Source organism: Arvicola amphibius, chromosome 8, assembly GCF_903992535.2.
Source record: "Arvicola amphibius chromosome 8, mArvAmp1.2, whole genome shotgun sequence".
Lineage (NCBI taxonomy): Eukaryota > Metazoa > Chordata > Mammalia > Rodentia > Cricetidae > Arvicola > Arvicola amphibius.
The window spans coordinates 127,637,908-127,709,996 of NC_052054.1; the positions used below are offsets into that span (position 1 = coordinate 127,637,908).

A 72,089-nucleotide genomic window follows, 5' to 3' on the forward strand; every position below is an offset into this window, starting at 1 on the left:
CCTCCGGAGACACAAACTGTAAACAGTCAATGAGAGGATGTGGAAATCAATGGCATGACCGAGACTTCCATCCAGTGTGTGTATGTGTGTGTGAGTGTGTGAGTGTGCAAGTGTGTGTGCATGCAAGCGCTGGGGCCAGGGCCTTGCAGCTCTGACCTTTCTACATGCGTCTGCCCATCTCTAACCTCCCCCAGCCCCATACACATAGACAAAGGCACTAAGGTCACTGGTCCTCATCACTACATCTGGCTTTTTACACGGGCATTAGGGATCCAAACTCAGATCCTCCACATGTGCACACCAAACACCATAGTCACCGAACCATTCCCAGACCACTCGCGCATGTTTAGCATTCCCAGACCACTCGCGCATGTTTAGCATTCCCAGACCACTCGCGCATGTTCAGCACGCTACTTCACCAGTTCTGTTATTTTATATTTTATTTTCCAAGTTCTCACTCCCTCCCTCCTCCCAGGCCCTCCACACACCCGCCTACCCCGCCCCACCAATCCTTACACCATCTTCCACTTGAGAACGTCTAAATGCTATATAGCCACTGTTTGAATGATCTGAAGTGTAAACCCTGAGTCTCACAGCAGCTGACAGCAGATAATACTCAGATGTCAGACCAAGAGCTCCCCATACCAACTTACATGTGACCATGTGATCTATCACAACACAACTAAGAAGTCAGCATTTATGCCATCAACACTAACGAGAAAAGGTAAACAGACAGACAGCTCTTGGATATATATGGGCGTCAGAGGAGCAGAAGCGCCGCTGAAATGTTCAGTGGACTCTAGCACACCAGTGCCCACACATCTTCCATCCGCAGGGCCATCTTTAGCCTGCCCGGAGGGAACACTGCTACAGTAATCAGCCATCTTATCCATGATAATTGAATTACAGCCTTTATTAAAGTCATTTTGTGTGCTCCAGTGTGAAGAGGCTCCTGCTTGCTGTAACCCATGCTTTACACAGTTGCATCAGTAGTGGGAGGAGCTTCGGGGGAGTAGATCTTCGCCTTCACAAAAGCTACTGCATCCTCCATCCTCAGCTTTCTCAGCTCCCAGGTATGGATCTGCCGAAAAAGAAAGCAGTTTGTGAGAAAATGATCAAACATAAAAATAAAAGGACTTTAGAGATCTCAGCATATCAAAGTAGTAACAAACCAACTTTCAAAAACTAAATGTTCACATTCTAAATCTAGTAAGTCTAGGACTGAGGAAACTTATTAATACTGGCAAGTGTAAAACTCCAAAGGTTCTCTAAACAGAGCAAATTTACAGACTTTTAAATGGCACATTAACAGAAGCTTAGTAAGGCAAGCCCAGTCCCCTTCAGGATTAAAGTACAATAATGGGAGATTTGAGCATATACACTCCACACTGTGTGCAGGACCACACGAGTAGCAGGTAGTTAGAGCCAAGATCATCATAAAGCTCAGAGACCTGAAAAGGCCATTCAAGAAAAGCCATGGCACTGAGGGTCAAAGGGAAGCTGATGAGAAGGGTCTTTCTCCAAGCACACACTGCGGGATCTCACACTGGCCCAGAAAACAAACACCTTACCCTCATTCCTTGATCAAGATAATCGTGGAGGTAACTTTATGTGTCTTAAATTCAGTAAGAAAAAGTATTCTTTATCATCTTCTGCATTAAGAGAGTTTAAGGCTGACCATCCCTGCTAGATGACAGCACTCGGCTGAGTAGAGGCAAACCACGTACTAGAAAGCCCCGACAGAGAACCACAGCTAAAATATGAATTCCATGAATTCCCATCACGCTGACTACTCCCCTGGAGCCTAATGGCCACCTTCAACCACAGCATCCGGCAGCTGGGAGGGTGCACACCGCTAACACAGGGAATGGTCCATTCACATTTTCTCTCTTACCAAGATCACATGGAAACCCATTGCTTTCAAATGTCGTATTTTCATTGCAAACAATCCTCTGGGGTGACTTGAATTCAAACAATAAACAGACTTAGGAACACACAGCACTGCTACTCTGAAAAGAAAGGAACCGAGCACAAGAGTAATAGATGAACACCTGGAATTGTAAACATTCTGCTCTTCATGGACCTTGTCCTCACCAGGCCCCGCTCTGTCCTTTACTTCTGTTACTTGGCCTCTACAGACAATGCAGAGCACGACTACTTTGTAAACCCACACCTCACATAATGTTTTACGTAATTATGTACCAGCCTTCTTTAGGAAAGACTGTACTTTCTAAGGAGCAAAACTTCCTGATACAAAAACACGCATTGCAAGGTTTCTGGGACAGTACTACGCTCTGACCCAAATACAATTCTTCAGTAAAGTGAGGGCAGCAGCAAGTGGCACATGATCTTCCAAACTCAGGAAACCATAAGACGGGCTCCCCAATGGAGAATTCTATAAGCAAAGTGAAAAGCTGTGGTTTGAATCTCATCACTCCCTCCTTTTTGGAGATTTTACACTTAGCAGACAGCACTCGGCGTTTGCAGTTCCCAGCACTGTATGCTACCATCTCGTGTCAGAATAGTAGATTAAAGGGGGAATGAGCTTTCAGTAGGGTGAGAGGCTTTCTTAGGGGCAGCTGGGTAACATAGCACTTAAGACGACACCAAGGAATAAGCCAGATGGATGCAGAAAAAGGAAAAGACACAGAACACTGTGTGAATGGACAGGGATGAGCAGGTAAAGGTGTGGATCCTTACAGCTTATTCCTGCTCCTCTTACTCTATGTACGTGTTTGTCCAGGACATTGGCAGGTGTGAGTCTCCTAGGGCAAGAGAACACATCTGGCTCATCGTTGTGTGCCCAGCAGGCCTAGCAGAACCTTCCACAAAGACTGACATAGGTGTGTGGGAAGGATCCATGATCTATGCTTCTGCTGAACAAGCAGGCTATTCTTTCATGGAATGAAATCATGTTTCTTCCAGAAGCACATTAGATGTAATGTGAATCCGGGAAATGACTTGGATAAGCTTTAATGTGCTCCGATCCACAAATAATACTAATTATAAAGCTATAAAGAAAGGACCAGGAGGAACGGAAAAAGCATTGGGTAGTTAATTTGTGTAGATGCCTTAAGTTTACGATCACTGTATTATCTTGGCTGAAGTTTATACTGCACTGATAGTAGTTTTAGTTATGTGGGGTTTTTGTTGTTGTTGTTGTTTTGTTTTGTTTTGTCTTGTTTTTCGAGACAGGGTTTCTTTCTGTAACAGCCCTGGAACTAGCTCTTGTAGATCAGGCTGGCCTTGAACTCACAGAGATCCACCTGCCTCTGCCTCCTAAGTGCTGGGATTAAAGGCGTGCGCCACCACCACCCAGTCGATAGTTTAAGTTACGGTAATATCATCTAACTGAACTGTTGTCTTTTATACTAATTTTTAAAGACTGTCTGGTTCAGCAGGCATCCCAACCCCAATCCTTTGTATTTAACCTCACGCAGTAGATATACTGCAAGCTACATATATGCATAAGGTCTTTTTGATACTGCTATTTAATATACAGTCTTTCTTTACTAAAATTTTAATTCAGAATGCCCAGTCTATATAAACTACCTTTGCATATTTGTGGCAGAAGTTGCATCTACATCGGAAAATGAAAATACTTGAGTCCTGTTATTATCCATTCTGATTTCAAAATCTGAAATAAATAAAAAAATTGATATTAATTTCTCACACACTGCTCAAAGTAATTTCTATATATCAAAATGATGTGGGATTCTCCTTTGTATGTTGTGAAAATGTTTTGTTACCATTGGTTAATAAAGAAGCTGCTCTGGCCTATGGCAGGGCAGGATAAAGTCAGGCAGAAAATCTGAACAGAGATACAGCATCCTAAATACTTATCCTTAGCACTGATCAAAGACGCTTCCTTCTAAGGCAGGAGAGACTCTCACAGAGAGCCACAACTGGTGCAAATGCCCAGCCCTACAGAGCAGTCTCCACATCTAAGGCTCGGGAAACATTTCAGGCGAAGGCACGGAAAGACTGGAAGCGCCAGAGTAATGTGGCATCTGCTGTGAGACAGAGTCTTCTACGCCGGACAGGGACACTACACTTAGAAGACGTTAACAATACGGCCACCCAGGAAAGACCGGTACACCACCATCAGCTGACATGCCAACAGGGATGGGGACAATCTCACAAGGCCCCACCCCTAGATGAAGACTCCAGGAATTAATGGCTGCTGAGGGAAGATTGAGTCTTATCCAGGGACAAGCCTCAGGGTGTGTTATCTGGTGTGGGGACCAAAATGTGAGCCTATTCCACCTTGTCTGCAGGTCAGAGAATTCAAGCTTATTTTTGTTCTTTCAAAGTTGTTGACAACAGGTGTGACTACAGAACAAGAGATCCTGACCTAGGGTGTGGTTGCTTGATGTTTTGGACATTAAGATGGCCCATAGAGGTAGATCTGCTCCACCCTGACCAGAGGTCAGAGAATTCAAGCAGACTTCTGCTCCTTCTTTTGAAATAGGAGTTTTGACCTAGGAAGAGTGGCTGCCATCATGATACTTAGTCTAGGGTGGGTTCACAGCCACAAACATCAAATGCTTAACCCAGGAATCAGTCTCTTAATGTCAGGCTTGCTGTCTCAAGTACTAGAACAAGTGACTGTCCTGGCTGTCCTTGGAGTCATGTTACAGCAGTCTTCTGCCTTCTTCCCCCATTCTTATTTGGGTATAAAAGTCTATGAAAAGTAAATGCGGGGGAAGTTCAGCATTCAGAATCTGCTGAGTTGCCCTCCCAGTACTATCCTGTCTCTCTGTGTTCCTATCTTATACCTAATGTTTCTAATGCTCCCGTCCTATCCCGGAACATACAAACTCGCTGCTTCTAGGATCATGGCAGGAGTCACCCCAAAAAGGTGGCTTAAGAAAATCTGGTTCCAAGTGGTCAGTGGTAAAGAAAGCAGCAATAAATGGACTCAACCAGCTGTATTTATACGTACATGTGTGCATATGTGCACGTGTATGACAATAATTAAGAAGAGGTCATGGATCTGAGAGGGATCTGGAGCATGTCAGGGAGAGAGTTGAGGGGAAAGAGAGGGGAAGAACTGATGTAAATATAGTACTCGTGTGTGAATATAATCTCCTACTCCTTTGTCAGGACAGACAGAATAAAATTTAAAAATAAAACAAAATAAAGGGAAACTCATACCAATGTGATAATTATGTGGCAACTGCACATTTCTTGAGAAGCATCCATCACCTTCTAAAAGGCTGCTGAGCACCTCTGCAACCTTGTCATTGGGGTGCGCCGGGGACAGCGGCAGCTGCGGCAATGGTATGTGTGTAGCTTTATAACAAGCGTGTTCATCAAGTTTCAGACAAGTATTCAAAACATGAAGTTTATGAATATTCTTCTCAGTGTCACCTAAAAATACAAAAGCAAACACATGATTAAAACATTAGTGCCATATTTTAAAATACTAATATAGCTATATTTCCCCCTTACTTCCTCACAGATCCTCCCATCCATGCGATACCAGAATTTTAAAAAAGAAACACACACACACACACAAGCACAAAATCAGAAACCACAATACACAAGCAAAAAAATCAGAAAAATAAAAAAAAAATCCCAGAAAAGGTAATGTAAGACAAAATACAAAAATACCACTGGGTTCATTCTATAGCGGCCATCTACTGTTGGGCGTGGGGCGCCCTCACGTGTGGTGACCACTGAGACTCCACTGCAGAAGACTAATTTGTGACTTTGCAAGTAGCATCAACTGCAGACAGCTCCTTGACTGGGATGGGGACTCTCGGTGCTGGTGGCCCCCGATTTGGACCTACTGTGCTACCATAGTCTTTAGGAGCGCATGCCTGCGTCAGTCCTATTAGGTCTGAATGGCACTGTTTCGTGGGAGTTCTCCATCCCCTCTGGAGTCTTTCTGCCCCCGCTTCTGTATAGCTCCCCCTGCAGGAAGGGTTTGACATCTTTACTTTGTTCCCAGAATTCTCTCAATGATGTCTAGATCAGTACTACCAATGCTTCAAACTTTAAGCTATCTTTAAAAGTAACTTGGTCTAAACTCATTTTATAGGAGAGAAACTGTCTAAGCATTGGACTAGAATATAGGCCTCCAAGCCTATTCTCCAACAATAAACTATTTCTTAAAAAATCAGTATACAGGGTTGACTTTTCACAATTGCAGGATTTTATAGTATTGTAAATGAAATGAATTATAGCTACTTTAAGACACATTATTAAATTTTGTACATCTACCCAAATATTATTTTTCTTCACTTAAAGTCAATAATAACTAGAGGGCATTGTAATACACATCTTTAATTCCAGCACATAGGAATTCCACCCTAGAGAGGCAGAGGCAGGTCAATGTCTAAGATTTCCAGGCTACCCTGGGCTATATAAACTGATCTTAAAAAAAAAAAAAAGGAGGAGGAGGAGGAGGAGGAGGAGGAGGCGGAGGAGGAAGAGGAAGAGGAAGAAGAAGAAGAAGAAGAAGAAGAAGAAGAAGAAGAAGAAGAAGAAGAAGAGGAAGAGGAAGAGGAAGAGGAAGAGGAAGAGGAAGAGGAAGAGGAAGAGGAAGAAAGAAAGAAAGAAAGAAAGAAAGAAAGAAAGAAGGAAAGAAGAAAGAGAAAAGAAACAAAAACAAAAAACAAACAAACCAAAAAACATCCAACAATGACTAATTTGTTCACTAGATGTAACAGGCATCACATTACAGACCAGGAGTGACTTTTCTTGGTGACTTGGGTTTATTATTTAATGGTATACTTGAGAAAAGGAATGCAAACACCTCTGGTGCAGAACACTGAGCAGACAGTGGATGCCGTGCATGTGGCGCAGGCTACAAGGTAACAGCTGGGCAGACCCTGCTCCCCCCCAGTGGGTATGTCACTAAAGGTGGCTCTCAGGCCTTGTGCTTTGAAACACAGACCTTTGACTTCACCACTGTCAGCTACATTTGCTCTGCATGTCTGAACTAATGCTGCTCTAAAATCCCACTCTGAATGACAAGGTGACATACTACCTGAAGTCAGCAATTCTTTGATGATGTTCTTTTCAGTAAGCTGGTTAATCAGGGCCAGGGGGAAATAATTCATCAGGCAAAACGAATACACGGTATTTAGTAGGTTTTCAGAAGAGATGCGGTGAAGATGGACAGTCAGAGCACTGGTCATAGCTTCTAGGAACCTTTTGGGGAACAAAGGGAAGTCAGATTTCAAATAAACTTTCAAGACAAGCGAGCAGAAGAGCTGATTCCACGCCATAGGACCCGGCTCTTTAGTGAATGCAAAGAAATAAGATGAACGAACCAATCAGTGCAGGACACAGTAACCCCACGGTAAGTGTACATATCTAATAAATGACTACTGTGGATATGCTGCATGGAGATGTTTTCATAGGCTTCCAATCTTTTCACTCCTACTAAAGGTCTATGCGGCAGCAGTGTTAGGATTCTCATAGATACGGAGGAGTGGACTGGCTCAGAGTTGAGTGACAGTGGACGGGCAGCCCGGGCAGACACAGAAGAACCTAAGTCTTCTACTCTTTAAACAGTCTCCACACAGCCCGAACTACCACTCTCATTTTATAAGCAATTAAAAAATCTTAGCTATTAAATTCTTGGTAAAGAATTACAAGCCTAAACCTACAGTCACAGCGATTGTGCAGTGTAAACAGGGTTAAGTACAGGCAGAATGGGAGGAAAACACGCGGGGAGGTGACACTGTTAATAAATGGCGGACTCCCCTGAGCCAGGTTAGACATGCTCTCAGGGCGTACATCATCCCTAGAATAACACACACAAAGATGAAATATACAGAGGATTGTAGCAGGGTAGAAGGGAGAGAGGAGCTTCAGGGAGAAGCTGAAGGGTGGATGCGCTAGGAAAGGGAAGATCGTCTGAATGGAGCCTGAGAGCCCAGGCTGTCTGTCAGTAAAACGGTAGGATGAAGGCATGATCAGGGATGACCTCAAGGGCAAGTGAGTCTGGAAGGAAGCTCAGACTGACAAGATGGTGTAGACCAGACTTTGAGACCAACTGGACAGTCTCAGGGGCCAGGGCAGCAGTAAGACCTGCAAGGTTAAGAAAATGAAGTTCCACAGCAAGGGACGAGCATACTAGATCCTGAAAATAGCAAGGCCATGGTACTAAACTGTGAGTTGACTGAACCAGGCTCATGCAGCAGTCATAGGAGTATGTAAACCACTTTTAAATCTAGTACAAAATTTGAAAGAAAAATTACTAAGAATACAATTATTAAGCAGTTAGTAAATATATTATCTTCAAAGATATAAATTAGGGGCTGGAAAGATAGCTCAGAGGTTAAGAGCACTGCCTTCTCTTCCAAAGGTCCTGAGTTCAATTCTCAGTCAACCACATGGTGGCTCACAACCATCTGTAACGGGGTCTGGTGCTCTCTTCTGGCCTGTAGGCATACACACAGACTGAATATTGTATACATAATAAATAAATAAATATTTAAAAAAGATATAAATTATAAAATTAATAACAAAGAGTGGGGAAGAATAAAATTGTCTAGATTTTCTACGTGGCTGCCTAAACTATCTTCTACAATAGCATAATTACATAAGACTTACAGTAACCACAAAAATACCTACTAAAGATACATAAAGGAAAAATGGATACATCAAATTACAAAGAAAGACACAGTAAAAGAGAAAAAACAGGAAAAATTATAAGGCAGGAAACAAAATGCCGATAATAAAGCCATCTCTACCAATAAAAGCGGTTCATATGTCTGTACTGCAATCCCTGATCTTCAGTGTCAACTTGACAGGATTACAATCAGCGTGGACACAGACTTCTGAGTATGTCTACGAGGTATTTTCAGAAAAGCTAAACTGAGAAGGGAAGACACCCATTCGTGATTTGGGGAGCACCATGCGATCTCTGAGAAAGCTACTGTACGTGGCGGTCGTCTGTTTCCTAGGTGTGGGCGCACTGGCCAGCCCCATGCTCCTGCCACCATGCTTTCCCTCTAAAGTGGCAGCCAGAGTAAACCTCCTTACATCGTTTACGTGCATTGTTGACACAGCAATGAGAAACGTAACTGATACATATATTAAACACTACAATTAAAAGATATAAAGTAGCTAAACAAAAAATAAATAAGATCTAATTATATGGATTATCTATGTGCAAAGAGCTCACTGTAGATCAAAGACAGTCTGAAAGTGAAAAATTAGAAGACACACAAACAAATGGAGATTAAAGAGCAGGAGTGGCCGTATTTATGTTAGAAAAAAACAAAACTTTAGTCAGAAACTGTCTGTAACTCCAGTTCCAGGTTCCAACTTCTTTCTCTGGCCTCCAGAGCCATTGGGCACACATGTATTATACACACATATTTACAAACAAAATACCCATGTACATAAAATAAAAGTAAATAAATCTTTAAAAGAAAAGGAACTAGAAAAAGAACAAACCAAACCCTGAGTTAATAGAGGAAGAAAGTCATGAAGATTTAAGCAGAAACAAAGGTGAACCAGAGAGAATGATTAACCAAAGTGGCAAACCCACAACTAAACCCGTAGGGGAAGGACAGTAATCTGGAAAGCAGAAACGAGAGACAGACAACACCACTAACACTACAGAGATAACAGAAGCAGCCAGCGATGTCACTTAGTTAGTAAAAGGCTTCACACGCCTGAAGCCTCCGGTCCAGTCCCCAATGCCATGAACCAGACGTGGTAGGGCATACCTAAAACCCCTGACATTTGGGAGGCGGAGGCAGGAGGATCAAAACTTCAAGGCCAGCATGGGCTACATAGTGAGCTCAAGTTAAAAAAAAAAGATTCATGTAATCTTTGCACATGGCCTGTATACTCTAAATCATCTTTCGATTATTTATAACTAATATAATGCAATTCTACATAATTAGCTGTGATACTATCTTTCACAGAAAATGACAATAAAGTCTGTACATGTTCAGCCTCTCCCTAGCACAACACAATAATAAAAGGAGACTAATAAGATATTATGGGAAACATTTGCTAACAAATTGGTAGCCAAGAAGAAATAAATTCATATATAGTCAACAAAGACTAAAGCATGAAGTAAAAGAAAATCAAAATAGACCAATAATGAATACAGAGATTGAATCAGCTATCAAAAACTTCACAAAAAAAAATCTGGAGCAGTGGCTTAGAGTGCAGGCGAAGCATTCGCACACATAATTGAAAAAGAAAAAAAAAACCTCTCAACAATGAAAAGTCCAGAACCAGAGCACTTCACTGGTGAATCCACTGGTAAATTCTACCAAATGTTGAGAAGGAGAATAATTAAGTTAACACAACCCTCTTAAACTCATCTAAACATCTACAGAAGAGAGAACATTTCTTCTCAACTCACAAGATCAACATCATCTCCAAGCCATGCTATATGGAGCAAAACAGTAGCAAACCAAATTCAGTGTCATGAGAATGGATCATAGATGAACCACAGACAAGTGAGACCCAGGCAGCAGTATATGCAATCATACGTCACATAAATGGAAGGGCTAAAAGAAAAATCACACCATTACTTTAACCTGAAGAAATGAATTTGAGAAATTCCATACGCTTTTGTGATAAAAGTTCCCAATATATCTGGCATATAATAAAGTCATATGTGAAAAGCCCATATAATCAGCTGCCTATCAGATAGTGAGAAACTAAGGAATAAGGCAAGAATACCTCCTCTTGCCCACTTCTATTTAATATAGTACTAGAAATTCTAGCTTAAGGTGAAATAAATAAATATAAATACAATTAGGTCCATAAATAATGAAGCAGGGAAAGGGAAAGGTAATAAACAAGATGTAAAAGAAGCAGCATCTGCTTCAGTTCTCAACTCTATGAGCTCTCCAGTCTCCTTCATGGTCTCATCGAAAACAGTAACCCCGACCAAGGAGTGAGAGACTCACACACTGCAAACTATGAAACACTGGTTAAAGATGGTACAAATAAAACTCGGCAAGACACCACTGACCCAATGACTAGAAGCCAACACTGTTAAAGTGTCTGTGTTATGTGCAGTGCTCAGTGACCCAAGGCCTTCTCTACCAAACTAACAACAGCATGTTTTTACAAACAAACAAACAAACAAACAAAATCCTGAAATTCATGTGGGAACCAAGTTGCCTGAATCCCTTAGCAATCCAGGAAGAAAGAACTAGGCGGGAGCTATGCACCTTTACACTTAGAACAGATCCAAAGCTGTGGTAACTGAAGACAAAGCAGTTCTGCAGAAAAACAAGCGAGGCACCAAGAACACACAATGAAGGACGGGCAACGTCTACAACAGCATCGGGAAAACTCGGTATGTACATAAAAAGAGTAAAACTAAATCTGTCTTACACCTCACACAAAATCTACCTAAAACCGAGTGAGCATAAGAACTGAGCTCCTACAAGGAAAACATATGGAAAAGCTTTACTTTATGACATTGTGTACAACAATCATTTTTAGACTATGACATAAAACATACAGTCAACAAAAAGAAATAGTCAAGGGGACAATAGCAAACTAAAATTCTTCTGCTAAGGAAATGAAGTAGCTAACAGAATCAAAGAAAGGGTAGAAAATATTTGCAAATTACATACCCAACAAGGGATTACCATCCAAAACATAGAAGCAATGCCTAGAATTTAACAGCATTAAAACATGATCAGAAAACGGACAAAGGGCATAAGGATGTTCAACACCCATTTGAGTTTCATGAAGAGATGTGCCCTTGTACCTGCTGGGACGGCTAAAAGCAAGACAAGAAGACATAGAGAACCAGAGCCACCCCACACCATACTGTGCTCAACACTAGGGGAACAGCCCTGGCACACCACACTGTGCACACTGTGGGGGAACACCCAAATACAAAAAAATAAGAGGGCTACCATATCTTGATCTCATATTCAGGGATTTTTTTTTTGTCTCTCTCTCCCTCTCTCATTCTCTCTCCCTATTGTTTTAGTTTTAGGTTTTTGAAGCAAGAGTTGCAGTCCATAGCAGCATGGGTTTGCCTCTGGCTCACAGGTATCCTCCTGCCCCAACAGTCCAACTGCTGGATTTATAGGCATGGCTACCACAGCAAGTTTTTCAAGTACATTTTGATTTACAATAATTAAAATCAGAATCTCAACAGGATATGTATTCTCTTATGTGCAACACAAAAGTCAACTTATGCCAAAAACCTAAATGTCCATCAAGGGATGAATATATATATAACATGCTATAAATATATAACTGGAATATTATTTAACCTTTAAAGGAAAAAAAATCCTTCCATACAGATGAACTTGGAGTACACTGTGTTTAATGAATAAGCTTGTCTAGATGGACACATGGCACATATTCCAAATTGAGAAACAGTAGAAAAAATGTGAGGAAGGGAAAGGGGGGGGGCTGTTCAACAGGGATTCTTCAAATACGGAGGAGGATGCAGCTCCAGACAGATGTGCTACGCCTGGAGTCCGCAGCACTGGACTGTCCACTTGAGAGTCGCTAGCAAACCACCGCTCTTGCCCAAAACACTTACTGCAACAGTGAATTTTAAAGAGACATTGTTGACTTTTTGATGGAGTTCAAAAGAACAAATAATTTAGGAATTAATAGTAAACGTAGACAAGCTCAAAATGAAACTTCTATACTGAATGAACAACTGCACCTAAGGAACAAAGGAACAAGCAAACAAAGAACCACAAAGGTCAGACTATTCTATTCAACTCTATAAATAAACGCTGCTGTATTTCCAGACATGGTGGCTGGGAACACGGTCGTGCTTACTAGTATGGGAAGCCTGAGATCTGCAGTCCTTTCTGTAAGCACACCTGTGACAACGTAAAGAGCAGTACGTACTCTCTGTTTTGGCCTTTGCAGACGTGATTGAGAGAAGAATACACGTGAAGGACAGAAACAATGTTCTTCAGGTTTAGCGCACCAGGCTCCGCCACTACCCTCTCCATAAGCTTGTCCATCAAACCAGGATGTCGAAAACCAAGATCTTCAAATGATAGGAGTAAAAAGATGACCTTAAAAACAGAAAGGAGGGGAAGTTACTCAACAGCTACAATATGCTACTATATGTTTTTAAATCTCAAAGAATTTAAGCAACAAAATACTACCCCAAAAGGATAATTATGTGTTTTGTCTTTAATCAGATATCAACTTAACGAGCAATCTCTTCTAAGCTGAGAACCAAGACTAATAACCAAGTGCCAAGAATAATCTCCATACCTCATTTAAATCTTTCTTAGCAGGAGGCAGTAGCACACGCCTTTAATCCCAGCACTTGGGAATCAGAGGCAGGCGGATCTCTAAATTTGAGGCCAGCCTGGTTTATAGAATGAGCTCCAAGACAGCCAAGGCTTCACGAAGAAACCCTGTCTCAAACAACAACAAATCCTTCCTTACCCATTTCTCATACGACAGATCTAAAGGTTACTTTATATTGTGCTTAAACTGCTCCTACTTCTAAACTCTGCCTAGATTCTCATATATATGGCAACTCAAACATTTTTTTTCCTTTTTTTTTAACCTATAGGCTGGCATGAGCTCGTGATCCTCCAGTCTCAGCCTCCTGAGAAGCTGGGTGGATTAATGGGGGATTCCCCTCTGTATGCTATGAATATGTTTTATTATCATTGGTTAATAAAGAAGCTGCCTTGGCCTATAGCAGGGCAGAATATAGCCAGGCTGGAAAAGATAGAGAGAGAGCGCGAGAAGGCAGAGTCAGAGAAACGCCATGTAGCTGCCAAAGGAGAAGGATCCTGGAACCTTTCAGGTAAGCCACAGCCTCATGGCAATACACACATTAATGGAAATGGGTTAATTCAAGACATAAGAGCTAGCTAGAAATATGCCTGAGTCATTCGCCAAACAGTGTTGTAATTAATATAGTTTCTGTGTGACTATTATTTGGGTCTGAGCAGTTGGAAATGAATGAGCAGTCTCTGCCAACATGGGATCCCAGCTGTGTGCCACAAAGTCCAGTTGGATTATCCGAGCCTTAACACTAATAAGGTACAAATATTTTCCCATCTTTCCTTGTCTTTTGAATTTTTTTAAAATACTATATATATATATATATATATATATATATATATAGTATTCCATTTCTTTATGGCATTTTCAAACAAAATTTGTTGTTGTAACTCAAATATGTCTATTTTATATTAATATATGGAAGTGAAATATCATGATTAAGATATATTTCAGTTCCAATTTCCTGCTGGGTAATATTTACCACAAGAATTACTGTCTTTGAACTCAATTTTAATAATAAATTCAAAATTCATCTTACTCTCTTAACCAACTGAATCCAATGATCTACCTCAGCCTCCACCTACTTCACTAGAAAAAGTAAGGTTCACACACTGTTACATTTAGACATCTGGATTGTTAAACATGGATCCTGAAAGTCTAGAACTCCAAAGAAAACAACAGATAAGTAGTAACATTTCATTCTTCAAAACCATGAGCTTCTCATACATTATTAGTTAGACCCATTTTTATTATTGAAAGTCAGCAAGAAAATGGGATCCACAAGGCTAAATAGTTAGTTCACCTACCATAAAACCCTGTGATAACCAAGCAGGATTCTGGACAATGTAGCTGTTCCTTTCCCACAGAAAACTGACCACAGAGGGGCTACTGTATCAATGTTTAGCCTGCAGAAGGAAACGGCGCTAAGCTAAATTAGCACTGGAATATTCTGACATATTCTGACATAGTGACCTCTCTAAGCAGAAACAAGTGAATGAACAAGCTTCCTGAAAGCTTCCCTGGTATAAACCCAACAGAAACTCACCTGTTTCAGCTTCCAGATTTCAAAAGTTGTAGCCACATAGTCAGCTATGCTCTTGAAGAGATCTTCATTTTGGTATCGCAGGTCTCTACAGGACTGCAGTATGCCGATCAAGACTTTAAAAGGACACCCGTGGATATTATCTTTAAGAATAAGTTAAATACGCAAGCATTACCAGATGGCTTTGAGCATAATATTCAAGGTACTCATGCCTTCTTTGGGAGAAAAATAACACTATTTTGAAGGAAAACAAAACAACAGCCAAAAATAAAATTTATACGTAACCAGTCATCAGTTCTGCACCTTAAGAGCCAAGATTTCAAAACAAGTGAACAGTCAGATACGGCGTATAACACGGAAAAGGCCCCTTACCCATGACCTTCTTACTGCACTCATTCAGAAGGACAACGGAGCGGTGATCCATGGCAGCCAGGACTTCAAACATGTGCTGGCTGTTCAAGACAGAGAATCTGCCTAACTCCTTCAAGGCTTTCATCTACAGAAAAACAAACTCGTATTTAATTATTATCTGTGGAAAATTTAATGCTAAAGAAACAAGCATGAGGCTTAAGAATGGTGTACACAGATACAGAAGTAAATATATATACACAGATATGTTTGCACACACAGCTAGGTGTCTTAACTCATTTCAGCAAAAGCACAGCCACGTCCTCCTTCAAAACCGACTTTAGGGAGTGGCAGGTCAAAGGACAGTTTTTTCAAACTTTATCCACTTGAGGAAAGCCAGGTGTTTACCTCCAGTTTCTTCTTAAGAGCAAATGACGTGTCTTTCCCGATATATTTCATCACTGTTTGTAATGTGAAGATGTGCTCTATCTTCCAAACTTGCTGATCAACTAGGATTCTGTCATTACACACAAGAAATAGGATAATCCTAGAATCCATACAGAAATCTGAAAATTTCATTTGGTCCAGCCTCTACTTGGAATAGACCAGGAATAAGAAATCTACAGACGTGGTCTACCTGCCCAAGAGGGTATAAGCAGTTAGAGAAGAACCTAAATCATTCTAGGATACTTCCTCTTACATTATTGTACTGTTTTTTTTAATTAATGAACAAATCACATCAGATTAAAGGTATCCTCATAACCTTCCCTAGTCTGTGACATCAGATCACTTGGACAGATTTAGCATCTTCAGAAGACACAGTGTGATCGCTACAGTGTCCTAGTAACTATTCTGAATTTAGTGTACATGCCAGTTCTCCCCCCCCCACTTTACATCAATACTAGAGTCTAAGAAAAACTAATTTCAATATTACCTACAAATTTTTAGAAAGAGATCCTTTAAAAATTACTATCTTCAGGTTTATACCATTCAGAGTTGGAATTTTGAGCTTAATAAAATATTAACTACCACCAATGCCTACTTTATCAGTGCCTTCCCAAAAAGGAATTCAATTTTCGTTGGGCTTCTAAATTGCCCATATCAGGGCCATAGAGAACACCACATGAAGAAACCTAGAAGGCTCTCACCGCAATCCTGCTTGAAGCGCATTCACATTCATGCACGGCTCCAACGTCTTTAAAGCAGTTGACAAAATTGAAAGACATCTCTCATCACACTCATTGATGCGCTCCTGTTAAAAAACAATTGCGAACACAGCAAAGGTCAAGAGACGTGCACTAGCTTTCCCAAGCAAACCTCTGAACCCATACTTTCACAGGACTAAGTACCAGACCAGCAAGTCACAGGGCCCATCATACACATATACCCAGGAAGTAAGCTACGGCAATTCAGTGACTTTTCCAGATAATTGACACATAACCTTTTAAACATCAACACTTTCCTATGCATCATTGGAAATCTATTTGATATTGATTATATTTCTTTGCTTGTGAAATAACTGCATTAAACATCATTTTTTACCCCTTCATGGGACCCCAAACCACTATGGGGACATCAGAGTAGAATAACAGAAGATCTACTAAAGTAGATAGGCCAATTGCTCCCCTAAACGAGCCTTAGAAGACTGTGCTTACAACTTCCACATAGCCTTTCCTGAGCACCATGCTACAGATGCCTGTGAATCTTCTTACGGCGTGCCCACTGCATTTGACCACCACTATCTGGGTCTCAGTCGGGTGCCAGTTTAGTGCAGAAATGCCAGGGGAGATCTGGGCAGAGAACAGTGCTGACTGCCGTGAGTGGTCAGACTACTTGGCTCAGACGCACTGACGAGCACTGCCCTCACCTCTGGCTAAGCGTCTTTATGACACCCATGCATTACGGAGGGACAGTCACATGGACAGTCACATGCAGATTTGCTGACTGTGGTCCTGGTGAGGATGCTACACAGTTGGGCACACCTGTGCAAGGTCCACTACATGCATGCGTCACTGCAGTGGAGCTGAGTCACACCAGTCACTGTAAGTGGCTGGACGAGAAACAGACACAGGGCCTAACAAGCAAAACATAAAAGTTAACAGCTCTTGCTTGAGAACATATGAAGTTTACAGGAAAAATTAAAACTCATATACCTATAAACTCAGTTCATGAATTCCAGTGAAACAAGAGTATCTGACACATTATCTCCAGGCAATTTAAGATATTTAATAATATGCATTTTAACATATTTCCTTAATTATTGAGTTTAGACATCTGACAAAGCCATTCTTTAAAAGTAAATGATTACTTCTTCATATAGGTGTCATATAAATGACATAATGTGCAAACCTGAGCATGCCAATCCCTTGCCTGAAATTCTCCAATGAACTCCTAAGCCTACCGGCAAATACAAGCTCCACTGGGCATAAAACTGTGGCACCTTGCACACGACTGACACCCAATATGTATTGGCTGTGTGAATCAAGGAATCCATTAGCTGCTAAGCAAGCATTTTGGTATCATTAAATCTGTTTCCTTGTCTTGAGAGCTGGTGAGAGGATTAGGACACTATGCAAGGAAACTGCTAGCTCACCTCCTTCTCTACCCCTCTTTCCTTCAACTAGCCAACCTGTCTTTGTATGGCTTGCCCTTCTCTTCATTTTAGCTTCTTTGTTCCTACTTAGCCCTAGAGAAGGTAAGTGGAGCAGGCTTCCACAAATTTCCAAAGCAAAAGAAATTATCTAACTTACGGTCTCCTAGACATACACTATACAATACAGAAATACACATTAAAAACATATTACACTGATAGTCTCTTCTTATAATTTTGGTTGTGAGCCTAGCCTTTAAAGGTTGAGCCACCTCTCCAGCCCCTGATAGTCTCCTTTAAAGAAGCTATACACATCTCCTTCCTCTGACTCGTTCAAAATATGTTAAACACAGTAAAGTCACATTTAAGTCTCCATTTGACTTACCTGAATCGTCCTCAGCAACGTCTGAACCATAAGAGTATTCTGAGGGACTCCAAGCTTCATGATAGCATTCAGACTGAAGAGAAGGTGGTCATAGTGCATAATCTTGGCTTCTCTCATCATGTGCTCGCACAGCTGATGAAAGGCGGGGTGACGGAACATCAGCTGTATCTCAAAGCGTCTCTTGTCTCCAGGTATCCTTTTGACAATTGTCCACATTGCTAAGAAATAGCTACTACTAGGAAATGTGGGTGCTCTTGAAAATGTATCGAGCACATCACTCAAGGAGTTACACTCCTGGGCCAGCTTTTTATGATTCATAGGGGTTGGTATCATTTTCTTGGTGAGCACATTTTCACTGGCGGTATGATGGAAGTTTAATTTCATTAAATCATGATCAGATGCCCCATCAGAGACAAGAGAATGTTCTGAGTCAGAGGACAGTCTTCTAGGACAAAGCACATTGCCAAATTTAAAGAGAACTGTGTGTCTTACGCCTTTAGTTTGAGTACAACCATCTACTGATTTCAAAATACCCTGAAAGAGGCATCTAACAGATGGCCGCAGTCCATACTCAAAACCATTTAACAGGCGGTTTCTTGGGTTCCATTTTGAATAAACAACTTCTGGTCTGCAAAATCCCAGAGGATATATCCTCAAAACTCTGCTTCTTGGAAGCAACTGTCCGATGTTCCATAGCAAGGAATGTGCTTTGTTACTCATTTTGCTCTCCACTAGCACACTTCCAAATACTCAAAATGTAACAAAATTTGACGTTTTCCTAAAATAGGGTACATGCTGTGGACTATCCTGCAGGGAATAGGCAAATAAAAGAAATAACAGTTAAAATTTTTGCATCTAACAGGAGCCTGCATGGATACCTATGAACTACTAGAGCTTCATATTAAAAAGGCAAAACTATATCCCCAGTATGTCTCTCCCACTTTTATTCCAATGTGCACATCATGGCAAAGTACCCAGGTCAGTCATTTTAGCAGTGATATAAAATAGCTTCTTGGTTAATAATAATAATTTTATTATTATTATTATTATTATTATTATTATTATTATTATTATTATTATTTCCCATGTAGGTGTTCAATAAATCTTCCTCTGCTAGAGTAATTTTGTTAATGCTACTTTGGAGGCCTCCACTGAAAACAGTATCATTGATGGACACTTTCAACAGAATGATCTAGCAATCGCCAAAACCAAAACATTAAGAAAACGTACTTAGGTCTGACCACCGGAGCCTTGGCCCTGATTGTCCCTGGAGAGGTGAGAGTCTGTGTTTAAGTATGGAGAGTCCAGCTCTCTAGACACATCACAGGAAAAATCCATCAAGATAATGTCTCAATTCTGAACATCTATGCCCTAAATACAAGAGCAGCCACATATATAAAAGAAACATTACTAAAGCTTAAATCGCACATCAAACCGCACACACTAATAATAGCAGGAGACTTCAATACCCCACTCTCACCAATGGACAAGTCTGTAGAGAAATAAGAGAACTAACAGATGTCATTACTCAAATGAACTTAACAGACATCTATAGAACACTTCACCCAAACACAGAAGAATATACCTTCTCAGCAGCACCTCATGGGACCTTCTCTAAAACTGGTCACATACATGATAACAAAGATACAAAAACCTCAACAGACACAAAAAATGGAGTAACCCCCTACATCTTATCAGATCATCATGGCTTAAAGATAGAATTCAACAACAATACTAATTGCAGAAAGTCTACGAATTCATGGATATTGAACAATGCTCAACTGAATCACCCCTGGGTCAAGGAAGAAAGAAACAAAGAAATTAAAGACTTCATAGAATTTAACAAAAATGAAGGCACAACATACCCCCCAAAAACCTATGGAACACTATGAAAGCAGTGCTAAGAGGAAAATTCATAGCACTAAGTGCCCACATAAAGAAAGTGGAGAAAGCTCACATTAGAGACTTAACAGCACACCTGAAAGCTCTAGAACAAAAAGAAGCAGACTCACCCAGGAGGAGTACAAGATAGGAAATAATCAAATTGTGGGCTGAAATCAATAAAATAGAAAGAGAACAGTACAAAAAAATCAATGAAACAAAGAGCTGGTTCTTCAAGAAAATCAACAAGATAGACAAATCCTAACCCAAACTAACCAAAAGGCAGAGAAAGAACATCCAAATTAACAAAATCAGAAATGAAAGGGGGGACATAACAACAGACACTGAGGAAATTCAAGGAATCATTAGGTCTTACTTCGAAAACCTATAGTCCACAAAATTGGGAAATCTAAAAAAAAACAGACAATTTTCTGGAAAGGTAATAGATACTAAAATTAAATCAAGACCAGACAAACAATTTAAATAGAACTATAGCCCCTAAAGAAATAGAAGTCATCAAAAGTCTCCAACAACAACAACAAAAAAAATTCCAGAGCCAGACGATTTCAGTGCAGATTTCTACCAGAACTTCAAAAAAGAGCTAATACCTATACTCTTCAAATTGTTCTACACAATAGACACAGAAAAAAACATTGCCAACCTCTTTTTTACGAGGCTATAGTTACCCTGATACCCAAACAACACAAAGATTCATCAAAGAACCAAACAACACAAAGATTCATCAAAGAAAGTGAATTACTGACCAATCTCCCTCATAAACATTGATGCAAAAATACTCAATAAAATACTGGAAAAAAATGAATCTAAAAACACAGCAAAAGAAGTATTCACCATGATCAAGTTGGCTTCAAACCAGAGAGGCAGGGATGGCTCAACATATGAAAATCTATCAGTGTAATCCACCACATAAATAAACTGAGAGAAAAATCCATATGATCATCCCATTAGATGATGAAAAAGCCTTTGTCAAAATCTAACACACCTTCATGGTAAAGGTCTTGGAGAGATCAGAAACACAAGGAACATACCTAAACATAATAAAAGCAATATACAGCAAGCCGACAGCCAACATCAAATTAAATGGAGAGAAACTCAAAGCGATTCCACTAAAATCAGGAACAAGACAAGGTTGTCCACTCTCCATATCTATTCAACACAGTACTAGAAGTTCTTGCTAGAGCAATAAGACAACAAAAGGAGATAAAGGGGATACAAATTGGAAACGAAGAAGTCAGACTTTTGTTGTTTGCAGATAATATGATAGTATGTATAAGTGACCCCAAAAATTCTATCAGGGAACTCCTATAGCTGATAACCACATTCAGTAATGTGGTAGAATACAAAATCAACTCAAAAAAAAAAAAAGCAGTAGTCCTCCTATATACAAATGATAAAAGGGCTGAGAAAAAAATCAGAGAAACATTGCACTTTACAATAGCCACAAATAACATAAAGTATCCTGGGCTAACACTAAGCAAAGAAGTAAAAGACCTGCACAAAAAGAACTTTAAGTCTTTGAAGAACAAAATCGAAGAATATACCAGAAAACGGAAAGATCTCCCATGCTCTTGTATAGGTAGGATCAATATAATAAAAATGGCAATCTTACCAAAAGCAATCTATAGATTCAATGCAGTCCCCATCAAAATCCCAACACAATTCTTCACAGACTTCAAAAGAACAATAATCAACTTCATATGGAAAAACAAAAAACTCAGGATAGTCAAAACAATCCTGTACAAGAAAGGAACTTCTGGAAGCATCACAATCCCTGACTTCAAACTCTACTACAGAGCTATAGCAATTAAAAATGGTATTGGCATAAAAAGACAGGTAAACCAATGTAATCAAATCAAAGACACTGATATTAATCCACACACATATGAACACCTGATTTTTTGCAAAGAAGCTAAAAATCATACAATGAAAAAAAAAAGAAAGCATCTTCAACAAATGGTGCTGGCATAACTAGATTGATGGAGGAGTGTCTATGTGTTACTTTCATTGATTAATAAAAAAACTGCCTTGGCCCTTTAAGAGGACTGAAAATTAGGTAGGTGGAGTAGACAGAACAGAATTTTGGGAGAAAGGAAGCAGAGTTGGGGAGACGCTTCAGGCAGTCGCCATAGTGAGTCGCCATGCTTCTCCTCTCCAAGACAGACACAGGTTAAGATCTCTCCTGGTAAGCGACCACCTCATGGTGCTTCACAGATTACTAAATATGGGTTAAAGCAAGACATGAGAATTAACCAATAAGAGGCTGAAACTAATGGGCCAGGCAGTGTTTAAAAGAAAAAAGAAGCCGGGCGGTGGTGGTGCACGCCTTTAATCCCAGCACTCGGGAGGCAGAGGCAGGCGGATCTCTGAGTTCGAGGCCAGCCTGGTCTACAAGAGCTAGTTCCAGGACAGGCTCTAGAAACTACAGGGAAACCCTGTCTCGAAAAAACCAAAAAAAGAAAAAAGAAAAAAGAAAAAAGAAGCCAATCTGTAGATGGAATGGTGGGCTGTGTCCTGCCACCCGGCTTACTTTACCCAAAATAATTACACGGAAACTGTATTCTTTTAACCTGCGTCTTTCTTGGAGAGGAGAAGCATGGCGACTCACTATGGCGACTGCCTGAAGCGTCTCCCCAACTCTGCTTCCTTTCTCCCACAATTCTGTTCTGTCTACTCCGCCTACCTAATTTTCAGTCCTCTTAAAGGGCCAAGGCAGTTTTTTTATTAATCAATGAAAGTAACACATAGATACTCCTCCATCACTAGATGCCAACATGTAGAAGAATGTAAATAGATCCATATTTCCATACACAAAACTCAAATCCAAATGGATCAAAAACCTCAACATAAATTCAACCACAATGAATCTCATAGAAGAGAAACTGGGAAGAAGTACTTTTGAATGCATGGGCACAGGAAGCCACTTTCTAAATATAATACAGTAGCAGAGACATTGAGAGCAACAATTAATAGATGGGACCTCCTGACACTGAGAATGGCTCCCACAATCAATATATCTCTTTCCTTGCTGTCCCTTTCTGTCCTTCCCCCATCTCAACCATCCTATTCCCTCATGTTCTGTTTCTCCCTCCCCTTATCCCCCCCCAACACGCTCCCAATGTTCTCAGGAAATCTTATCTATTTCCCCTTCCCCCATGGATCCATGTATGTCTGTTTGTCTTAAGATTCTCCTTGTTCCCCAGCTTCTCTGGAGTCATGGACTGTAACTTCTGAAAGGCAAAGGACACAGCCACTAAGACAAAACAGCAGCCTACAGAATGCGAAAAGATCTTCACCAACCCCACATCGACCAGAGGACTATTCCCCAAAATATATAGAGAACTCAAGAAACTAGACATTAAAATACCAAATAATCCAATTTTTAAAAATGGGGTAACAGATCTAAACAGAGAATTCTTAACAGATCTCAAATGGCTGAAAGACACTTAAGGAATTGCTCAGCATCCTTAGCCACCAAGAAAATGCAAATCAAAACAACTCTGAGATACCATCGTACACCAGTCAGAATGGCTAAGATCAAAATTACCAGTGATAGCTTATGCTGGAAAGGATGTGAGGTAAGGGGACACTCCTCCATTGCTGGTGGGAGTGCAAACTTGTACAGTCACTTTGGAAATCAGTATGTCAATTTCTCAGAAAATTGGAAATCAATCTACATCAAGATCCAGCAACCACTCTTGGGTATATACCCAAAGGATGCAGACCATACCACAAGGACACTTGCTCATCTATGTTCACAGAAGCACTATTCATAACAGCCAGAACCTGGAATCAACTTAGATGCCCCTCAACTGAAAGATGGATAAAGAAAATGGGATACATTCACACAGTGAAGTAAAAAAAAAAAACCAAAATGGAGTCTTGAAATTTGCATTCAAATGAATGAAACCGGACAAAAAAAATCCTGAGTGAGGTAACCCAGACCCAGAAAGACAAACACGGTTTGTACTCACTCATAAGTGGATATTAGATGCAAAGCAAAGGATAACCAGCGTATAATCCATGACCCCGGAAAAGCTGGGGAACAAGGAGAACCCTAAGAGAAACATACATGGATCCCTGGGGGAAGGGGAAATAGACAAGAACTCCTGAGAAAATTGGAAGCTTGGGTGGAGGAGAAGAGGGGTAGGAGGGGAGGGAGGAGGAGAACATGAGGGAATGGAATGATCGAGATGGGGGAGAGCAAGGAAAGAGATATCTTGATGGTGGGAGCCATTATGGGGCTAACAAGAAACCTGGCACCAGGGAAATTCCCAGGAATACACAAGGATGACACCAGGTAAGACCCTAAGCAGTAGTGGATAAGGTGACTGAACTGGCCTTCCCCTGCAATCAGATTGATGACTACCTTAATTGTCATCACAGAACGTTCAGGCAACGGATGGAAACAGATGCAGAGATCCACAGCTAAGCTCTGGGTCGAGCTTCCAGAGACCAGTCGAAGAAAGGGAGGAACAATAATATGAGCAAAGGGGTCAAGGCCGTGATGGGAGAAGCCCATAGAAACAACTGACCTGAGCTAGTGGCTGGCAGCAAGAGGAACCTGCATAGGACCGAACAAGGCCCTCTGAATGTGGGTGACAGATGTGTGGTGGCAGTAGGTCCAGGATTTATCCCTAGTGCTTAAACTAGCTTTTTGGAGCCCATTCCTTTTGGAGGGACATTTTGCTCAGCCTAAATTTACGGGGGGCGGCGGGGGGGGGGGGGGCTTGGTCCTGCCTCAAAGTGATGTGTCAGACTTTGTTTACTCCCCATGGGATGCCTTACCCTCTCTGAGAGGTGGATAGGGGATGGGGTGGGGAGTGAACGGAGGGGAGGGAGTGAGAACTGGGATAGGTATGTAAAGTGAGAAAAGATCATTCTTTAAAAATTAATTTTAAAAAAAGAAAGAAAGAAAATGTACTTGGACAGAACGGAAATGAAAACGCCGAGCGCAGATGGCTCACCCCTTTAATCCCAGCACTCGGGAGGCAGAGGCAGGCGGATCTCTGAGTTCGAGGCCAGCCTGGTCTACAAGAGCTAGTTCCAGGACAGGCTCTAGAAACTACAGGGAAACCCTGTCTCGAAAAACAAAACAAAAAAAAAGAAAAAGAAAAAACAAAACATAAACGATGTTCTCCATGCTTAAATCAGTAAGCCTCATCAAGATCGCGACACCGGAGTCAGCGTCCCTCCTCAACTGGGCCACCCAGCATCAACACAGCACCCTAAACTTAAGATCGAAGACACTTCTCAAACTTTTCTCTACCCGATAAAAAAGACTACCACGATCCCGCCCACGATCCTGCTTATGCTCACTACTCACTCACCACAGAACGGTACCCCCTGGCTACACACGGGCGCAGCCATGACAGTTTCGCTCAAAGCCGCTTCTGGGACAGTCTACGGATTCCTGTATAGGACAAAAAGCCTAAGCTCGCGGCGGCCGTAGACGGCCACGTGTTGGGGGGGCTGTCAGAAGGATGGTTTCTCTTCTCGGAAGAAGAGATAGACCCTAGACCACGCAAGAGTCTCCGTAAGAGGCCACGGAGCTTATAAAGAGCATGTATGGTTGTTTCTATAAACTTAACACGTTCAAGAAGTAACTAAATTTGCCACTGGCAGAGTGGCAGCTTCTGAGAACGCCTGCGCCATTTTTAGTGCGTAGGCGCGGTTGCCAGGCAACCGAGACTCCGTGGTCCCAGACTCTAGGTCTTGCTAGAGATCATGGCCAAATTTGTGATCGCGGGTGAGTTCTTCTTCAGTTTCCCATAGCCGCTGGTCAGCCTTGTTAACTGCCTTCTATTCCGCAGCCCATCCTCTAATGGATCACCTCAGGCTGTTAGGCAGTGGCGGTGTGCCAAACTCTACCGAGCACTGGGGACACGGTGGGGGAAAATCTTCATCTTTGGCCTTGGCGAGTTTTAATTCCCACGGGGGTACAAACATATAGAGAATTACTTTGATCTGCCGTGATTAATGCAATGAGGGAGAGGCGCACAGGCCTCTGGGCGAATATTCTCTTAATGTGGGGGTATGGGATGGAGAAGGGATGGACACAAGGAACTAAGCAGAGAAACTTTAAAAGAACTATCCCAGATACCGGCTAAAAGAGAGACAGTCTAATGGAGGAACTGGATGTGGAATATGGCAGGACATGGGGTTAGACTTACAAAATAGAAACGAGACTTTTGTATCTTACAAACACCTACAGGGGAAAATGTTTGAACTAAATCTTGAACACAAAGAAGTGTCATTGAAAGAATTTAAGTAAAATAGTGTCAATGGATTTGTGCTTTTTAAAAACTCATCTCCGCAGCCAGAAGCAACACCACCACCTAATGCAACAGGATGCTTACTGTCTGTCTGCCTCCTCCCTTCTCCCCGAGTTGTTTAAAAGAGCTCACGGATGTTCTATCTCTAGCCCTTCATTCCACTTAATCTGGTTTCTACTTTTCACTTATATGCAAACTGCTTTTTTTATCTCTTAGATAAACTGTTCAGTTTTTGTCTTAGTTTATTTTGGGGTATACACCAGAGAAGACTGCTCAGACTTGGGTTTAAGCCAACAGAAAGTCTTTATTAGCCAGCTGGCAACTACACTAGGTGTTCCAGATCCCAGTGTAGCCCTGAGTCTTTTTCAGGGTCAACTTTTAGGCACAAAACCATGGTCTGGGTTGACATACTTCAATTAGCAAGAACTGTTAGCCAGAAGCAGAACTACAGAAGCCAAAAGGCAAGGTTAGCACATTGAGAGACGTCCCCAGAACTGTAAGACTTCGAAGGAGTGGGCCTTTGTTTTAGTTTTGGCAGGTGGTGCTGTCTACATGCTGAGTATTACACCCTGAATGGTACTTCCATCATAGAGTCAGTTGTGCTTAGGTCTAGAGCCCTGTTCCACATTGATATCTTTGTTACACTGGACACAATGGATCTTTACCATCTCCTTGGAAGTACTTTTTTTGCTTCATTACTGCTTCAGAAAAATATTTTTAGCACTAGAAGACTGGATGGCGGGAATACAGTAGAAAAGTTTTATGACATTTTGTATGTAACAGTAACAGAGCAGCATTCTAGAGGGAAAGGGGGCAGAGGACATCTTAGTCAGGGCTTCCAGGGGAGAGGGAGCAGAGGACCTTCCTAGTCAGGGCTTCCAGACAGAAAAGGAGCAAAGGACCTTCTTAGTCAGGGCTTCCAGAGGGAGAGGGGGCAGAAAACCTTCCAAATCAGGGCTTCCAGAGGGAGAGGTGGTTAAGCAGATGACTGAACAATTAGCTATCAAGCAGAGACGATGCATAAAGAAACAGAAAAATTTCTGTGTGGCTAACACCTGGAGCAGTACTGCACTCTGTGGAGCTTACAAAGCCAATATATGATTGTGTATGGAAGCTCAATACATTCAGGTAGTAACTTTGAACCCCTAGCTCTTCTGAGTGTAACAAGTCTTTCTCTGTCCCACCTGCTCCCCCCCCCCAAAAAAACATGGAGGTTTCATTATCAATTATGAAAGCCTGGCCTTAATTTAGGTTTGTTTCCAACTAGCTCTTATAACTTAAATTCACCCATATTTTTTAGCCTAGTTTCTTCCGTGCCCTTGTTACCACATCTCCATTTTTCCCATCTTGCTTCTTTTGCCACTGGCTTGAGACTGCCTTTCTTCTTCCCAGAGCTCTCTCTGTCTAGAACTTCCCGCTATACCTCCTACCTAGCTATTGACCATTTAGCTTTTTATCAAACCAACCCCAGTGACATATCTTCACACAGTGCAAAGGAATATTCCACAATATCTGAGAGCACTTGGTGGTGCAGATGCCAGAGAACCATGAAGCCACAGTCCCAGTCCCTAGGTCTGGCTGGAAATCAGAGTCAGATTTGGTGGTAACCGAGAAGATTTGATCTGCATGCAACTGAAATGAGTCGAGTAGGGACTGGAAGAAAGGGGACAGGGAAGAGTGTCCTAAACCGAAGACAGAGGGGGACAACGCAGGTCCTCCTGAGTCACATCCCATAGTTTAGACTTTGACCAAAGTACCTGGAAAATTTTCCTTAAAGATACAAGGCAGTGGAATGTTTATCTTACCTGAGTGAACGGATGCAGCAAGAGGACAGTTAGGAGATTAGAGCAAGTGTAGGAAGCAACGGGTTTAGCATTGCGGTCAACATGAATGGAGAAAAGCAAATGGATTAGGGAGTGATCTGAGAGACAAAATGTGTGGATCAAGATGTCTAGTTCACTAAATGAGCACAGGAAATAAAGGAAAAGTTAGACTCCTAAACAGTGGACAGCTAGGTAGATTGGGGTTATCTGAAAAACTTTCATCTGAAGAATAAGTTTAATAATCTAGATACTCATAGTACTTTCTCTCTTTTGAGACAGAGTCTCGCTATGTAGCCCTGGCTGATTTGAGGCTGGGCTCAAATTCTATCTCTTCCTCCAGAGTGCTGGAATTAAAGATATACACCACTCCACCCAACTACCCTTAATATTCTTAAATAAGGAGCTGGGCTGACATAACTACTCTAGGAGATTTAGGAATTGAAATGACCCGCATGAGATAATTATTGTCAACTGCACTGATTAAGCCAGTAAAAGTTTTTAGTTCTTTTATTAATGGCTAGAATACGAGTGGGCTCGTGACTCTGAAAGTCTCCTGGTGGCCGGGCTCAGGGGTACAGCATTTTTAAAGGCAAAACCTACAAAGACTCTGATTTACATCGAAGTTAGGTAAGGGTCAGAGTATCGCTGAAAAACTCATTCCTGGCAGAGCTTAGTAATTATTTCAGACACACCAAGACAATTATTTTTAAATGATGTCTTTTTTTAGTTATTTTAAATTGTGTTAATTACATTGATTAATACATCCAGAACATGGTCAAGGCCACACAAATCTCAAATGTGTTGCCAAGGCAGACACAACTATTGGGGGAGGGGGCATTGGAGGAATGGAGGGCTGAGAACTGTTTAAACAAACCCTGGAACGAGATGGCGCTTGTCACCTCAGTTGTTTCAGAAGGGAGTCCAAGCGCCCGTGACACATTCAGAAAGAGATGGTGAAACGCAGTCGAGTGCAGGCGTCTAGATAAGACACTGTGCTTGAGATAGGGTTAGATTGCTGCTTGAAAACAAGGAACTTGGCCAGCAAAATATACAGAAAACGTATGAAAATGTGTGCCTTGCAGAACAGTACCATTCAATAGACTGATGAGGAAACAGGAACTTACAAAGTATAAAAGAGACTAGCCAGAGATTTAGAAGGGAAACTTGCGGAGTACGCCACCACAGTGGTGCACTCCAGGATTTACTCCACAGGAAGTGGAAACAGGCAAGACTGATAAACACTACCAGAGCCAAGGAGAAAGAATCAAAAACTGCTTATTGTATTAAGGACCTCGGGGTTCTTAATTTTTTATATTTAACTTATATTTAATAAAAATATAATATATTACCTAGCATCTTGTATATAATATGAAGTATAATTATGCAAAAACATGTAATTTATACTTAATACAATTTCCTTCCTGGAAATTGTGAGAGATGATAGGTTATAGTGGAATAATAAATGAATGAAAATATAAGAGCCAAGGACGGAGGATTTTTAAAAGAAGTTTTAATAGAAAGGGACACATAGAAAGCAATGCCTGAGAAAAGGAGACATGGACTTATTGTTTCGGAAGGAGAGAGTGAAGTTTAAGTTGAATGCATTTTAAATATCCTTGAAAGGAGACACTAGAAACATAAAAAAGCATCTAACGGGAAGGGAATCGTTTGTTGAGCAAGGCTTCCCAGAAGACAAAAGCGGGAGTCAGAATACAAGACCCCTTTCCTTTGGAAGCTTCTCCATTCTTTAGATCCACCACCCCATTATTTTCTCAGTGATGTCTGGGCAGAAGGAATCCAGATTCAGAAAAGGCAAGTAATTGAGGTCATCCAGGGTGCAGGGCTTTTACAAGCTAACTTCCCAGGAAATGGACAGGATAATTAAACGTGAGCCATTTATGGGTTTGAAGCAATTAACAATGGATTTGAAATAGACAGAGAGGTTTATACATACAGAGGTGTTGAGAAGGATTGATGTTGGGGGGTTTGTGAGGTTAAGGAAGGATGTTCCACAGGAGCTACTGCACTTAGCCTGTCTTCCGAAACTCACATCCACCCACTCTCTTGGGGTGCTTTAACTTCCTATGTGGTCCTCACTGCAAAATGTACGCCTGCAGCTGTCCCTTGGTGCCTGCACCTCAGGTTGGATCAGACACCCTCCCACTCTTATACACCCACATGCTCTGCCTGTCCTTCCTAATGCACTTGTCTGAACAGCTCACCCATGATTTCTCTCATATAAGGTCAGCCAGAAAATAGAAGTTAGATCCAGATGCGTCCTTCCCCCTCAGCTTCCCCACAGGGCTGGACTGTGTGTCACATCTAGAGGGGCTGTATTTCCACTCCTTACCTCAGACTTTACCTTCCAGTGTTGGTTTTATTTGTTTTATGTGTGTGGTCAGGAGAGGGGAGGGAGCATGCGGAGGTTAAGGGAGAACTTGCAAGAGTTGCTTCTCTCCTTCTACCACGTGTATCCTGGAGAGCAAACTCATGTCAGCAGGTTTGGTGGCAAGTTCTTTTATGAGCTGAGCCGCCTTCCTGGACCCTGGAGTGGCTTCTAATGAGTAGTTCACTGTTATTATTAGAATGCCATGTTTAAATAGTACGCTACAGTTTCTTATGTGGTATAGCAGAGTACTAGAGGAGGGTAAATATTTAAAACATTCTCTTTTCCACAACATTTTATTCCATGAGATCCTTATCTATGGAATATTTCTTATTTTTATTAATATAATGAAAACTTGATGTTTGTGTTATAGAAGGTTATTTTGTAATTTTGTTACAAAATTATATTATGGCCATGATGCATTCTCTAAGTGTCTGGAAAATCCTGATAACAGCATGACAATTTGTGTGTGTCAAAAGAAAGCTTAGTTCATTTGAACTCTTCTAGGTAAAGCAAACTGCCCATACTACGCCAAGGCAGAACTCCTGGCAGACTATTTGCAAAAGAATCTTCCTGATTTTCAGATTTTTAAAATCACACAGCATCCTGATGTGTGGGAGGTAAGAACCTTTACGATTTTTAAATGTGTTTATGTGAGAAAGGGCTCTACTTTGATAAAATACTTGCTAGTGTATCGTTTGGGCTTCTGATGATGACTGTATTCTAATGATGATGCATTAATGGCATTCGGATACTAGTAAAAAGGAGTTCCTACTTATCAGCCTCAAAACATGTTCTTTTCTCACACCTAATGGCACAAAGGAGATTCCAAAAAGTGGGATAAATGTGCTGACTCCACCCCGACCCCGCCAAGAAAACAGGTAGCTCGTGTTTAGCGTGCACTACTTAGACTTTTCTTTCTCCTTCACACGGAGTCATACTGGTGTGAGGACCTATTTGAGATATCCGTATCTGTGGCTGCGTCGCCCCCTAAACAGACTTTTAAGGTGGAGATTTTGAAGATGAGGACTTACTGGAAATTGCTCTTAGGACATCCTGGGAAGAAAAGAAGATGAAAGCTGCAGTATTAGGCGAAGGGGGCTACAATACAGCTACAGCAGGGGCATCAACCGGTCCTCCAAAGCATGCTGGGGATCCCTTCAAAGGCAGCCCATGCTGAAGACAGGTAGCGAGCATCAACCAGTCACCTGACGTGCACTGCCCCAAGGAAGGGGGCTTACTCTTCGTCAAGGTGAATTTCTTTAGCTGAGGTCAGTCCTTAACATTGGCCTCTGGTATCTCTAGTGTCTGAGACCACAAATGCCTTGGTTGTAGGCGGGAAGGAACCTGGAGTGTGCATGACCTTCTGCTGCGGCCCACCCGCTGTGCCTCTGAATCCTTGTGCTCCATTACAGAAATTCACCGGCATCTGGTGCCAGCTCTACTGGGATGAAGATCAAGATCTTTCCCTGGGAAGACTTTATTAAGGGAAGGGTTGTTAATGAACTGTATTCCCCATGGCACATGGTTTAAGAGCCAAACTGGCACTCGTCTCTCTTCCCTGCCCTCCATTAGAGGTCTCCCTCTACCGCTCTAGGCCACTTGTTAGGTGTGTATACTTAAGGGATGTGAGCCCCGGTCTCTTTGAAAGACACAACCATTACACTTTGCCCCTTGTATGGTCAAAAGTGAGCATAGCATCGCCAAAGATGCTCAAATTATAACCTGGATGTTAAATATGCTTTACTCTGGGCAGTAGCTGTTGTACAGTGTCCCGATTAGCAGGCCCAGTTACCCCTTCCGTAGCAACAACTTCTTTCTTTGCCCGCTGGTCTCTCATCTCACTGTGACCAATGTCAGCTATAGCTTAAAGGTGGGATTCTTCTTGTGTCCTCTGTCAGAAAAGCTCCTCTTCAGACTTTTAAAACCTTTCAACTCACACAGACTAGAATTAAAAAAAAAATTGGGGAAGCATAAATTCTCCAAGAGGGCCCCTGGAAATGATGGTGAACAAGGTCTCTCTTAATTCTGCCCCTTGGTTCCTGAATTCTAAGTAGTCTACACTGACGTGTTACATTTTATGACTGGGAGGAGCAGGGCCGTTCTTGCCATGTGTCAGTCTTCTAGCTGGTGTCCGCAGCGTTGCTGGCCTGCCTTGCCCCTCTCTCAAGCTTGGTGATGCTCAGCGCTGTGCCCCTTCTCCGATAAAGTGATTCCCTTGGCTCACAGGTATGTGCAGGACCTAGCATTGGCAGGTCAAGCATTTCCTAAAGTCTCTGGCAGGGTTTCTGCTGCAAGCCCTGTTCCCTTCCCAGCACATATGCTGATTTCAATCTAGACAGATCGTTTGTCTTTACATTGTGAAGAGAAGCCAGAATCTTCTGTTTCTCACAGAGGCAGTTTTGGTGTCCTCAAAGGATGGTGCTGTCATCAAATTCTAGCACTGGTCTTTGTCGCTGGCTCATTGATCCTTTAGCCATGGTTGTAACACCTGATTCTGTGTTACCCCCTTGGTACAGTTCGCGCGCCACTGTACCTTACGCGAGTCGGACAAGGGCCTGGAGATTGAAAGAACACACAAAGAGACCTGGGTCATTCGGAAGGAGATCAGCCGAATGCCGTTTATTTAGCCTTGGGGAAAATCTTATATACCCCATTCCTGCCCAAGGAATTCCACCAAGGCAGGTGGGAAATTACCTTATCTAACTGCTGCACAAGGACTTCCACCTAGGCAGGTGGGAAATTACCATACCAACAATAGAGTCAACAATGCTGCACAGCAAATCACCAGGCGGGGCAGAGGGAGCACAGGAACAAACAGAATGCTTAGTCATCTGACCAAAAACTGTCCTCAAGGTGAGCCCCAGGAACAAGGGCAGACCCGGGCCCTACACATGGTAAGAACTATCTAGGGTTTTTAAGACTAGAGACCCTTCTCTTGAACTCTTGCCTAACTTCTTGTGACTGTCCAAGTCATCACGTCTGTGGCGCTGGCCAGTATTCCTTTCAAGCTGATACTCTCTAGTGAACATTTCCCCATGCTGTGGTCCTCCATATCTTATCATCCCAGTTGGCAGCCACACAAGGTTCCTTTTATTTTCAGTGTGTTTCTTGTGACTCTGGTGAATTAAGCGTTGTCTGGCCCCCCCCAAAATGTGGTTGATTCCCACACCCTGTGCCCACCAGCCTTTTGAAATTAGTTAACTTAGGTATGTGTTTATTTTGTGCTAAGGCCTGCATGTGCTAAGATCTAAGGGAAGGTGAAGGATATTTTGCTGAGTCAGTTCTATTCTTTGACTATGCAGGTCCCAGAAATGGAATTCAGTTGGTCGGGCTTGGTGGCAATTACTCTAACCCACAGAGTCATCTCACCAGCCGTGCCCTACACCTTTGACCTCTGCTTCCACATCCTCCTTGGCAGGTTTACTATTTCTACATTATTTGAGTCATCATTTTCTCCAAACTTCTGACTGCCAATCAAGTAACATACTACCACTATATTCTGGGTCTTCCTGGGGGTGTGCCCTCCCAAACTTCTGACTACCAGTCAAGTAACACATTACCACTGTATTCTGGGGTCTCCACAGGGGTGTGCTCTCCCAAACTGCAAAAGAGTGAGTCACAGTGAAGAAATCTTCCTGCCCATCTTTAGGTTCCTTTCCAGATTCAGGACTCTGAGAATTCAGTCCTACATATTCTTCCAGGGCCTGAAGGAACGTTGGCATATTCTCCTTGGAACAGTCCTTTGGAGTAGATCTCATTCTTCCCCCAGCCCAGTGTGTCACCAGCCATGCAGTACAGTGCTTAGAGAGGCCGTGTTGGAAATCTCTGTCTTCTTGCTTTGGGATGAACTGAGAGCACAGACATCTTCAGAACTAGCTAGAAACAGAGTTTGTTTGTGAGATGGCCTCAGTATACGTGCCTCCAGTGGTGGGGCTTTAGGACCGCTCAGTTGTACCTTACTGATAAGAATGCTGTCCTCCCTGCTTCTCAGATCTTACCATTAGTCCTGACTGACCCGGAAGTTCATATATGGACCAGACTGATCTGGGACTCACAGGGATCCACCTGCCTTTGCTTCCCCAGTGATACAATTAAAGTCATGAGCAACCAGGCTCACCACAATTTTGTCTGTTTATATTTTACCATTTGAAGGTATCTACATGTATTATGCACACATAGTAGCATTAAAAGCAATCTGATTCTTTGTTGTCTAAATCCAACAATACTAAACTGAATTCTTAGGCAGATTTAATATATGACTTTTGTTGGAATATTTTTACACAGGAGTGGCTAGAAGACATTTGTGAAAAGAATAAATGGGACCACAGAACCTCCCCCATTATCTGGAGAGAGCTCCTGGACCGCGGAGGCAAGGGCCTGCTTTTGGGGGGCTACAATGAGTTCCTGGAGCACGCCCAGGTGTGGGGACTGCATTGCTCATCTGCTCAAACATCCTTCTCTTGACATTATTTTGTATTTCAAATGTCTTGCTTTCTAAGCTGTTACATCATTTTTCTCCTCGTCTGTTTTCTGTGCTAGCCTTTGTCTGACAATGTTCTGTTCTCTGAGGTTGAGCTTTTCTTTTCTGATATTTAGCTTTACTATGGTGTCACTTCCAGCATGACAACGGATCTGATGATGCTCATTGCTAAAGAGAACCTGGAGGCACATATAGAAGAAGAGGTGGAGAAAAAAACCCTGAAAGATCTCATCAGCCCCCTGCAGGTCTGGATTGCCAGGTGAAGCGCCAGGATTTAGGAGTCTGGGTTTTTATTTTTTAGAAAGGACAGTGGGATGGGATTGATTGAATAATGGAAGAACACCAAAAAATGTTCGAGATGCATGTGTGTATGATTGTGTTCACAGATCTGGGTTGGCGCACTACACAAGTTTCTCTATCCTTCAACACCCATCCCCGTGTGTGTGTATACGTCTTCACACGATCTAAACCAACTTTGCTGGCATGTGTCCTCTGATCCTTGCTCCCTCCCTCTTCCCCACTTGCTGGATTTCCATGGTTCTTACTTATACACTCATGCAATCCCGATCCCCAAGTCTTCCTTTTTTCCTTCTCAAGTGTGCTTCTTATTGTCCCCACTTGTCACTTCCTCTTTTTCCATCTCGGCCCTCTCTCTTTGTTGTTCTCTCTCTCTGAGTTTCCACCCCTCTGTCTAACTCACATTGTCCTTCTTGCAATATGTGGTATCCTAACATACACCTGCTTTAAGGAAATATGTAAAATTATGGAAAACTACAAACACTGAAAAGATTCAGAAATTGTACATAGGTATCCATGACCCTCTCCAAAATAAAGAACTGAAATGGATATCACCTCTGTGCCCTCCCCAAGCCCACCAAGAGAAGTGACGTTCTCAGATGCGATTTCCAGTTCCCCACAGCTGATCGCTGAAATAGAAGACTCGGTACAGTTAGTTTCAGATAGAGTGAACAGTCTGTGCTCATCATTGCTATTTCCGTAAAGGCTTTTCTTCTGAGACTATGGGAAAGATAGTCCACCCCAAAACCAAAGGCATTCACTCCTAGATAAAGACGTAAAAGGCAGTGGCTAACTGAAGCTGGAACCTTTGTCTTTCCACAGAGAAGCAGAACTGTCTGAAGGGAGCTTTGGCTCGCTTAGTTGTTTGTTATTGCTTTGTTTTCTGCATGTGAGCAAGCTCTTTTATTTGCAACATCTAATACACCAGTCAGCTCTTACTTTGTGGTGTCCCCAGATGCCCGGATGTGGTGAGGAGTGAGACATTCTCATTCTGCTTGGGATCCCTAGCCAAGTCTGTGCAGGTGTGAGGGTTTCCATGTAAAATAGTGACTCATCCTATGGAGCACACACAGACACATCTGTTGAGAGTAAAACGTGTAAGTGAGCAAAGGACCTAACCATTTTCCATCCAATTTTTGCGTTTAATCAGCGCAAGCAATAATGCATGCTACCACATAATCCCCATCTTGATAAGTGGAGAAGTGTTTGGGACGCACAGAGAGATCAGCCTGACCCTGTTTGACCGGGAGCAGATGGAAAGCTGCCTGGAAAGCCTGGTGGTGGAAATCGAGGACTTGGCATCGCCCATCCTCCGCAGCGTCTCCCTCTGCACGAATACAGAGGATGCCTTCCTTCGGGCCCAAGTGGTCATCATCCTGGACGACAGCACAGACGAGGAAGTGTATACCCTGGAGAGCTGCCTGAGAAGCAGGGTGCCGCTGTGCCGCCTCTACGGTTACCTGATGGAAAAGAATGCTCACGAGTCCGTCAAGGTCATCGTGGGCGGGAAAACCTTTGTGAATCTTAAAACAGCCTTGCTTATGCACTACGCCCCTAATATCGCACACAACATCATTGCAGTGGCGCTGGGCGTGGAAGGCCAAGCAAAAGCAGCAGTGGCCCGGAAGATGAAAACGACCTCAGCCAGTGAGTGGACACCTACCGTCCTGTTTGTGTTCTGACACATGGGTTCAAAGGGCGGGGAAAGAAGGCCGCATCCTACAGGACCACCTAGGGTGTGCGACACAGAAGTAGACAAGAGATGTAAAGAGTGTCTTAGGAGTGATGGATGGAGCCAGTGTGGTCCTCCCTCATTCGGAGGACGCCAGTTGACGACCCCATCCTCCCTACCTAGCTTTTTCCTGTACACATATATTGTGATCCAGTTTAATTCATAAACTCGGGGCCATAAGAGACTAACAGCAGTAAAAAGCAATAACCTAACAAGCTAACAATAACAGCATACAATAACTAAAGTGACTTAAAGGTTACCTACTGCTTATTTTTGGAATTTTTCATATAATCAAGTGCAGGGACGGTATTGTAGGTTAGTTGTAGAACTCTTGCCTAGCAGGCCTGAGAGCTCAGGCAAGCTCCAAACCTGCTGCATCCTCCATAAAAAGAGAAAGTGTTTAACTGAGGCACCCCTGGAATGTGAGCCTGTGGATGAGGAGAGGGGCTGTGTAAACTTCTCTTCATCTACTTTTGTGACTTTGCCCATCATTATAAAATTAGCAAATACTTGTTGTAATAAGATCTCTATTAGTCAAGTAGTAATTTAAACCTAATATCCCACTTTTCCCACAATAATAATGGGGAAAGTAGTGTGTGTTATTTACAAATTCTCAAGGCTTTGTAAAAACAGCTTTGCCTCCTCGGATTTATCGTCTTTAAAAAACAGCAACTCCCTCCTGGAATTAATGTGGAGATCCAAAGAGACGATGTCAGGGTCACTTTTCTGTTGTCACGAGACACCTTTATCAAGGCAACTTATAAAGGAAAGCATCTAATTGGGGGCTTGATTCCAGTTTCAGAGGGTCAGACCATGATCATAGTGGCAGAGAGCATGGCAGCAGGCAGGCATGCTGCTGGAGCAGCAGCTGCGGGCTTACATCTGACCTATAAACTTGAGGCACAGGTCAGGAAGTGTGTGTGTGGGGGGGGTTGAAACCTCAAAGCCCACCCCCAGGGACACACCTCCTCCAACAAGGCCAAACCTCCTAATCCTTCCTAAACAGTTCCACCAACTGGGACCAGGTAGTCAAGCATATGAGCCTATGGGACATTCTCATTCAGACCACCACAGTCACTGTTTCAAAAGTGCCCATAAGAGCTGCCTGATGCATGGTAAAACTTAAAAGGAGATTAAACCTACAGGTTTATTATATCTAATTAAATTTCGTTATTGATCTTTCAACTGATAGATATTAGAATCATATGAAAATATGACTGGATCACATTTAGTGCATTTTATTTCTGCGTCCTTAGAGCTGGTCCTTCCTGTCTAGACTAACAGCATTCCTAAGGATGGAATTACAGGCATGCTGGAAACAAGAGGGGAGACGGTGGATGTGAAGTGCCGATGGTTTGAGTCAGGGCAGTGCAGGACGCCGGTGAGGACCTGACAGTGCTGTCAGTCATCTCTTGGCAGGAAAACTCGGAAGACTTCTGTCTTCTTGCATGCAGATTCAGCATTTACCCTAAAGCTTAGTCTAATAGTCTTCCTACAAGAGAACAGACAATAATTTACTCTCCTGGATACAGATTTTAAGTGCATAGATGTGCTGGTTAGTTGTATGTTAACTTGATAGAAGCTAGAGTCATCTGAGAGGAAGGAACCTCAACTGAGAAAAGGCCTCCGTAAGATCGGGCTGTAGGCAAGCCTGTAGGGCATTTTTTAAATTAGTGATTGATGGGAGAGGGCCAAGCCCATTGTGGGTGGTGGTCCTCTGTGCTAAAGAAAGCCAAAGGGAGCAAACCAGTAAATGGCACTTCTCCGTATCCTCGGCATCAGCTCCTGCCTCCAAATCCCGCCCTGACTTCCTTCAATGGTAGACTACAGTGATGAACTGTAAGCCAAATAAACCCTTTCCATCACAATAGCTTTGATCATGATCTCATTACAATAGAAACCCTAACTAAAACAATAAGTGAGTAAATAAGTAAATTTTTTAAAATTGCATAAACCTTTCTAGAAAATCAACAGTTGCAAAAACATAAATATTAAATTCCTATTCTTATTTTCCCCAGCTCATATTCTTTTTTTTCTCCATAGATAAATAATTAACATATATAACTATGTGGTATTGTTTTCTCATTCATCCCCTCTATCCTTTTGGCTGGTTTGTTTTATCTTAAACCTTGTTTTTTTTAATCTTTCTTTCTATGTTTTGTTTGTTTGTTTTTCTGAAACAAGGTTTCTCTGTGTAGCTTTTGCTGTCCTCAAACTTACTCTGTAGACCAGGCCGGCCCTGACTTCACAGAGATCTGCCTGCCTCATGGCCCTGACTTCACAGAGATCTGCCTGCCTCTGCCTCCCAAGTGCTAGCATTGCAGGTGTGTGCCGCCACCACTGCCTGGTCCAAAACCTTGTTTCTAAAAGTACAATATACTCATCATTATTTTACAAGTGATGAAACGCTCCAGAGAGTTGTCATTTACGTACATTTCTATTTCAGTCTAGACTCGAATGTGCATTTTCAAATTCCAAACAGTTGAAAAGTTTGCCTTGGGGCCAGGAAAACATCTCAGTCAGTAAAATATCAGGAAATATCAGGTGTGACTACATGCATAACTACGTGTAACCGTAGAACACTGGGATGGAGACAGGCGGATCTCCAGGGCTCACTGGTCAGCCAGCCGCGTCCCTTCTTAAAAGATACAGTGAAGAGTGGCTGAGGAAGAGTCCCAGTGCAACTTCTAGCTTACACGAGCACGCACACCCATAATACACGCTTATGCATTACACACCCGTTTGTGTGTGTGTGAGAGAGAGTGTGTGTGTGTGTGAGAGAGAGAGAGAGAGAGTGTGTGTGTGAGTGAGAGAGAGAGAGAGAGAGAGGTTGAGCAACATACAACTTCCATTAGCGATTTCTCTCACGGCAGATTCTTGGTATTGCTTGAATTACCCATCTAGCCCATGATTCCCAAGACAGTACTACTGACAACCAAGCCCTGATGATTAGGGAGGTGAACCCCAGCTTTCAGCACAGGTTAGAGAGCTTGGATTCATTGGCTCAACCCTAAAACGAATATATACAAAGCTTTGCATTTAAGTAAATTTTATATTGATGGTCCTTATTATAATTATTTCTGATTCTGTTCTGTATAGGCATCAAAGATATAATAATTTGGGGTAATATCAGTGGAAATAACTACGTTGATCTGAGGAAAGCCAAAGTTTATGACTATGAGAGTGCTATCAAGGGACCTCCTGGATATTGTCACTCAGTGCTAAACTTGATTTTTGACAGGTACAGTATATTTTTAAGTGAAATATACTATAATTAGATGATAATATAGTGTATATATACTTGGATAATAATATGATGATATATAACAGTTGAAAGCACTATTGAAACATCTTTTAAAATTTGCATAAAATGACTTGTATTGTTTATACACATATTTTTTGTTTTCTACTAAAGAATCAGAAAAATCCACAGAATAGTAACTTGTTGGTCCTCATCCCCATTTGATTTGGTTTAAAATCATGAATTTTTACATTGCAGGTCACCCCGAAAGTAGTTTATATATTCTGTCAAAGTTGTCTCTAAAGTAGGTATACACAAAGCAAATGTCAATATAAAGACAGGTGTATATCAAGGAGAAAGTAGTTGAGCATTTGGAGGAAGAGGAGTTATGACGACGAGCAGGCCACTGTCAGCAGGTTTACCATTAAGTACCAAGAGAGGCAGAGCTGAGAAACCATGGGTCCCCGGAGCAGCAAACCTCCTGAGTTGGAATTCAACATCATTAATTAGTTGTGTGGCTTTAGGGAAGTTACATCAAATTTGTATCTCGGCGTCTCTACTGATAGAATGGAAATGGTAATGTGGCCTGTCCCATATAGAAGAAATGGGGAAATTAATGAATTCATCTGAACACCCGCATAATGATGAGAAAGGAGAGGCAGCCAGAGCTCCTTGAAGCACCGTTCTGATCTCTGCCCCAGTTCTCCAGTGCAGCTTTTCCTTTTCCCCCGATCCTTTATTGCCCCACCCTCTTCAGATAAGGGGATGGTATCCATGCCAAGGAACCAGATGTGCTGGGCTCCCTCTCCTGGAACCCCAGTCCTCTGCATGTGCTGCCTGCACAGGGTCAATGTTGCAGGGATCTGGGACCATTCTCTGACTGGCTAATCGGGGAAAACCTTGCTCTCATCCAGCTCAGCTCTTTCCTGAGTTTATCCTTCAAGACCATAAAACATGTTATCCCAAATCTCATTGTGAATGATTCACTGTTTAATGGACATATTTGATTTAAATTAAGGGTATGATTGGTCCCAAGAAAGCATCAAAATATAATTAATTACTTAGAATAAAAGAAATTTTTCCTGTAGCCTATGGTATCTTTTCAGTGTTCCATATTTTACTACTACACTTCAGACTGAAATTTAATTGTTCCTTTCTGCCCAATTTCATTGTTTTCATAGGTAATGAGGACACCAGAAGAAAGGGTATGTGGGTCACACTACTGTCTAGATGGCACATATAGCTCTCTGTGCTGAGTTCCAGGGCTCAGAGGATATCCTTTCCATCCCGCTCTCTTTTCTTGCAGTGAGTGGGTAACGAAAGAGTTTGTGATGAGGCTTCGGAACTTGAGCAGCACTGGAAAGGAATTTGGGGGCATTTTGGCTGCACACAGCATAGCCACCACACTGAAGTACTGGTATCATGGCTCACCACCCGGAGAGATTGTTTCCTTGGGGATAATGAGTGAAGGTAATAATTCCTGGGTTTTCGACACAGGGTTTCTCTGTAGCTTTGGACCCTATCCTGGAACTAGCTCTTGTAAACCAGGCTGGTCTCAGACTCACAGAAATCTGCCTGCCTCTGCTTCCTGAGTGCTGGGAGTAAAGGTGTGCGCCACCACTGCCGGGCAATAATTCCTGTCTTAATGCTCTGTTTAGATCATAGCATGGTATATGAGTTGTGTAGGCTTTAACAGGGCCATAATGCATTCATTCATTATCCAACTGCTCACTCAAAACTCAACAATATTTATCGTGAATGTACTAGAGAGGCAGACAAGGGATTGCAGCTGGCTTCTGCCTTTAGAAAGCATACAGTAGAGTCAGGAAGAGCCAGGTCGTTAGAAAGGCTCATGATGTTTTCCTCTCTGTACCCAGCTGAGAAAGAGAAATACAAATCTATTCTAGACAGTGACAGGGAGGCAGGCCAGGCTTGGTGAAGAGAAGGTATTGCAGGAAATCTCGAAGTCTTTGATACTGACCTGGAAGGCTGCTGCAGACGAGCACTGAACACCAACAGTGAAAACTCAGAGTCGGTATGCAAACGTGCAAGGAGACCCACCCTTCAGGAGACCAAGCAGAGCCAGGAATGATGAAAGGACACTGTAGTCAGAGTTGTCGACGGGAATATCAGTTCCCCAACAAGGACATAATGACACGAAGGCTTGCTACTAATTATTAGTTTTATTATTATTAATTATGAAAGCCCAGCCAATACCTTAGGCTTGTTTCTAACTGGTTCTTATAACTTAAATTAACCCATTTCTATTCATTTACTTTCTCCCTTATTTCCTCATCTCCCTAGTGCCCATCCTGCTTGCTTTGTGTCCCTGGCATCTCTGCCTTATTCTTCCCAGAATCCTCTGTGCCTGGAAATCCTGCCTAGTTTTTGGCCATTCAGCTTTTTATTAAACCAATCAGAGTGGCACATCTTCACAGTGTACAAAAAGATTATTCCACGACATTTCCCCCTTTTTGTCTAGATGAAAAAGAAAAGTTTTAACTCTAGTGCAGTAAAACTGTATGTGATAAAAGCAATCATCAGGTAAGAATTACATTTACAATGCCCAGTCCATTTGCATTTTGAAAATTTAGAGAAAATATTCCAATATATATCCTATCTTAGCCCAAAATTTATATCTAAACCATTTTTCATAACTTGTATTATCATCCTAAAAATATCTTTTTAGACCTTAAAACATTTTTTAGATAAACAACTTAAGCTTTTATGTTTCTCAACCTTCTAAACATTACATCTCTTATATAAGTTTCTTTTCTGAATTTGGTAACAAGGAAAACTATAAAAATATAACTCTCTAGTCTGGAATTCCTATCATAGAACCAAGGAGGATAAAATATTACTTGAGTGCATAGGAAGTGCAGAGCAAGCAACTTCCAAAACTATAAAAAAAATGACAAAGCAGCTGGCTTCCTGGATAGTCACCCAAGGTTCCTCTGTAATTCTGGTGGCTTCCATCTTTGGTCTTCCAGTCTAGAATATCTTACAGACTTTTCTATAAAGCAGAAAGTTGTACCTGGTCTTAGAAGAGTTCAGCAGTCATTTTTCTTTGGTATCCTGCTTGTTCAATTGGACAGCATACTGTCAGCAGTTGAGACAAGAACAGTTTCTTGCCCAAATATCTGTTTTTGCCATAAAGAAAGGAAACACCTTGTGGATGTTCTTCAATGGCCATCTTCCTTTTATGAAGTAAATTGGCGCTTCCAAGAGCAGACATGTCTCATTGTCATGAAAAGCTTTGTGCTATTAAAACATTAAAATGCTATATTCTGTAGGTCTCCAAAGTATTTGAAGACAATCTATTTAAAATGTCTCTGATTGACCTTGAAAACATATTTGACATGACTATAAGTTTAATTGTTATAGATGATTGACAAATAACCTGTAGTTCCTTGTTATCCTAAATAGCTTTCAAGGACTAAACTTTACATTTCATTTTTAAATGAGTTGCATAGGTACAATCTCTTAAACAAGATAGAAACATATATACAGTGTAACAAAAAATCTTAAATTGCATCAATATATAAAAATCCACATCAATATAAAATATTTAAGACTAGTGGTTGTTCAAAAGTAGATTCAACAACCCACCCTTTTATCTCATTGGTTCTACATTATAGTCCCCCTTTTTCCCTTAGGAAAAGATCCTTGTAGCTAATCTCCTTTGATTAGCTTTCTCCCTGACCATGACCAACAACAACTTATAACCAATCCCCTTAACAATGACAACCATCCATAACCCACTGAATAACCAAAAACCTTCCAACCTACCTCTTCTGAAAGTGGCTGTAATCTTCTTCAGGCTGCTTCCTGGGGGCACTGGCATCTTTAGGGCACCCTGAGAAAATTGGATAATGGTCAAATCCTGGCTAGAACAGTCTTTGAGGCTGGCCCATCTCAGCTAACAGCCTTAAAGCTGTTCTGGATGCAGAACTCTGAGGAAACTGCAATAGAGACATCTGAGAGACTAAATCACTTGGACCATGCATTTTCATTGGTGTCTGGTCCCCTTGCTCTGAAAAGACACAAACTTTTGAAGATAACATATCTGCGGTAACACAAGTATGAACTGTGCACTGTACACAGGCCAGCCAAAGGCGATTTCTTGTTTTATGTTTGAGCACTAAAACGTACATCACCTGCCTTGTTGTTTTTCTAGGTTGCTTCTTCATGTCTGTAGCCAGGATTTTCAAGGGGTGCTCACGCAATCAAATCTGAGCTCTTTTGACCTTGAATAAACCCACAGCCTTTTATTTCCTTGGAAGTAAAAGCATAACCTCATAGTAAAATTTTTTGCTTCCATTTTGAAGCTAAAACATCTTTAAAATATATAGGTTGGTTTAATTTAGTAGTTTTTAAAAATAATCCAATGTTTCTCAGCAGCTATTGCTTGCTCCTCAGCAATCAAAGAATTTAAAGTCAACACAACATCACACAGGGTCCAGACTCCCTGAGTATTTCCCATCTCTGCATGGTTTGCTTTTTTTATTATTTATAAATGCTTTTCTTTTTTCTATGACTGTCGATACCATCTTCTTCTCTTTCTTAAGCCTATGCACACTTTTGAAGGCACTATAACCTGTTTAAAGGTTCTTTCCATCTGTATCTGTCTTTACTAAGCATTTGCAACATTCTATGATTGTGTGAGACAAATTTTAAACTGTTAGGTCAGCCACCTGTATGGGTCAACTTAGCTCACGATGCGGCGCGGGCACATGGTGCTGGTAAACGGTTCCAGCCTGCAGGCATCAGCCGGTAGCTGTGCCTCTGTGTGACACTGAGCACTAGGCTGAGAGACTGCAGAACTCAGAAGTTACGTCTGGCTCTTTGTCTATATCTCTTTTTCCCACTTTCTCAGGTCCCGTATTTGGATATTTGAGGCCACAGAACAAATGGTTGGATGCTATTTGTAGTCAGACTTTTTTTGCCATATGATCAACTCCCCAATAATGTCATGAAGACTTATTATTAATTATGAAAGCTCAGTTGATAGTTTAGACTTGTTTCTAACTAGCTCTTGAAACTTAAATTAACCCATTCCTTTGTATTTACTTTCTGCCTCAAGGCCTTATCACCTCACTCCAGAGGGCCCACCATGCTTTCTTTGCATACCTGGTGTATCTGCCCTCTTTCTCCCCAGCATCCTCTGTGCATGGAAATCCTGTCTAGTTATTGGCCATTCAGCTTTTAATTAGACCAATCAGAGTGAGACATCTTCACGGTGTACAAAAAGATTATCCACAACCGGCTGCCATCAGTAAGCACTGCAGAGGTATGCTACAAGCTCAGAAGTATGTAGAAGTCTCCATCATTCTCACAAACCAGCAAAGGCAGTGGCTGCTGCTGTGTGCTCTGTAGGTTTGGCCTTCAGCATTTCCTCCCTTTTGTTTCTGTACATCTTGTTGGCTCCCTGATCTTCAGGACCTGGCCTCTCTACTGAGTTCAAGCCTCAGTCGGCTGGAAACATGGTCATGTGAACGCCATGCTGTGAACCCAGCACAGGGTAATCTGAACCTGCTGGCTTTTTTTCCCAGTCAGACCTACCTCTGGCATCGCTTGTGTTAGCAGCAGGGCCACATCTCTTCCTCGCTTCAGTTTCAGTGCATCTCAGAGACGTCTCCAAAAATCCCCAGTGTGAGAATTAATTTCTGTCTCTCTCCAAACTCTCTCAGACAGAGAGAAAAAATTCCTGTTTTGATTGTTTGTTTGGGTTTTTGTTTTGTTTTGTTTTGAGACAGGGTTTTTCTGTGTAACCTGGCACTCTCTCTGTAAATCAGGCTGACCTCAAACTCATAGAGATCTGCCTACTTCGGCTTCCCGAGTGCTGGGATTAAAGGCATGCACCATCACTCAGCTCAGACAGAATATTCTTTTTTTTTTATGGACAAAGTCCCCTGAAAACCTTTTATTAGCATATGAAAATATGAAAATATACCTCATTCTTTTAAATAATTTCACATCATTCCATCATGCCATGATTTAGATAACTTTCCCTGTTTGTGAACAGCTGGGCTGCCTCACCCCCTTCCCTGTAAAGAACATTACAATTTAAAATTTACATATATGTTTGGACAGTCATCTAGACAAATGTCAGAAGAATTTGTAGAAATTTAATTATGAGTCAAAAGGACACACACACACAAACACAGTATTTGTGGGTGTGTCCTTCCTTCTTTCCTTCTCCTCTCCCTTCCTTCCTTCCTTTATTCCTTTCTTTCTTCCTTCCTTCCTTTTGTCAAACATGACAAAATAAAATATAATTAAGATAAAACAAAAACTAGCTGCTGGTGGTAACACACATCTTTAATCCCAGCACTTGGGAGGCAGTGAGTTCAAGACCAGCCTGGTCTACAAAGAGAGTTTCAGGATAGCCAGGACTGTTACACAGAGAAACCCTGTGTCAAAAACAAAACAAAAACAAAAAGGTAAATCAAAACCATCATATCAGAGATGCTCACAGCAGCTCAACAAAAGGAAAGTCTTAAGAGCAGGCATAAGAATCAGAGACATACGCATTCTCGTACTCAGGAGTTCCATCAGAATACTATGTTAAAAGCTCTGCTATCTCTGCAGAGGACTTGATGCAGTCCAATATGGACACCGTGCCCACTGCGCCAGTCTCTGTGGTGACATGCACCTATCTCAGCTGAGTCAGAGGCTTTGTTCTCCTGCTCTCCTCCATCCCCTCTGGCTTGTACACTCTTTCCACCTTCCCTTCCAAAGTGTTCCCTGAACTTTGAGGGAAGGGATTTGACGGAGTCATCTGTTTAGACTCCCTCTGTGTGTAATGCCTGGCTACAGGTCTCTGCATCTGTTCCCATGTTCCCATCTGCTGCTTGAGGAAACTTCTCTGATGACAACTGCGTGAGGCAGTGATCATATTTGTCTTTTGGGGTCTGGGTTACCTCACTCATGATAATTTTTTTCTGGTTCCATCCATTTGTCTGCAAATTTCATGATGTTATTTTTTAACAGCTGAGTAGTACTCCATTCTGTAAATCTGCCACATTTTCTTTATCCATTTTTTTTTTGGTTGAGGGACATCTAGATTGTTTCCAGTTTCTGGTTATTATGAATAAAGCAACAATTAACATGGTTGAGCAAGTACCTTGTGGTAGGATGGAGCGTCCTTTGGATATATGCTCGAGTGTTATAGCTGGATCTTGAGGTAGATTGATTCCCAACTTTCTGAGGACCCACCATATTGATTTCCATAGTGGCTGTACAAGTTTGCACTCCCACCAGCAATGAATGAGGGCTCTCCTTATCCCATATCCTTACCAACGTGATCTTTCACTCCAATTATTGATCTTAGCCATTCTGATAATTGAAAGATGAAATCCCAATGTAGTTTTGATTTGCATTTGCCTGGTCGTTAAGGACATTGAACATTCTTTAATCGTTTCTCAGGAATTGGAGTTTTCACTATTGAGAATTCTCTATTGAGACCTGTACCCCACTTTTTAATTGGGCTATTTAGTTTTGTTATATCTAGTTTCTTGAGTTCTTTATAGATTTTGGATATTAGTCATCTATCAGATATGGAGTTGGTAAAGATCTTTTCCCATGCTGCAGGCTGGGCCTTGTCTGGGCGATGGTGTCCTTTGCTTACAGAAGCTTTTCAATTTCACAAAGTCCACTTATTAATTGTTGATCTTAGTACCTGTGCTTTTGGTACTCTGTTTGGAGAGTCTTCTCCTGTGGGAACTCATTCAAGGCTATTCCCCATTTTCTTCTCTATCAAGGTCAGTGTATCTGGTTTTATGCTGAGGTCATTGAGCCACTTGGACTTTACATAGGGTGATAAATATGGATCTATTTGGATTTTTCTTGCAGGCATCCAGTTTAGGCAGCACCATTGGTTGAAGATGCTGCCACTTTTCCAGTGTTCATTTCTGAATTCTTCATCAAATCAAGTGTCCATATGTGCATGATCAACATGTTTGTTTTTATGCCAATACCATACTGTTTTATTTTTAATTAATTAATTAGTAAACTAATAAATAAATTATTTTGTTTTGTTTTCCGAGACAGGGTTTCTCTGTAGCTTTGGAGCCTGTCTTGGAACTAGCTCTTGTAGACCAGGGTGGCCTTGAACTCGCAAATATCTGCCTGCCTCTGGTATGCGCCACCACAGCCCAGCCATGCTGTTTTTATTACTAGTGCTCTGTAGTACAAATTGAAATCAGGAATGGTGAGAACCTCCAGCAGTTCTTTTGTTGTTCAGAATTGTTTTAGCTATCCTGGGCTTTTTCCATATGAAAAAGGTCTGTGAAGAATTATGTTGGAATTTTGATGGGGGTTGCATTGAATCTGTAGATTGCTTTTTGTGAGACGGCCATTTTTATACACTAATTCTACTAATCCATAAGCCTGGGAGATTTTTCCATCTTCTGATACCTTCTTCAATTTCTTTCTTCAAGGACTTGAAGTTTTTGTCACACAAATCTTTCACTTACTTGGTTAGAGTTATCCCAAGATAATTTGTATTTTTTTAAGGCTATTGTGAAAGGTGTTGTTTTCCTGATTTGTTTCTCGGTTCATTTGTCAGACAGAATATTCTGACGTGCCTTTGTAGATGCATGCATCCTCATTATTAGAATATCTGCACTGAGGGTAGGCTTCCTCTGTGTCACCTTCTACATCTACATGGGAGAAGTATCTTATGTGATACTCAGTCCACAGTGAACAGCTTAAGTGGTAATGCCTGGCCATTGCCACCCTGGGGTTAAGTCTGTGGAGAGACAGGCATTGAAAACCCCATGATGTGACATGGAAGTGACTCAAAGCTCAGTTAGCTTTTGCGAATTCACATGGAAGAAGGAGAGGACCTCCAAATGTATGTATGTGAACACACACACACAAGAGAATAAGGGGGGGGGAAACTCTTTATTTGTAAGCTTTATTAACCTCTGTAGGAATTCCACTCAAAACTAAAAATTATTTGTTTCTTATTCTATTCTCATGAGACCTTGTTAGATAAGCTACCATATACTCTGTCCCAATAAAACACATTCTCCACAGATAGATTCCCAGCACCATGGATAGATCAGGCAATGAGACAGACTAGGTAAACACAGGGCCATAGGACAACTTCGCACTAGTTAGAAAATGAGATCACAGAACTATTGCAGCAAGACTCCCTAGGCTGCTGAAATCAACATGGCTAACCCACATGACCACTGCCTTTTTTTCCCTCATTTTAAAGGTGTTTCCACATCATTAGCCTTGCAAAATTGCTTGTTCCCACAATGCATCTGACACCATGGCACATCACGAAAACTCCATTAAAAGAAGAAAGGGAGATCAAATGAACTTTCAGGATTGTTCTGACCTAGTCCTATAATTTTCCACATTTCTCTCTACCTTAGCTCATGAATAACATCCACAGCCTTCGAAATCTGCCCATAAGATGACTATCCAAGATGGCACCCTTGTGCTTCTCTCGAGAAGCCCACACCCACCCTTAAGTGTATACGGAAGCCCTTTACTTAATAAACCCTGCTTTAGAAAACCCCAGGTTTGTTTTATACTGATTTGTCGTGAAATTGTTATCTGCAAGATAATTCAGTACCTTCATCTCTCCCCTGGCAGGGTCTCTGAAAAGAACCCTGGCCACATACAGGCTAGTACTGAGCTACTGACAACAATGACTCTGGTAGGCAGAATGCCAGGGTTTAGCAATTTACCAACTGTGAAAGCCATTCATAGGAACTGACTAGAATAAGAAGTATGATTAGTTTTACAGGAACAAAGATGGAGAACTGGAAGCTGCAAGGAAGTAACCAGGGCTCCTGCCCACTTCCTTTCCTTTCCTAGCCTAGCATACATTGACTACATGGTTGCTATAATGTCCTGGCTAGTTTTATGTCAACTTAAAACTAGCTAGAGTCACTGGAAAGGAGGAAGTCTCAACTGAAAAAAATACTTCCATAAGATCAAGTTACAGACAAGTATATAAGGCATTTTTTTGATTAGTGATTGTCCCAGGAGGGCCCCACCTATTGTGGATGGTGCCATTTTGTAGTAGGAGGCCACTCATTTGTTCCTGCCTGCTCATCCCTGAAATAACCACACAGAAACTATATTAATCACTGCTTGACCCATTAGCTCTAGTTTCTTATTTGCTAACTCTTACATCTAAATTTAACCCATTTCTGTTATCTGTGTATCACCATGTGTCTGTGGCTTACCGGCAAGGTTCCAGCACATCTGTTCCCAGAGGCTACATGGCGTCTCCTTATTCTGCCTTCTTTCTCCCAGGATTCAGTTTAGTTTTCCCCACCTAGCTCTACTCTGTCCTATCACAGGCCAAGGCAGATTCTTTATTCATTAACCAATCACATTCCCAGTATACAGAGGGGAATCCCACATCACCATCCCTAGGCTGGTGGCCCTGGGTTCTTTAAGAAAGTAGGATGAATAAATCATATGAAGCAAGCCAGTAAGCAGTATCCCTCCATGGCCTCTGCATCAATTCCTGCCTCCATGTTCCTGCCCTGTTTGAGTTCCTGTCCTGACTTCACTCAATGATAAGCAATGGTGATTGTTAGATCCAAAGAAAACTAGCTCCCAAAACTCCAAAAGGTGGTCCAAATATCCAGAAATGTGCTCAATCTGGACTACAGGAGAATTTCTGGTTATTAGATAAAAGTCAGAATTTCTCAGGAGTTTGTGAACCTGGTTTACCTCTCCCAAGAGAAGTCATCTCCTTACCTCTGGCAGAACGGACAGATGGCTACTCGCCATGCCTTTTAGCATGCTCAAGTGCATGCTGGCCTCCACGCACCTTGAGTATCACAAGTACCTGTTACACAGTTCAAAGTCCATGCTAATCTCCTAGCTCTTCTCAACCTCCTTTCCTATTCCCTCAAGCTCATGGCTTCCTCTTTATCCTTCCCCAGCTTCTCATTCTCCTTATTGTAAGTGTTACTGCTCTGGAAGGGAAGATATCCTGTAAAAGCCAGGCCATATTTTCAGCTCTGTTCTGGTTTCCCCTCAGGAATGTAGCTGCTCTGCTCCTGCTCCCGTGAAAAGTGTTACTTCTCTGCCTTACTCCCCTGCATTCCAGTGAAAGGTCTTCACCCAAACCACATTCAAGAGATTTATTGGGAGGGAGGAATCCAGGAGGTTGGGAAAAGGCAGCTGTAAACTGAACAGATACAGGGCCTATATAGGGTTTCTTAGAGGCAGAGGTTTTCCAGGGTGAAGATTATCAGGGTGGAAATTGGTCAGATTTCAATCCTTAAACTTGGACAAGCTCAGGGATTAGCTAGATTCCATGCTCTGGGATTGGTTGGTTTTCATGCTGAGCTGGTCAGGGCCAGAGTATATTTCTTTCCCTTTTTAACATTTTGACTCCTGTGTCAGGGTCAGTGAATTGGCTGTGGTCTCAGGGTCACTGTCCCTTTACCCTATACTTATAACCCTGCTATCTTTGCCATCCATCCATCCGTCTGTCTGTCTGTCTGTCTGTCTATGTCTCTCCTCTCTCTTTGTATTCCTCCTTCTCTTCCTCTATCTCTCTTGCTGTGGGATAATGCTCTTGTACCCTGTAAAGATTTGTCACTTGTGCTGGTTTATAAAAACACTCGTTGGCCATTGGCCAGGCAGAAATTATAGGCAGGGTGACCAGACTGGGAGATTCTAGGAAGAGGAAAGACTCAGTCTGGAGTCACCAGCCAGATACAGAGGAAGCAAGATGAGAATGCTTCACTGATAAAAGGTACCAAGCCACATGACTAACATAGACAAGAATTATGGGTTAGTTTAAGTTGCAAGAGTTAGTTAATATTAAGCCTAAGCTAATAGGCCAACCAGTTTATAATTAATATAAGCCTCTGTATGTTTTGTTGGAACTGAACTGCTGCAGGACCAGATGGGACAGAAGCTTCTATCTACACTCTCTGATCTGTTCCTACTTCTCTTGTGTCTAGGTTCAGGCTTCTGGACATGTTCAAACTACTTCTTTCTCTATTTCTTCTCTGGACTCTTCCAGATTCATCTGGGCATTCTTTTTCTCCCATATCTACAATAAAAATCTTCCCCTTAATCATACCACGGAGTGGCCATGTTATCAGTTTACATAAATGATGCAGCACAAGCCAAACAAACCCCTTCTCCCCAAGATCCGCTTTAGTCATAATGTTTCAGCACGACCGTGGTGACCCTAAGACATGTAGTGAGCTAGAAAAGAAGGCCAAATTATCTGAGTGGTTCAGGCTTGTGGTGTTCACATGCAGAGTCATAGAACAGCTATGGGAAACAGGTACAAATTATACTCAAGGCTGGGAAAAGAAAGACTTCACTAACCCCTGGATATGAAAGAGAAGGAAGAATGGTCAGAACTAGGACAGGTGTGCATTAAGGACTGAATGGGTGCTCTGGTCCTAATCAGACAGGAATTCTAGAAACTTAGCACCACCAGTGTCCGGTAAAAAATTCATGTACTGACTCTGGGGTTAAGAGCACTTCCCGCTCTTGTAGAGCACCAGGATTTGATTACCAATATCCATATCAGGCAGCTCACACCACCTAACCACCTATAACCTCAGATGCAGGGCATTTAATATCCTCTGCTGGCCTCCTTAGGTTCATGCATGAGCACACACACACACACAGAGAGAGAGTTTTAAAATCATGTACTATGTGTGTTGTTTTCAGTCCTTTTTCCAAATTCTTTATTTACTTGTACTTTGCCCTGTGTGTGCTCCCTACAGGCCAATTTGGTATTCCAGAAGGGGTCGTCTTCTCTATGCCTGTGAAATTTGAGAACGGAACGTGGGTAGTTCTTACAGACCTTGAGGGCGTTTCGCTGAGTGAGCAAAAAATAAACTGGCTCACAGATGATCTGATTCAGGTATGGCAGAGGGCCTACAAGGGAGCTGGCTCTGATAATGACCTCAAAATGGTTCTGGAGGCTAAGACATGCATGAGCTCAATTTCTATTATGTTCCTGAAAACCATAAAGCAGCAAAGGTTTGAAGAATATATCAAAAACATGTCATGCATCTGGTTTTATAATTTTTAGTATGCTAAAAATATTTATTTGTTTTAAATCAAGCATCAAGTATTTTTTCTGCTAAAGAATGATTTAGCAGTTGCTGTCATTTAATGCTCTGATTATAACTTTTTCAACAGGAAAAACGTGTTGCATTTGGAGACTTAACAATTTTTCAGCCAGTTAAAGAAGGTAATCTCATAAATTTGTTGTCTCATTGATCTGATGCCAAAAAGGTACTTACAGGGTGCTATAGAGAAGGCTCGGTGGTTAATAGCACTGGCTGCTCTAGGGACCTACGTTTGATTTTTCAACATCAATTTGGTGACACAAGCATCCACAGCTCCAGTTTCAGGATAGCCTTTTCTGACCTCCTTTGTCAACAGACGTGCATGTGGTATACAGATATATGGACAGGAAAAATGCTCATACACATAAGATAAAAATAAATATTTTTAAAAGGTACCACAGGGCTGGAGAGGTGGCCTGTGGGTAGGAGCACCTGCTCTAAAAGCAGGAGTTTGGATTGGCGGCAGTCACACAGAAGAGCGAGTGTGGCCAAACGTGTACCTGTAACTCCCAACGCTTTAGGCAGGCAAGAGATGGGAAGGTCTCTGAGGCTTGCTAGCTGTCAACCAAGCTCCATTTCAATGAAAGACCCTGTCTTAAAAAACCAAAGTGGAGAGAGATAAAAGAGCCATGACCTCCTCCTCTTGCCTCTATGCTCACATGGCCAGGCCCAAGCACCTGCATTCACACTCACATACCATGCAGTGCTCACACACACACACATTTGCATGCATACACACAGCTATGAAATGCTTGTTTAGTAGCTGATGATTGCTGTTAATACTAATATAGGTAACTAGACTACATATTTTTGTTTTTATTAAAACTAAATTGTTAGCAAAATAAGCTGCTAAATTCAATGTGTCTTGAGAAATAAAGCATAAAATGCTAAAGAAATCACATTTTTAGAATACTGTGGCTTTGTAAGTTTTGTAGATTCCACATTTACTAGGTTTTAAGAACTAATATAACAAGTTAGCCTGCACCAGGTGACATAAGACTAAGATGTCAGTAAAGCCCTGTTCTCTGCAAGTTCTAAAGAACAACCCTTCCTTGCTTGGCCTGGCTTCGAGTAGAGGTGCTTGCCAGTGTTGACTTGTAACCACAAAACATTCATTGCCATCCTGCACACATCCATCTGTGCCCTGGATGCTTGTGTTTCCAAATCTCCCTCGAGCCACAAGGACTAGACCTCATTGCATTTAAGACCAGTCTTGATTCCACTATGACTCCATTTAGATTTGTATTTGTATTTTTTGTTATATGTATGTGTGTGTGTGCATGCATGATTTATGTATACCACATGTGTGCAAAAGCCTGCAGAGACCACAATAGAGTGTTGGATCCCCTGGACATGGCAGTTGCAAGCTTCCTTGTGGGTGTTGGGAACCAAAGTCTGGTCCTCTACAAGATCAGAAAATGCTCTTAACTGCTGAGCTGTCTCTTCAGCCCCCATAATACCCGTATTTTAAATCAATTATCTCTGTCTACAAACAAGATTGAAAGTACAGGTATCAGCAGTTAGAACTGCTGTCTATCTTTGGGGAAGCACAGTTTAACCTATATAACATAATTACTTTTAAATAACTTTATTTACAATCCAGTAAATATCAATAAACACACTTTTCCCTTTGACATTTTTCTAATCATGAACTCATAAGGAAGTGCTGCCTTCTCTCCTTTTTTCTTCTCCGAGCCATTTAAAAAATTTCTCACCTGGACATGGTAGCACACACCTTTAATCCTAGGAGGAAAAGGCAGGCTTATGTGAGTTTGAGGCCGTCCTGGTCTACATAGTCTCTCTGAAGAGAGACCCTGTCTTGAAAAGCAAAGCAAAGCAAAACAAACAAACAAAAACAACAACTAATTCTCCGTTTACATCTGGAAGAAGACATGTTGAAGCGAATACACTTATCTATGCAAAGAGCATTAACCAAATGTCTTTTCCAACCTCAGATTCTCCTCTTCCACTAGTATTTGTGGAGTACCAACAGTGAGCTGACAGTAAAACTGAAAGTACAGGGTAGATAAAATAGATGCAAATGGCATCTCTCTATACCTTAGGAATGAGAAGAATGGGATTCTGGGAGGGCTTATGCACGGGAACAGAAGAGGAAACCTTGGGCCAGGAACACAGAGATGGACTTGTTTGGAGAACTACAGAACAACTTGGGTGACCGAAGCCCGAGGAGAATAGCAGAGAGGCGGAGCCACTGGAAGACGTGGGAACAGGCAGCAGAGGGACAACCAAAGAGGAGCAGAAGAGTCAACCACACAGGACGGGCAGTGCAGTCTGGTCCAGTGTGTAAATAGTTCAAAAAACAGAAGTGCACAGAAAGCGAAGGGATGAGGAGAGCAGCACATCAACATGAAGAAACTGGGCAGAGGTGTATGGTTGTTGACAGGGGAAAATGGCAGAGGGAGCGTCATCATTCAGAATAGGTGATAAGCATATGGTGTGTGTCAGTAAAGGGTGTGAGTGGGACACGAGGAGCTGTAACATGAGAGCAACTGAAAAGCGAATTAAGGTCTATCATTCTGACTGTGAAATACCCATGCAATGTCTAAAATGGAAATATCAGAGAGATAATGTCTTAATCCTAGAGTTCAGAAAGTCCTGGACTATAGCTGTCAAATTGGGAGCTGTTGATTCATAAACAGCCATGGACACATGACTGTGATTTATTTATCTGGAAAACAAGAGGATAGGAGGGATCCAGCCTATGAGGGTTAAATAGAGCAGGGGAGGTTGGCAAAGGTGCATGATGGAGCGATGGGATGAGATGATGTGATGCCATGGAAGGAAGATCAAGTTGTATGAGGCTGACGGGAGTGGGGAAGAGGGCCGGTCACATGAAATGAGGCCCCAAACACACCCAATGGATGGATGGCCTGGAAGTCATTCACAGTTATGGTGAGAATGATTTTACGGACTGAAAAGGGAAGACATGAGACCAGAAAGGGCTTCAGACTGTGGCGCTTAATGCTCTGGGCTGGAGGAATGCACTGGAAGGACTTTTACAGGAGATGGCAGACTACTGAGTTATGAGGAAAGCACGAGAAGAATGCAGAATAGGAGGGCTCTAGACAGAGGGAGCAACGTCCAAAAGAAGGAAGGAAAAATGCTCAGGGAACTGCTATATTTTCTATAGAAATAGAGCTTGACACAAGGAATGTCTGGAGACCGGGAACAGAACAAAGAACCATTTTAAACAAACAAGTGATTAGGGAGAGGAGAGAGACAGATGTAAATTTTAAGTTTAGAGTGGTTACCATCCATGATGTCTCATATAGTAGAATGAGTTGAAAGAAAACCTAGAAGCAAGAAGACCAGCTCTGCAGCCAGAGGAGAGCCCAATAAAGCAATGGCCATGGCAGTATGGAAAGAGTTACTGTTGACAGAAGTTGGGCAGTCTTAAACAGAAGGAAAGAAAAAGTCAAGGGAGTCTAGAATGTGCCCAAGGATTGGGCTGGGTAAATGGCTTAGTAGCTTAAGCACTTGGTAGCAAGGGTGGGGATGCAGGCAGAGGGCAGACAGGAGGATCTTTGGTGCTTGCTAGACAGGCTAGACAAATAGTGAACTCTAGATTCACAGAGACCATTTCTCAAGTAATAAGGTAGAGAGCTGAAATCAACCTCTAGCCTACACACATACACATGTATAAACACACATGGATAAATACACACATGGACACACACATGCACACAAAGTGCCCAGGGGTTTTTTGGCTTTAGGATATATCATTTAAGACCTTCCCTGGAATAGAATTCCCCAACAGTAAACACCAAATGGGTTAGAAATGTGGAGCTGTTGATCTCAGTCCTAAGAACAGCTTCAAGCTGGCTGCCTCTCCTGTCATTGCCATTCACTATGTGTGCTGTCATAAGGACGACGTGCAGAGCATGATTAAGGGAAGACGTAGAGATGAAGGAGCAGGTTTTCAGGAATCCTGTAAATGAGTGTGTTTTCTGAACAATGGACACATGTCTCCACGTGTAACGGAGATCTGGGTGGGAAAGGAAGAGATGGAGTGATCAACAACCATTATTTTTTTATTTTTTATTATTACCATTATTATTATTATTAAAAATTTCTGTCTCTTCCCCACCCCCAATTCCCTCCCCCTCCCTGCACTCCCCTCCTCCTCCCTCTCCAGTCCAAGGAGCAGTCAGGGTTCTCTGCCCTGCGGGAAGTCCAAGGTCCTCCCCTCTCCATCCAGGTCCAGGAAGGTGCGCACCTAAACAGACTAGGCTCCCCCAAAGCCAGTACATGCAGTAGGATCAAAACCCAGTGCCATTGTCCTTGGCTTCTCAGTCAGCCCTCATTGTCCACAATGTTCAGAGAGTCCGGTTTGATCCCATGCTTTTTCAGTCTCAGTCCAGCTGGCCTTGGTGAGCTCCCATTAGACCAGCCCCACCGTCTCAGTGGGTGGGCGCACTCCTCAAGGTCCTGACTTCCTTGCTCATATTCTCCCTCCTTCAGCTCCTCATTTGGGCCTTGGGAACTCAGTCCAGTGCTCCAATGTGGGTCTCTGTCTCTATCTCCATCCAACGCCAGATGAAGCTTCTATGGTGATATGTAAGATATTCATCAGTATGGCTATAGGAAAGGGCCATTTCAGGCTCCCTCTCCTCAGCTGCCCAAGGAACTAGCTGGGGACATCTTCATGGATACCTGGAAATCCCTCTAGAGTAAAGTCTCTTGCTAAACCTAAAATGGCTCCCTCAGTTAAGGTATCTTCTTCCCTGCACCCCTATCCACCCTTGCTCCATCCCAACCATCCCATTCCCCCAGGGTCTCCCCATCCTCCCTGCCTCACTTTTCTCTCCACATCTCCCCATCACCCCTTACCGCCACCCCACCCCCAAGATCCCAGTTTTTGCCTGGCAATCTAGTCTACTTCCAATATCCAGGAGGATAACTATATGTTTTTCTTTGTGTTCACCTTCTTATTTAGCTTCTCTAGGATCAGGAATTATAGGCTCACTGACCTTTATTTATGTCTAGAATCCACTTATGAGTGAGTACATACCAAACTCATCTTTTTGGGTCTGGGTTACCTCACTCAGAATAGTGTTTTCTGTTTCCATCCATTTGCATGTAAAGTTCAAGATGTCATTGCTTTTTACCACTGAGTAGTACTCTAATGTGTATATATTCTATACTTTCTTTATCCATTCTTCCATTGAAGGGCATCTAGGAACAACCATTATTTTATTTCTTAGAAGAAGCTGGTAACTATGTGGACCTCTAGAAAGAAGTCACAAGTGACTAGAAAAGGAACACTTCCTCACCCGTGGTCTCTAATTACTTTGGACTTGGTTTTGTGAATAATTATACATCCAAAAATGGACATACATATCCAAAAATAAAAAGAAATGGGTAGATAGCTAGCTGGATAGGTGAATATTAATGTTTAGCCACCATTAGGAAGAGGATGAAGCTAGAGCAGAGTGAGAAGAGTCCTCACGGCAGAGCACGGGATCAAATCTAATCCAGAAGCATGTCTAGTGTTAAGTCTGGAGGGGTGGAGTTGCAGACGGAGGTGCCTGTGTGTGCAAGGAGAGCACAGAACAAAGCAGGAGGCAAGGACAGATCTCTGGACTCAAAGACTATAATGAAGAAGGGAAGCGTTGGAAATAACTAATTTTAAAAAGGAGATAAATTATGCAGAAAAGGTACAGGGAGTTCAATGCAAGTCAGAGACCAAAATATAAAGAGTCCAGTGTGTGATTGTGGGATTCCTTAAAACGATGCCCAGCTTCCTGGGTGCAGAAGTGGAACATGCCTCCAAATATTAACCTGTGCTTTTATCCTAAATATTAATGTGTACTTCCATCCTATTTTGTGAGCAATGCAAACCTCGATTCAGTGTTCCACAGATTACTCTAAGGTTTTTCATACTGACATTATTTGTAAGAATAAATTATCTCCCTAAAGTTTTTTTTTCTCACTTTTTTCTGTTTTTATTACTCAGGCTTTAAGTGGTTGGGGTGATTTGGGTGCCTACATTGAACACGGGACTGGAAGAAACCAGTCTTGTTGTTTTGCTTAGCCTCTAAGGAGGAAGCGGCTAAGGCAAAGAGGTTGAAAGTAACTGTGATACAGATAGACTGTATTTGGTGGGTCTGTACTTGCACAAAGAAGGAAAAGATAACAAGAAATCAAGTTTTCAAAGCCCAACCAGAGGTGATATTAAATATGTCTAAGAATCAGTCAGTGTAAATTCCAACCAAAGATAGTTGCTTTCTTTCAGAATGAGCTAGCAATAAGAAACTGACAGAAGGCCATTGGTTCAGATCAAGGAGGATTTAGTGGGATATGGGCAGAATGTGAGACTGGGGAATTCAGAGCTTGGCTGATGATCAAGTCCCCAGAACAGAGCCAAAACAAACACAGCCCAGAGGCGGGATGGGGGGGGGGGGCTTCATGTTTTAGAAGTCCAAGGAGCAGCTGGTTTTAACTTGAGTTCTTTTATTCTTAAAATTTACAGGTCCTCTGGGTGGCTGCATGGGTTTGGCAGGCAAGAATGTAATTTTCTTCCTCTAGAAAGGGCTTCAAAACTGTCCTCCTATGTTTGACTCATTGACTGGTAACTGGTCCTAAATTTCTCAACTATGCTTGTATGGAGAGTCTTGTGAAAGAATATGACATGGTATAAACTGGATTTTTATTTATTAGCAAATATCTAAATTGCTTTTTACTTTGTTACCTTTGGACCTTGTAACCACCCCAAAAATAAAGCCCACTGTCCCAGATATTTCAAAAATAACCAGAGCATTGTAACTCTTAGTTTGGAGATCTCTGTTAACTAGCTCATCAATGAGAAGATTCATGTAGGAGGCTTATGAGCTCTCTTCAATTACTTTAATACTTAATTTTCTGATCTTCAGGCTATAAACTAAATTTTAAAGAGGTCAAAACACCTCTGACTCCTCCACAAATGACAGCCAGGAAGAGCATAAGGTGGTGAGTAGTAAATAGATGTGGGTGGAGGAAAAGATATGCTCCATTCAGTCTAAGAAGTTTCACTGAGTTTCAAAGAAAGAAATTTAATCATCTGTTAGGCATCAAACAGTTAAGGCCTTCAAAATCCTCATCCCGTACTAAAAAATAAGATCATATTTTATACTTGATCCTATCCCAAATGTCAAGCTACACGAGATCATATTTTAAAGGTACTAATAAATCCTCGTAGCAAACTATAGAGTATTCTTTGAGCTTCACGGAATCATTGATTTCTGTGAGAGACAATGGAAATACAATAAATAAGGAGGCTGTCATAGTTAGGGTTTCTGTTGTTGTGTTAAAACCCTGACCAAAAGCAACCTTAGGGAAAGAACGGGTTTATTTCAGCTTACACTTATACTTGAGGGACTACCATCAAAGGAAGTCAGGGCAGGAACTCAGAGCAGAGACCTGGAAGCAGGAACTGATGCAGAGGCAATGGAGGAGTACTGCTTATTGGCTTGCTCATGCTGCTTTCTTACATCACCCTGGACCACCAGCCCAGAGTGGCACTATCCACTGTGAGCTGGGACCTCCCACATCGATCATCAATTAAAAACTGCCCGACAGGGTTGCCCACAGACCAATTCTAAGGAGGCATTTTCTCAAGTGAAGTTCCCTCTTCCCAGAGGACAAAAGATTGAATCAAGTTGACATAAAACTCACCAGCATAGAGGCTCTAGTCACTCAAACTGTGCAGAAGAAGTGCCTAAGAGCCTATGACAGGCCAAGACTCACAACTAGTTTAACAGCTTAACAAAACAGGGTTTTGAGGAGGAGGGAGGATGCGAGAACATATCGTGCTGCAATTAGTTCATTGAAAACTCAGTCGCTCGTGGAGCAGTCAGATGGAGACTGCTCTCGGCATTTCTTCCTCCTGCCTAAGGATCTCCTGTGGAGAGCTGTAACAATGCCCAAAAGAAAGGCTGCAAGCGATGCCAGTCAGGAGCCAAAGAGAAGATCAGCCAGACTGTCTGCTATGCCTGTGCCCTTTATACCAGAGTTGAAACCTAAAAGAGCATCAACTCCAAGGAAAATGAAGGCCACAAATGTTGCAGTAGAAGAAAAAAAGGATGCAGGTGCCGTAACAGTTCCTGAAAGCAAGCCCCAAGATGTTCAGGAGGCGTGTAACATGGACAAGGCTGAAAATGGAGAAGCCAAAGTTGTGGAGGCACCCATTCCAAAGATGGGAGTGGAGGAAGTCAAAGAAGAGATGAATGAAAATGCTGAAGAAGATGGAGGAGAAAAGAAAGAAGCAGTGGCAGCAGAAGAAAAAGATGATGAGCTGGAGGAAAACATCCAAAATTTAGAGAAAGCTGAAGATGGAGAAGAGGACAAAGATAAAGATGAGGAGGTGAAAGATGAAGAGAGGGAAGGAGTCCTGGAAGAGAAGCCAGAGGCAGCAGGAAGTGGGGACGCCAAAGAGGACAGAGATGATGAAGGCAAAGGCGGTGATGAAAAAGAAGACAGCAAACAGGAGGAAGGGGATGGGAAGAAGGAAGAAGAGAAAGATGACGAAGAAGAGAAAGCTGAAGCCGAGGAAGAAGTTGAGGAACAGAAAGAGGAAAAAGAAGAGGAAGGTGGAAAGTACAAAGAGGAAAATAAAGAAGATGAACAGGAAGGCCCGAGTGAGGGAGATGGAAAGGAGAAAGATGATGGGAAAGAGGAGGAGAGGAAGGAGGAGGAAGGCAAAGAAAAGGAGGCTGCAGGGAAAGGAAATGGTGAAGACAAGGAGGAGGCCGAACAAGAAGCTGAAAACAAAGATTCCAAACAAGGTGGAGAAGAGGAGGCGTCTCTGAGTATTGTCTAAAATTGCCCTATGTGACATCATAATTTGGTGACATGTACCTTCCTGTTGTAATGTTAATAAAGATAAATATTTTATCAGATATTTTATAAGCAGTGCTTTTCTTTAGCATCATTCAATCTTGGAACATCATCATACAGGTTATTAGTTGCAAAACACCTAACATGACACCTTTATACACTTTGTGGTTAGAGTAGTGCAAAATATAAAGTGTACACTTGCAACTTTGTGAATTTCACTGTGTGTAAGTTATATATTAAACCTTTGCGTTTCAATTTTATTCTTATACGTGGTAATTTTGCAGACTAGGAGAATTCCAAAAGAAAGTTTGGTACAACTTTGCTGTTGTTCTCTAGGTTGCTTTTATAAAGAAGGTCAACTATTTTCAGGTAATGTTAAGAGTTAGAATTGCCATTACCAAATATAACTGTATTAGTAGCTTGGAAAGAATATAAGATCTTAATTTTGTTTTTGGAAAAATTTGAATGTTTATTACAGGAGGGCAGTTTTGATTATATGTGTATGTGCAAAGTTTTTCTGGCTTTGTCATAATAAAACAGTTCTACAAACATGAAAAAAACAGGGTTTTGAAAATCAAAATGAAGGAAACATGATTGGCAATCTAAACATTCAGAGGGAGAGGAAAGATCCAGTAACATAAAGGAGGAAACCTAAACAAGTCTTTTTTAATATTTATTTATTTATTATGTATATAATATTCTGTCTGTGTGTATGGCTGCAGGCCAGAAGAGGGCACCAGACCCCATTACAGATGGTTGTGAGCCACCATGTGGTTGCTGGGAATTGAACTCAGGACCTCTAGGAAGAGAGGCAATGCTCTTAACTGCTGAGCCATCTCTCCAGCCCCCTAAACAAGTCTTAAACCTCCTTTAGAACTAAGACGGCAGAGGAGAACTAAATGGGTATTTGTTCAGAAACAGCACTGTATTGGCCATGCAGCTTAACAGTTCTAGAAATCTGCCATTTAGCAGTGTGCATGCTAACGGTGCTGCATATGTTTCTACGTTTTCATGAGGTAGTTTTCATGTGAGATATAGTTTATATCACAGATGGAAGAAGGGGGCAGAGAGGGAGGAGCCGTGCTAGGTGCTTTAAAACACATCAAACAGATGCTTGCCTTCAAAAGTAGCTCCTTTTGAGCATGTGAAATAGCAGAGCAAAGAGGATAAATTTAGTTCTGAGAGATGTCTTTTTGTTCTGGTCATTCTTCTAAAACAACTGGAAGTCACTTCTCATGGTTCAAGGAGCACGTTGAGAAGAAGAAGAAGGCGCTGGCAGATTCAATGTGTGGTCAGGGCCGGTTTTGTGATTTATTTTTCTGTCTTCACATGGAAAACAAGCACAAACAAATTTTTATGGGCCTGTATTGGAAGACTGTAATTTTGAATTCACCAAGGCTCTACCCTCCTATAGTGATATATTATTGTGTTTTAATACATAAAGCTTTCCTGAAGATCAGAGGGCAAAGCAACCACACTAGTCAGCCAGCCATACAGTTCAGGGAGTGTTGGCACATACTTTTAACTCCAGGATTTGGGAGACAGGCAGAGGGAACTCTGTTAGTTCAAGGCCACCCTGGGTTATGCAAGGTTGAATCTGTCAAAAAGAGAAACAGAGCTCACACAAAGGTGATCCCAGCACTTGGAATCATACACCGTTAATCCCAGCACTAAGGAGGTGGAGACAGAAGTTATATGGCTGTGCACAGAGAGGAATATAAAGAAGAGATAGAAACTCAGTGGAGTGTGGAGTCTGAGGTAGGTGAAGAGCATTGCAGGATCGCCCTTTCGGTAGAAGTAAAAGGTCTCTCTAGTGGTTGATTGTTTTGCTTTTCTCATCTTCAGGCTGAACCCCAGTATCTGTCTCTGGGTTTTTTTTTCTTTTTCTTTTTCTTTTTTTTTTTGGTTTTTCGAGACAGGGTTTCTCTGCAGCTTTTTTTAGAGCCTGTCCTGGAACTAGCTCTTGTAGACCAGGCTGGCCTCGAACTCACAGAGATCCGTCTGCCTCTGCCTCCCGAGTGCTGGGATTAAAGGCGTGCGCCACCACTGCCCGGCTTGTCTCTGGGTTTTTATTACTCATGCTACACCCTCCTCTGGTCACCTCCCCAAGTTCAGCCTTTCCATATAATCACGAGAAGGTTTGCACTCAGCACATGAGGTGATAGGGCTTACAGAACACAGCCACTTCCATCCTGTGGAGACGCACAGTGCTGTCACCGAGGCCTGGCAGGCAGAGTGGAAGACAGTGGGGGTCCCTGTGGGTAACTGGGAGGTAAGGAAAGACTTCCCGGAACAGATGATGTAGAAGCTGGGCTGCATGGCGATGGAGCCTTTTTTCCTGGGATGTAGAACAGAAGTGTGTAGTTGCAGTGGAGAGGAGAGAGGGGGCGCTAAAAGGCACCGACCTCAGCAAGGAGGCCTCTTGGGTAACCAAGGCAAGGCCAGAGGTGCATAATTCATCGTCCAGAGGCCTGGGCCCCAGCTTCCGCAGAGCTTAAGAAGCCTGGATTTAATCTGTGGAGGAATTATTCCTCTAGGAAGGCTTCCTGGCAGTGCACTGGGACGCAGAGAGAACTGCAAATCTAGAAAATCGGCCATGAAGAAGGTGACTAGCTGCTTCCTGGGATGAGCAGGCAAGAAACCAAGCTATAGAAAGCACATTCTCTAGAATAATTCCAGTTCAAGTTGCTAGTTGAAACTTGAGGTACTTAACCTTCTGCCAAGTGATACCGTTAGCAGAAGATATTAGATATCAGACTAAAGAACTCTGAGGCCCCTGACTGAGTAGAGAAGATGGCACTGATTTCAGGCTTGGGGGTGTGTATGTGATTTTTTTGAGTAAGCATTAAAATCAAGCATACCATATAGTTTTTTTCTGAATTGGGCAGCAAAATGTTAATTATTTAAAAATCAACTTAATCACCAGCACTTTCCCATTAAAATATTATAAAACTGGCAACAGGAGGGTTAAAAAGAGCTATTTTTCCAATGAACTGGGAAAGAATAGAACAGTACAGCACAGGATAGACCAGGGCAGGGCAGCACAGGATAGAATACGACAGGTCAGCACAGGATAGACCAAGACAAAACAGAATAGACAAAACAGCAGGAAGAGAGGGAGAGAGGGAAAAACAATAGATAAACAAATCTTATACATATTAATAATAGTGTATATAGCATAACAATACCATAATCTGTATGTTAATATGCTTTAATCATATGTATGTATTAATATTACACATATACACATGTGAAGCCAGGCATGCTCCTGCCTGTGATCCTAGTACTTAAGTAGTTAACTAACTCTGCTCAGAATCAGAAACCAGCCTGAGCTAAACAATGAGATACTTTCTCAAAAAAAAAAATTGAAACAAACGGTAAGTAAAAAGAGATTAGAAAGCAGGTTTTTTTTTTGTTAATTCGGAGTACTGTGGAAAGTAATTTTTAGTCATTCTGCATGTCCACAAACATAATGAGCTATGATATCACACACACACACACACACACAGAGAGAGAGAGAGAGAGAGAGAGAGAGAGAGAGAGAGGAGATGAGGAGAGAGGAGAGAGAGAGAGAGAGAGGAAGAGAGAGGAGAGTTTTTACTGTTAATCTTGGCACAAAGTTTGAAAAGCACCAACTCAGAATATCTCACAGGCTGTTTATTATATCTGAACCCTGACTTTTTACATTTTAGTTTCAGAACGTAAAGATAGCATACATTCCAATATGGGCACAGCTGAAGAAAAAGAACAAGCAGTGTCAGAGGGTGAGTTGATGGAACCTCACGGTCAGGGCTCCTGTCTAGCTGCAGAGCCTGAGACGCTCAGTCTCTCCCTTATGCCCCATAAACACTTTGAGAAAGGGATGAAAGCACCGATAACTGCTCTCATATTGAAACTGCTTTCTCAAACCTCGAACTCCCAAGACACTTTAGCTCAGTCCTGGCCCCACTTTTCTCTACTCAAGTCTCCTTTTCAAAGCCCCAAAATAGCCAACAGAGCAGAAGGGAGTCCTCTTCAGAGAGTCCCGAGAGCGGGAGCCTGAGAGATCCAAGTGCGGAAAGGCTCTTTGACTCTGACAACCTCTGTTGTCCGTAGTTGAACTGGGAGTCGGCAGCGACAAACTTAAGAACACCAATACATAAGCAGATATGGGCTTTAAAGTTGGCCCACAAATCAATGGATAAAATAGATCCAGTGTGTGCTTATCCAGATCCCTTTCGTAGAAGAAAACTGGGCATCACGGGGCAGTTGCCCAGTGATTTTGCACTGTGAGGCCAAGCCATTTGTAGGATGTTAGCAAGAGTTGGAGCACTGTTATCAGTCAGGACAGCTGCTTGCTCTGTTGTGCATGGAGCCAGGACCACAGCTGTTGTCTTAAACTGAGACTCCAACAGAAGTGGCCTCACCCCTTGCAGCGCATCATAGAGGGAGGCCACCCAGGGCAGCGCCCTAAGAGAAAGGAAGGAGGGCAGGAGAGAAAGCAAGAATGGCCACAACAGTCGACATGCTGTAAATAGTAATTCTTTTGATTCTCTAACTTTGCTGCAGAGGATTTTTCAGATCTGAGTTATTAGCTCACCTCTGAAAATTTATAAATTTGAGAATCCACAAATGGTAGATGGTAGGCATAGCATTAATAAGCTCTCCGTTGTCTTTCTCTACAAGTGGGATTGGTTAGTAGATGACCTGGGCTCCATGCAGTACAGTTCTCCCCTAACAATTGCCCCCAACAGTGCAGTAGAGATTCGGTGGCTGACTCGCTTCCCTGGAACCTCTTCTCTCTAATGACCAAGGCTATGATAAGGGTCATCTATTCTTTCCTCGGGATGAATGATAGAATAAGCTAGATGTGTCCAGCCATGTGAGTTCCATTCATCAAAGCATTTGTCTGAGGTCTCCCCAAGTTCTTCCTTTCTCGTATGAAAAGAGTTGATATGGCTTTCTTAGTGGCTTGTACAAGTCAGGATGTACCTCCCCCATTGTGTGTAACACACCGTAAGCACAGCCCAAGGCACTTCCAATTCTGAGAGTGCGCGTGTTGGGCTTGGGAATGAGCTGGATGCGAAGGACTAGAACGGGTGCACTGAGGAGAGGCGAGACCCAGGGATGAACCTGCCCCACACGTTTCCTCTCAGTCACTGAACCAAACCGGAATCTGGTGGACGATGGGAGAGGGGGACACAGCTAAGATAAACAGAAGTTACTGGTGAATTTTAGAGATTGTTAGATCTTTCCATGTTTTCTTCTCTTTATAGACTCTGAGGGGAAAACTGAGGACCAACAATAGCTCCAACCAGACCAAATACGAAGGAATTGAAGTTGTATGAAATAAAGACCTGGAGTGTCTGCGTTTAGGGAAGAGCAATTAAACAGCAGCTAGCAGACTCAAAGTTCCAGCGCAGCCACTGCGCTGCCCGCATCTCCTCCCACGTGTTGATTATTGCATGTCCTCCAAAATAAATGGATGCAAACCGCTGTTGTCAATACTTTAACACAGTGCTGTCAATCAGCGTATCTTTGCCTGGACGTCACCTGTTGCCTCCCACCTGGGCATCCTGGAACTCACTATATAGAACAAGCTGGCTTCTGACTCCAAGTGCTGGGATTAAGGTGTGTACCTCCATGCCCAGCTCCCACCTGTCATTCTTGAAATGGGATGCTAAGGCCATGTGTGGTCACATCTCCTTAACACCTCAGCTGATTGGGCCAGAACTAAAAAGAACAGATTCATCAACTCATTCTCTTCTCTCTTCTCCTCTCCTCTCCTTCCCCTGCTTCCTACTCCTTCTCCTCCATAAGTAGATATGCCTCCATCCCTCTCCACACCGAACCCTAGTAGCTGAGACAAAGGGATGAGCAATTGGTATCAAGTCCAGCTAATGGCGGTAAACTGAGAAAACTGAAAACCCCGTGAGAGCCTCTGGGCTAGTCAGGCCACTCACCTTCCGATAACCCAGATGTGAGCTGTTTGCTTTGGAAATATTTGGTATAAGTGTCTCTGCAACAAATAATATAGTTTGGTTAATATTGACTGACTAGGCTTCTGTAACTTGACACATGATATGGTCTGAAACAATGGGATTTTGAAAGAAAAGCAGATTTTTTTCCCAAAGAATCACACCATGGAAGTAAAAATGAAAGCCTTTTTTAAAGCAACACTACTCAAATCAGTGTTCACATACATTTCTCACCTTCCTAGGACCGCGTACCAGTGCTACTTAGGGACTCACGGACGCCCAAGAGTCTGGTGAAACACTGCAGGCCTCTGGCTTTTTGAAAAAAAAAATAGCTTTTAAGGTACAAAGTGATTCCTGGGAATTTGGAGCATCTCAGAAGCATCTGCCTTGCTTCCATGCCATGATAATAAATGGATAATCTCAAAACACAACTGGCTTGCTTGTTTCCAAAGTTAGCACTTTATCTGATGCTCCATGCAAATAGCCTGATTCTGCATCAAGAGCAGAGGTTTGAGATCCATCCTACCAACTTCCTGCAATGTGTACTAGCCGAAAGAGGATGACCACAAAGCACAGTAATTAGATGAATGTTGTACATAGGGGTGTATGTATGTTGTTTCTGACATGTAAACCTCACCCCCGGTAAAACTGAATTATACTGAGAAATGAATCTGGGGTCAAGAAAATGTGTCTTCAGCCAAAATAAAACATCTTACTGTGTCCCCTTAAATCAGCACTTTGACTAACTTAGCACACAGTACAAGGCAGAGAAGCTAAAACAGTGAATTCGACCATAAACACATGCCACCTTCCAGTGTAGCGTGTAGCGGCCCATTTACGATTCCCCACCCCGCCCCATAGGTTGTCAACTGTGGCCAGTCAATTAATTAGCTGATTCTCCCACTAGAATACAAGGAGCTAGAGAGAAGCGAAGGCAGAGATTTCTCCTCTTAAGGGCAGAGTCAGCCACAATCCTAGCATGCATATGAGCTACATCCTGCCTTTATAACTTGATAGAGAAATGGCTTCCAAGTGTGTGATTTAGAGGCATTTTTAAAAATGTATTTAAATAATTTAAACAAACCACTTTCCCCACTCAACCAGGCTTAAAATCTGAGTTGTCTCACATTCTTAATAATTTCCCCAGACCCAGACAGGAAATGCATCAAGATACATCAATCCTACACCAGTAATTGTTGTTGTTGTTTTGTTTTACATTAGCGCCAATTGAGCCCACCAGTTAAAACGGATTTCTAGCTAGGCATGGTGGCACACACTTGTAATCCCTGCACTTCGGAAGTGGAGGCAGGAAAAGCAGGAATTCAGGGCCAAAGCTCAGCTACATTGCAAGTTCAAAGCCAGCCTGGTTCCATGAGACCTTGTCTCGACCATGGAAACAGATGAACAAAGGCCTCTGAATTTATGACAACCAGTGCTTCCAGGTGGAGCCTGAGAATCTGCATTTTTGCATATTTCCAAGTGCTGCTGTAGCTCTAAGGACCACACTTTGACAGCCCCTGCCCCAGGCTGACTGGACAGTCAACTGAACCAGCCAGTCCTTGAATTCATTTTATACACACCTGTACTCCAGAGACTTCTGTCTGGATTTCATGTTCTGACCACAGAATTCTTATCCGATCTGGGAAATCATTTTAGGATTTCTTAATGCTGTCACCATCTAACCAGTCTTCATGACCTGATGGCACCTCAGCTTCTTGCCACTTTTTGCATGACATCTTTTCTTTCTGGGGTACCACAAATCTGTATTATTGGGGTCTGTTTAGGTTTAACACTCTTCTGGCTTAATAACGCTTTTTATTTAATGGAGATGAGACTTGTGAGCCTTCACAAGATACAAGTGAAGTAAGGTCATATATATTTACCTACTTGCTCAGTTTCTGGCCTTATATTGAACATCTTTATCTCTGAGATGGCCCTGGCCCAGAGCTGCATGCGTTCTCGGGTTGCAGAGGACACAGAAAGGTTACCCAAGCTTGCAGCTGAGCTGTTGGCTGCAAACTAGTAACCTCCCAATGTGAGCATCTGTTCTGCCCCTCTCATTAACTTTTTTCCGGGCAGAATTTAAGAACCCAGAGAGATATCTACTCACAAGCCTCTCACTTTGCTGGTACAGAGATGCATGGTCTTTACTAAAGATACCACAAGCCAGGGGGTTGAGTAATGCACTTAGACTCCCCTCTTCCTGTAAGTATGCTACCTATATCTGGAAAGGAGGCCACAAAGTTTATGCATCCTAGTCAAGAACAATATACAACAGTCCCACTCCAAAGCGCTACAAAATCAACTTTTGTACACACTCAAGATTACATCTGTTTTTGCAAAAATCTTATAATGAGTTCTTAATATTTGCTGTGTATCCTGGTTGCTTTTCTATTGCTGTGATAAGACGCTATGACAAAAGCCACTTATAGAAGAAAGCAATTCTTTGGGGCTTACAGTTCAGAGGGTGAGTGCATGACCACAATAATGAAGAGTGTGGAAACAGGCAGCCAGGCATGCACGGAACAGTATCTGATTCCACAAGCATGAGGCAGAGAGACAGGCTAACTAGGAAGAGTGTGGGATTTTTAAGCCTCGAAGTGCACCCCGGTGATGCATCTGCTTCAACAAAGCCACTCCTTCAATCCTTCCTAGAGTGTTCCAGCAACTGTGGACCAGGTATTCAGACAGATGAGTCTTCAAACCACCACACTGTGCATTTGACGTGGTTTATCCCTGAAAGCTTTGTCTGTTCCCTGGGTGGCAGTGTTAATAACTGATGAAAGTTTCAAGTGGTGGATCCCAGATGGGGATCCCAGATGATGGATCCGTTGAAATCACTGCCCTCAGAAAAGATTAAAGTAGGTCTATAGGGCTCTAAATAATTATAAAAAAAGAACAAGATTTTTGATCTAGTGTGGCTTCCTGCCTGACCAGGTAAGGCCTCCTTCCAGCATGTTCCTCCCTTCCTAGTACCATCTGCCATATGATACAGTCAAGAAGATCCTCACCAGAGTCATCACTGAATGATTTTAATCTTTAGTCTAAAAAACTCATCACAGTTTGGTGGCTGGAAGTCCCAAGAATAAAATGACACAGTCACAGGTACCTGACTTTTCAAAGATATCAAAAACATACACTGGAGAAAAGACAACTTCTTCAAGAAATGCTATCAGGAAAATTGATATCCATACACCCTGTTCATAAGGTCATTCAGAAGGAGTCAAAGGCCTTAATGTGAGACATGAACTCTGAAATTGTTAGGGGGAAACGCTACAAGATATAAGCGTTTCGTTGGGAGCATCACCTCAGCCCCTAACATTCTTATCCAAAGACCAAAGAGTCTGGAATGTTTGGGTGGGGCTTCACCCCAGCCCTCGACATCCATTTTGAAATGCTTGAGTGGAAAATTCCATTTCAAACCCCTTCCCCTGGGAGTTGCCACAGTTCAGACTCCATCTCCCTCCAAAAAAACCCGCCAAATGGCAGCCCCTTCCCAGAGAGGGTCAAGACAACTCCCACAGACTTTTTAAACGGGCCCCCAGAGAAGGAACATGTCGTCTCCCGGTTCTCCTTCCCCCCTCTGTGTTTTCCCAGAGGCACACCGCGAGCGCTGGTGTCCATTAAACCTGGGCTTTTTCTAATTCGGTTTGATTTGGTCTGATTTTGGATTATTATGTCGGCAGAGAGGCTTATTGGGCCAGAAAAACTTTGCAATAAGCACGAGCAAGGACTTTCTGATAGCTCATGATAAACTTAGAATTGACAAGTGGTACAGCATGAAATTCCAAAGGTTCTAAACAACAAAGAAACAATTATTTAGTAAAGAAATAGCCCACAGAACAGGGGGAAATCTCCACTATCTGAGAGAAGGTTAATATTAAAAATAAAGAACTCAAAAACCTAGATATCAATAAAGCCAAGCAGCCCAATAAATGGAGTGGTCTAATGAAAAGAACAGTTCTTAAAATATGAAG

General features: G+C 42.2%; 3 protein-coding genes across 3 annotated transcripts; 2 read left to right on the forward strand and 1 right to left on the reverse strand.

Annotated features, from left to right (window-relative positions):
- Window positions 1–895: 895 nt before the first annotated feature.
- Fastkd2 (FAST kinase domains 2) lies at window positions 896–25,393 on the reverse strand. The gene is made up of 12 exons (XM_038340750.2): window positions 25,326–25,393; window positions 18,097–18,903; window positions 16,270–16,373; window positions 15,530–15,638; window positions 15,146–15,269; window positions 14,777–14,916; window positions 12,826–12,998; window positions 6,998–7,161; window positions 5,158–5,373; window positions 3,553–3,637; window positions 1,895–2,009; window positions 896–1,081 (listed from the first exon to the last, which is right to left on the reverse strand). Exons 2-12 carry the CDS (start codon window positions 18,814–18,816, stop codon window positions 974–976), a joined length of 2,058 nt encoding a protein of 685 aa, XP_038196678.1. The 5' UTR covers window positions 18,817–18,903; window positions 25,326–25,393; the 3' UTR covers window positions 896–973.
- Window positions 25,394–25,722: 329 nt separating this feature from the next.
- Mdh1b (malate dehydrogenase 1B) lies at window positions 25,723–53,471 on the forward strand. The gene is made up of 9 exons (XM_038341062.2): window positions 25,723–25,744; window positions 30,987–31,099; window positions 34,767–34,901; window positions 35,079–35,221; window positions 36,410–36,906; window positions 40,091–40,232; window positions 41,539–41,702; window positions 52,970–53,109; window positions 53,391–53,471. Exons 1-9 carry the CDS (start codon window positions 25,723–25,725, stop codon window positions 53,469–53,471), a joined length of 1,437 nt encoding a protein of 478 aa, XP_038196990.2.
- A 7,767-nt stretch (window positions 53,472–61,238) lies between these two features.
- Window positions 61,239–62,187, forward strand: LOC119821403 (high mobility group nucleosome-binding domain-containing protein 5-like). The gene has a single exon (XM_038340400.1). The coding sequence runs from the start codon at window positions 61,239–61,241 to the stop codon at window positions 62,136–62,138; it is 900 nt and encodes a 299-aa protein (XP_038196328.1). The 3' UTR covers window positions 62,139–62,187.
- Window positions 62,188–72,089: the final 9,902 nt, after the last annotated feature.

What these genes read in the sequence shown, in the direction of transcription:
- LOC119821403 (XM_038340400.1), top strand. Translation starts at nt 61,239, where the DNA reads ATGCCCAAAAGAAAGGCTGCAAGCGATGCCAGTCAGGAGCCAAAGAGA.
- Fastkd2 (XM_038340750.2), bottom strand. Translation starts at nt 18,816, where the DNA reads ATGAGTAACAAAGCACATTCCTTGCTATGGAACATCGGACAGTTGCTT. An exon ending in CTCTTAAGAAGAAACTGGAG is followed by an intron (nt 15,270 to 15,529) that starts GTAAACACCTGG and finishes GTTTTTCTGTAG; the next exon opens with ATGAAAGCCTTGAAGGAGTT. An exon ending in GCCACATAATTATCACATTG is followed by an intron (nt 3,638 to 5,157) that starts GTATGAGTTTCC and finishes TATTTATTTCAG; the next exon opens with ATTTTGAAATCAGAATGGAT.
- Mdh1b (XM_038341062.2), top strand. Translation starts at nt 25,723, where the DNA reads ATGGCCAAATTTGTGATCGCGG. An exon ending in AGTTCCTGGAGCACGCCCAG is followed by an intron (nt 34,902 to 35,078) that starts GTGTGGGGACTG and finishes TCTGATATTTAG; the next exon opens with CTTTACTATGGTGTCACTTC. An exon ending in GATGAAAACGACCTCAGCCA is followed by an intron (nt 36,907 to 40,090) that starts GTGAGTGGACAC and finishes TGTTCTGTATAG; the next exon opens with GCATCAAAGATATAATAATT.